Source organism: Cynocephalus volans, chromosome 6 (assembly GCF_027409185.1).
Source record: "Cynocephalus volans isolate mCynVol1 chromosome 6, mCynVol1.pri, whole genome shotgun sequence".
In the NCBI taxonomy this organism is placed as follows: Eukaryota; Metazoa; Chordata; class Mammalia; order Dermoptera; family Cynocephalidae; genus Cynocephalus; species Cynocephalus volans.
In genome coordinates this window covers 134372779-134444867 of record NC_084465.1, presented here as the reverse complement: position 1 = coordinate 134444867, position 72089 = coordinate 134372779, and the positions used below count along the sequence as shown (strand labels likewise).

The 72089-nt window shown below is 41.8% G+C and overlaps 1 long non-coding RNA gene across 1 annotated transcript; it reads left to right on the top strand.

Moving 5' to 3' along the window:
- The first annotated feature begins 35596 nt into the window (after nt 1-35596).
- On the top strand, nt 35597-44557 carry LOC134379580 (uncharacterized). Its single transcript, XR_010023806.1, has 3 exons — nt 35597-35707; nt 37477-37618; nt 44059-44557. It is a non-coding gene; the product is annotated as an uncharacterized LOC134379580 (long non-coding RNA).
- The last annotated feature ends 27532 nt before the right edge of the window (nt 44558-72089 follow it).

The window sequence follows — 72089 nt, the reverse complement described above, 5'->3', positions numbered from 1 at the left end:
CTCGGAATCACTTTCCTTTCCCTTCACACCAGGTGGGTTTGGGCCCTGATTCCTGCCTGAGGCTCTGTGACCCATGTAGAGAGCTGTTGGGGATAAAATGAGGCTGAAGCTTTTGGAGCCCTGACCCCTTCTCTAGCCTGTCTGGTGCTCTTGGCCATGACACTTCTACAGACCCAGTTGTTTGTTTTTTGTTTTTTTTTTTTTTCAGAAAAAGAATTGGAGTACTAAGTCTTGTCATTATTTCATAATTATAAAGCACTTCTTAGATATCTATTCTTTCAACAAATACTTTCTGGGTGCCCTAGAAGAACCAGCACACTGGTAGGCCCTGGGGATACAGAGGTGAAAAGACAGACAAGGTTTTTGCCACCAAGGAGCTTATGTTTAAGTAGAAGAACCTGTATTGGACAAATAAATATATGAACACACATAATTTGCAGTTGTGATAGTGTGGTATAGAAAAGTGCAGTGAAAGATTAAAACTGGGAAACGGGATTAAGATGGAGGGCTTCCCAGAGGAGGTGACTTTTGGCACAAAAGGTGTTATATCTCCATTACGTTTAGATTCTACTTCCATTACAGACATGCTAAGAATTAAAACAACAATAATTCTTGTCATTTTTAAAGACAAATTGGGCTGGTGTTGCTCTCCATCCCTTTCCCCTTTGATGCTTGATAATTGAAATCAAGAAGATACAAAACATCTAGAGAGCAATTATTTCTTAACGTCATGCTTTCAGTGTCTGAGTAACTCAATTGGAAAGTGCTAGATTCATAATTCTGCAGATCAGCTTTTTCTATAAAGGTGGTGAGGTTACCAGGGAGGGCATAAAATAGGTAGAGGTGACAGGAAAACTTTGCTGACATTACAGCCCCAAGCAACGATGGGGGGACCTTTTCTCCCCCATTCCCTCAGGTAAGGTTAGTTATCGTCACAAGTTCCTCTCCTCTATGCCAACTCGATAACTGGCTTGGGAACCTACCAAGAAAAGCTTTGAGATCTAATCCTCGGAAACGCCAGGCCTAGATGAGTGTTTTTCCGAGACTCTGGGAAGAGGGAAAAGTCCTGGATAGGAGCTGAGTGCCACCGTATTTACCACTTGGGACGGGCCCGCGAATCCGTCTTTCAGAAAGTTCTGATGCTGGCGCTGCTGCAACGTCCACCGTCTCTCTCCTGGTTTCTCTCTACCTTCTGCAAATGTCTCAGTTCTCATAAGGACACATTTATACCCACACTTCTTTTCACTATTTCTCCTTCCTATACTTCTACCCGGCCCCAACTTCCTTCTCAGCTCACAATTTGGTCATTTTTGAAATGGGAGAAACAAAGAAGCTATATTCTCTTTGCTTTCCCCATAACACAAAAGTTACGTCCGGGGCTTAGGGAAGCAAGTAGGGCTACCCAATATCTAGAAAAGATATCCTTTCTTCTTGTGTCTTTCGTTGTCTCTGTCAAGATTGTTTTAGCCTTTTAGTTTTTCTATTGCCGGGATTCCCCCCCCCCCCCCACAGTTTCAACCTACGATGCACTGGCTTTGAAATACAATTGTACAATATCTACATGGGAGCTCATTCATAGTGAAGTTTCATCACAGCTAAATCCATTTTAGAGAAACTTTTCTGAATTTATTTGACAATGAGTTTGGAGAACTCAGGAAAGGATTTACAGGCAATGGTTTATGCATTGTACTTTGGATTATATAGCTGGATTACAGTACTAATAATGGTAGAGAATGGTGCTGTCACAATGCAAATCATATATAATTAAAAATTTCTAGTAGCCACATTAAAAACAAAACAAAACAACAACAACAACAAAACAGTGGTTACCAGAGACTGTGCAGGGAAAACAGGGAGAGGCTGGCCCAATGGGGACAAAATTACAATTAGATAGGAGCAATAAGCTCTGATGTTCTATTGCACAGTAGGGGACTATGATTACCAGTTAAGTTTTGTGTACTACATAACAGCTAGAGGAGAGGCTTTTGAATGTTTTTGCCACAAAGAAATGATAAATGCTTGAGGTGATGGTTACATCAACTACCCTAACCCAATTATTATACAACATATATATGTATCAAAATATCAGATTGTACCCCATAAGTTGTATAATTACAATGTGTAAGTTAAAATAAAAATGTTTTTAAAAATTAAAATTAAAAAAGAAAAAAGAACTGGGTAAAATGACTTTAATGGTTTATTTTATTTAATCTAATATATCCAAAATATTATTTCAACATGTAATCAACATAAAAAATATTAATGAGAAATGTACCTTTTTTTTGGTGCTAAGTCTTTGAAATCCAGTGTGTGTTTTGTACTTACAGCACATCTCAGTCTGGGTGGTTTACATTTCAAGAGCTCTATAGCCACATGTGGTTAGTGGCTTCTGAATTAGACAATACAGAGATAGAGCATTGTTCTCTATTTCCTCTGTGGCTTCCCAAGTTTCAATAATGTTATTATAAAGCTAACACAGTCTTTCAATAATGGTTAGCCCAAATCCCATATTTTACAGATGAGAGAACTCAGTCTGGGCAAGATCAGGTGACTGGCCAGAGCGCACATGAGCAGAGAACTTAGTGGGCTCTGAGTCCACGTCTCCTGATCTCCAGCAGGACACTTTCCAGACCAGACAGCAACACTGCGGTGTGGTGTCTCACGACATTCATCTAGACGAGGAACAGGCCTGTCTTTGCCAATGCTGCATTCTGTGCTCTGCCTCTGACTTGAGATAGGATCAGTCTGTAATTCTTCCATTGACAAATTCAGTCATTCCCTTGTTCACTGATTCATCCATCCATCCATTCATTTGACAACCATTACCTGCCAGACACTAGGAATGCAAAGACACCTCAGAGAAACTCAGTCTCGGTGGGGGAGTAGACGGTATTACAGCTTTCATTGCAGTGTTACCAAACAGTGCGTTAAAGGCTCAACAAGAAAGTGTGTAGATTTCAAATAGCTCTGAGACCATCAGGGAGGGGACGGACTAAAGGCACATTCTGTGAAATGGCAGGAGGGCAGAGGAGAGCCTAACAGAATAGACAAGTACTGCTGACAATTGGGCTGAAATTCTGAACCTTTATTAATCCACACAGTAAGTGTTTATTGAGCTTGGATCAGGCACAGGAGGGAAATACAGCAACAAGCAAGATACAGTTTGTATATCAAAGAAGGTTGCAATCTAGAAGGGGAAACATACCAAAATTAATGTATTAAGATGAATAAATAAGTTACAAACTGTGAAGAGAGGACAAGAAGCCACAACGCAAGGCAGAGAAAGATGGAGGGGAAAAGCTTTTAGACATCGGTGGACAAAGGAGACCCCTGTCTGAAGTTTGTATTAGTAAGACTAGCTGGTTTAACCTTAACTCCAAAATGCATAATGGCTCAAAGACAAGTTGTTTTCTTCTCATTCATATGAAATCCAAAATGAATATCACCCGATCAGCAGGCGGCTCTTTTCCACGCAGTGATTCAGGGACCCAGGCCCTTTCCATCTTGAGGCTCTTCAGTTTTTAACATGTACCTTCCATGGTCACCATGTTCTGCTACATCAGGGCTCTTTTTCCAGAGGGAGTAGCAAGCCTGTAAGTGATGCCTGTGATTTTTGCTCATCATTACGTGTAAGGGAGGCTGGGGGATCAGGTCTAGCCCAGGAAGACTTGGTGTGCCCAGGGAAATAGGTATGCCCAGGTAGAAGAGGAAACAGTCTAGGGAGCATTCAGCTAGTCTCTGCCACAGATTCAAAGGATTAAAAGGACTTATCCCTGTAAAGAGTAGAGGGAAGAATGTTCTCAACAGAGGAAATAATATGTGCAAAGTTTCTAAGGCAAGAATGAACATGATTTGTTTGAGGAGCTGAAATGAGAACAGCATAGCTGAAGTGTGGGGAGCAGGGGACAGAGGGATATGAGAGAAGTGAAGAAATAGTAGAGCTCAGACAGGATAGGAGTTGGGGTTTTTAAGATTTTTATTGTGGTATAGTATACACAACATCAAACTTACTATTTTAATTATTTTTAATTGCATGGTTCGATGGCATTAAGTCTGTTCACATTACTGTGCAGTCATTATCACCACCCATCTGTAGAACTTTTTCATCTTCCCAAACAGAAACTCTGTACCTATTAAACACTGACTCCCACTCCTCCTTACCCCTGCTCCTCTATTTTACCTTCTGTAAAATACGTAACCTCTATTTTCCTTTCTGTCTCTATGAATTTGACTACTTTAAGGACCTCACATAAGTGGAATCTACAATATTTGCCCTTTTGTGACTGGCTTATTTCATTTACTATAATGTTTTCAAGGTTCATCTATGTTGTAGCATGAGTCAGAGTTTTCCTTCTTTTTAGAACTTGATAATATTCCATTGTATGCACATAGCACATTTTGTTTATCCATTCATCCATCAATGGACATTTTAGTTATTTCCACTTTTTGGCTATTGTAAATAATGCTGCTATGGACACGGGTGTACAAATACCTGAGTCTCTACTTTGAATTCTTTTGGGTATATACCCAGAAATAGAATTGCTGGATCATATGGTAATTCTATATTTAATTGTTTATATTTCCAACAGCTGTTCACAAGGGTTCCAATTTCTTCACATCACTGCCAACACTCCTAATTTTCTGTTTTTTTGATAGTATCCATCCTAATGAGGGTGAGGTGGTATCTCATGGTGGTTTTGATTTGCATCACTCTAATGGTAAGTGATGAGCATCTTTCCATGTGTTTATTGGTCATTTGTATATCTTCTTTGGAAAAATGTCTATTCAAGTCACTTGCCAATTTTTAATTTTTTTTTTTTTTTTTTTTTTGTCATTTTATTGTTGAGGGGTTTGGGATTTTATTCAAAGAGCAAAGGAAAGGCATTGTGGGCCTCAGGCATGCCACGAGGCAATTTACATTTTAGGAAGAAGTTATTTCTTTTTCTGCATGATTGTATGATTTTCTCCAGCAATGCTGGCTCCTGGGTCCAGCAGCGGGGAGGGCAGATCCTGATGACATCATTAACTACGAAAGTCCTTGTTCATGATGGGCAAAAATGTAGTGTAATTAGGGCAGAAAGCCTGGGTCCTGTTTTTCCTCCCATGGACTTCATCAATGACCTGCATTTCTTTGTTGCTCCTACAGTGTTCCGTATTTTCCATATTCTGAGGTGGGGGAGGGCAGTTCGAATTGAAGACAGATTTGAGCAGGTGAAAGGTAATTTAATCTCCAGGGCTCAGTTAGTCCCTGTGATTCTTAAAGGGCCTGACAAGGGCAGACCAATTAGTGCAAGTGGTGATATTGGTTGCTGTGAGTGTGGCAGAAACACCTGTACCTTGGGAAGCTGGTGACACTGCTAATTCATTTCACATCAGCCTGACAGGACCAGCTGGATTGGAGTAAGATATCAGTGGTGGAAGCAATAGGATTTTCCCTGTCCTGTGAGAGCCAGTTCCCCTCACCCCTGACGTTCTTATTTCAGGTTTATACAGCTCGATACAGTAAAGCCAGAACTCAGTATTAGACTTAATATGGCATTTTACAACTTTGCCAGTTTTCTACAGTTTTTCTTCCTCCCACGTGCTCTTGTTTATCCACTAAGGCAGAGGTTCTCAAACTTGTGCATCGGAACCATGTAAAGGGTCTGTTAAAATGCAGGGTGCTGTGCTGAACTCCCCCAAGCTTTCGATTCAGTGGATCTGGGAGGGCTCAAGAATTGGAATTTCTAGCAAGTTCCTAGGTGCCACATCTGCTGCTGATCTGATCCACTCTTCGAGAACCACTACATGAAAACAATAAGCACAGCTCTTTGGGGTTATATAACAAGGTAATTTATGGTCCTTAAAATTGAAGTAATTCCAGCTGCTGCTCACCATTGCCTGGAGAGAGTGTGCTTACCTGCTTGCATAAGGTTTCCTTGTGCTGTAGTGTGCAAGTATGTGTGTGTGTGCACGTGTGTGCATAGTGGTCAGGGTGGCATCTCCCAGGTGCCACTTGAGCATAGACTTGCGGGAAGCGAGGGCAGGAGCCACATGGAGATTGGGAGGAAGAGTGCTCCAGCAGAGGGAACTGTAGATGCAAAGGCCCTGGGTGAGAGTACTCTTGGTATTTCAAGGAATAGTTAACAGGCTAGTGTGGCTGGTCTGGGGTAGTAAAAGGAAGGAGAGGGAAAGAGCTAAGGTCAGACAGGTAACCAGAGCCAGAGGAGGACTTTGCGAGCTACTGTAAAGGTTTGGGTGAGGTGGAAGTGATTGGAGGACTCTGAGCCCAGTAGGAGCATAGTCAGATTTACGTATTGGAAGACCCTTCCTGGCTGCTGAGTAGAGAGAGCACTAGAGTGTAATGGTAGCAGCAGGAAGACCAGGTAGGAGGCAGTTTCAATAACTAAGGCAAGTGGTGATGGTTGATTGGATCAGGGCATAGCAGCAAAGGGGTTGGCAAGTGGCTGAATTTTGGAGATATGTTGAAGGAAGAGCCAACAGGACTTACTGTGTTTTAGATGTGAGGCAGGACACAGAGGATCAAGGTTGACTCCAAGTTTTTTTTTTTTTTTTTTTTTTTTTTTTTTTTTTAATTTATTTATTTTATTTATTTTTATTTTATTTTATTTTATTTTTTTTTTGACTCCAAGTTTTTTTGACCTGAGCAACTGGAAGAATGAAGTTGCCATTACCCAAGGTGGGGCACTCTGTAGAAACAGCAGCCCTGTGGTCTTGCTGTGTGCCCAGGAGAAAGAGGAAACAGCACGAAAGGAGAGCAGCATTGCAGGACACAAAATAAAATCACCAAAATCCTACAAACTTAACCGAGTCAGTGTTTGTATTTTTATGTTTTCACGACTTTTTTCCTATTCCATATTCATCTCCATTCATATTTTACAAATAGTAATAGTTAACAATGTTGGTGGTTAAGATACGAAATGCGCTGTGAAAAGCATTGAACAGGCACTATCTCATTGAATCCTGGCAGCAGCCCAGGATAAAGAGGGCACAAGCTCAGGTTAGGGGACACCATTAGCACATGGAGAATGGAAATTTTACCCAGGGCTTTCTGACTCCCCAAACCCTGGTTGTTCCCTACTATACTACCTATCTTTTCATTCTTTTTTTGTTTTTTATTTTTTAATCTCTGTGTAGCCCGGACAGCCCGAAATCTTACAGCTGTTGGAGTCTTTCCCTGCCTTCCACAGTATTCCTATTTACATTCAGAGATTACTTTCCCTGGAATGTCTGAAATAACAAAGCCAGAGACGGCCAGGGATAAACCAGTCCACAGACTGAGGTTTGTTACCTTGTTGCAACCAGGGAGCCGTGCTCTGGGGGAAACAGGGCACCTCGTCAAACACAGGAAGTGACGAGGCTATTCTAGGACTTGGGGACATGGTGGGATTTAGGAAAAATTCAATAAAGCAGTGTTTGGAGGGGCTCAAAGCAAAGCAGGGCTGTGTGTAAAGGAATTGACATCAGGCTGCCACCCAGGGTCCCATTTTCTCGGAAGCTACAGGCTTAAGGGAAATATACAATGTTCAGCCCAGACACCTCTTATCTGAACCTCCGCACCTGGCTTGGAATCCAGGCTGTTTCTCTGTGTCAAAGAGACCTCAGATCTCCCAGGCAGGATATTCCGACCTTCCTGATATGATTTTGAACAGAGAAGTTCAGGCTGTTGATAATTTTAGTGCATAAGATTTGCTCATTCATAAAAGCAGTTTGTACACGTTCAGAGGACAAAGTTGGCTTCGCTGTGCCCAGCCTTGCTCCCGGGCTGCTGTTTTCCTCACCCACCGAGCTTGCCCCATTCTGGCCTGTGTCTGCTCATTTCCATAAGTACCACCAGTGCTGGGTGGCTACACTGCAGAACTCACCTGAGGGTTTGGGGTCATGGGGCGGGGTTACAGCACAGTGGAGACCACAGTGTAAGGTTGGGATATTAAGATGCATGTCTTCAAAAGGGTGCCCTGCCCCAAGGAAACTGCTCACTGGCCGAGTCTTGCTCACTGCCATCTTCTCAGGCCTCCCCCATCTCCTTGTGATTCTTCCTCTAGTTCTCATTCTCTCTTCTGTTTTGGGGCTCTTTAATGTTCTTCACAACAACAGATTCTCAGAGGTGCTCCACTTTCTCAGGCACAGCAGTTCCATTCTTTCTTTCCCTGCTCCTTCCAGCCCATGACCAGGTGGCTGGGGTCTCCCTCACCTTGCACAGGTAAGGAGACTTATCAAGGTGGGGTGTGGGACAGGAGGCTGGCTGCAATGGGTTCAAGGGCGTGGGGAGGAGAGGAAGGGGAGGGGAGGGAGACGAGTGGAGAGGCTCTGCATGGTTCATTCGTGGCAAAGTCCAGCTCCTCTGATACCAGTTATGCCACTATGACAGTCTCTGCAGATGCCAAGGTGGGCAGGTGTGTTTGTATTCAGAATACAGGTGCTTTTCTTAGAGTGGCAATAGCATTGCATTGAGAAGATTTACCTGATTTAGAATGGATGAGCCCAGAGTGAGTAATTTGATGTTTTGAAGATAGACTTAGGAGGAACAAATTGAAAAGAGGCAGCTTGAGCAACAGTGCCATCTGTCCCTGGACAAGAACCTAGAACCTTCCATGCTTGGGCTCATACTTTAAGTAACGGAAGAACTCAAACTGGGCTGCAGTGTGTCTCCCTTACCTAAGCAAGGGAGTAGCTGCTGAGCCATTTCACAGAGCTCTTGATTGTTTATGGAACGAAATGTTTATTGAGTGCTTACTTTGTGCCAGGCATTGTACAAAGCTGTGGGCAGAAAGATGAGGAAAATCTAAACTTGCCCTCAAAGAGCATAGCCTAGTGGGACAGACAGGAAACAAAATAAACAATTCTAATAAAAAGCACAGTGAAAGCAAAGTAGCATTGCATTCAGGAGCAACGGGACATCAGAGAAGGACTGTAACTTACTCTGGACTAAAACTTCAGTGCAACCAGGAGATGTGGTTTAGACTTAGTCTTTAAGGATGCAGAGCGGGGTTGGGGGAGAGTGAGGGAACATTCCAGTGGTGCAGTAGCAGGTGTGGCTGGGTGGCAGATGCACGTGGGAAGGTGGCTGCAAACAAGGCTGGAGGAAGAAGCAGGGACAGCTCGTGGAAGGGCGTGTTTGCCAGACTGAGGAGTCTGCACTCGTGTGGGAGCCATTAAAACTGCTCAGGCCATCCTCTCTAAAGACAGGGGTGTCTCTGGTGTCCCTTTTTACATCCACCAGACCTCGCTCAGTATGAGTTAAACTGGCCTGAGGCTAATGGAGTAGTCCCATCTGTCCTTTAGGAAGACAATTCTGGATGCTTGTGGTTGAGGGACCAGAGGTGGGAAGACCAGTAGGAGGCCAATTCTACAGTCCGGTGGGGGGCAGATTGTGAGGGCTGGAACTGAGGTAGCTGTGGTGGAACTGAACGGGAAGAAGGAAATAAAATCCCAAGAGAGCACATGTGAACAGCTAAGAGTGGCCTTTAGCGGCACCCAGAGCCTGCTGAGGGCAGGAGCCAAGAGAGGGAAACTGTAAAGCTGGAAGCAGATGCAAGTGAGGGGGCCACGTCGCCAGGGAGCCACTGGGGGCCACTCGCCCACCACCCAGGGCAGCGCTGGCTCAGGGGCGTGGGAGGGACAATTGTGGGGCTGTTTTCTGCTTCATCGGGCTTGTGTGTCTGATTTGGCCCACAGACTGGATGGTTATTTCATCTTCATTTCCCATTTCCTCCTTATCTGCTGAGGGGACATGCCCATCACTGTGTGACTGATGCTGTCCCCTAGGCTGCCTGGGGCCTTGGAGGGTGTTCAGAGGTGTGTGATTAATAATCGCTAACGGACTGTTATAATGTATCTTCAGGAGTAAACCAGCCCATTTATCTTCACGACACGAATGAGAGACATCATTTAATGAGATACTGGAAGAACTTAGAGAAAGAAATACCCATGATATAGGTTGAGGGTGAAGAACCAAAGAAGATCTGGATTTTGGCAGGTGCCTAAGATCACTTGTTCAGTCAGTGACTGTTTTTGAGCATCTACTAAGTGCCAGGCACCATGCTAGGCCCTGGGGATACAACAGTGAACTAGGGAAGCAAGAATCCTACTCTGATGACACTGACACTGAGGGCAGGAGGACAATGAACTAGTAACAAATAAACAGGCAAGATCATTAGATTGCGGCAAGAGAGGTGACAGAGAGGGGACTAACAGGGCAATGTGAGGGAGCATGGTGGGGAGGTTGGTCAGGGCAGGACCTTGCACTGAGCCCAGAAGTATGAGCTGTGGTCACCTAGTGAAGACCAGCAGAATAGGTGCCCAGACGAGGACACCGGAAATCCAGAGCCTGGGGAAAGGACGAGCTTGTTGGGCCAGAGTGGAGCAAACAAGGGAAAGCAAGTGGGGGCGAGCAGAGGAGTGGGCTCCAGATGGCACGGCCTCCAGGTCACACTCAGGAATGTTAATTTCATTCTCAAAGCTGCTGGAAGCCACTGAAGGGTTTATGCAGAGGAGGGATCCAGTTTGCATCACTAAAACATCACTCTAGCTACCAAGTGGAGAACGGATAGGAGGAAGATAGAATTCAAGACAGGGCATCCAGTTAGGAGGCCAAGGCACTTGTTCAGACAAGACACATGGTGGCTTCTATCAGGATGATTGCAAGAGACAGAGAGGAATGGACAAGCTTGGGAAATGTGCTTGAGGTAGAGTCAACAGGGCTTGTTGCTAGATTCAGTGTGTGGTGTGAGGGATCACGGGATACCCCTGAGGTCTTGGCTTAAGCAATGTGGGTGCAGGGTGACACTCTTTACTATGATAGATCAATCAATCAACATGCCGCACTGGACATCTCAAGCCTGAGATACCCTTTGGCTATCCAGGTGTGATATCAAACAGGCAAAGTCGGGCTGTGAGCCTGTTACCCAGAAGTCAGGTGTGGGATAGAAATGTGGAGTTATCCATATATAGATGGTTTCATTCAGACTGTCGGACTGAGAATAACAGCTCGTGCATAGAGGGTAGGAGGGGGAGGATCGAGCTAAGGAGGCTGAGAAGGGGTGGAAGGAAGATCTGGAGCACGTGGCAAATAAGACGGCAGGGAAGGGGGGTACCTCAGGAAGGAGGATGTGTCAAATGCCGCTGACACATCAAATCAAAGGAGGACTGAGATGGCTCGTTAGATTTAGTTACCTGGAGACAGTTGTGACCTTGACCTTAATATCTAGAATCTTAGATATTGATATGACTTGTTTTAAAAATGCAGGAAATGGCATAATCTAGAACTCTTATTACGTTTCAAATTAATAATGGCACTCCAGTCTCCCTGGGCCACTCAGATTAATGTAAGTGATTAAATAACAATGATTGTGAGAAAAACTGAGGATGGCTAGTTATCTATATTGTCATGAAACAGATATGGGCTTTTACCATCCAATCTTTCCTCTCTTTAAACAAGCTTCAGAGAAGACAGCAAAATCTGACGGCAGGATGGGTTCCCAGAAAACCCACCAGCACACCAGTTCATCCAAATAACAGATGGCGCCATTACTTTGGGTGAAGCCCTGGAAGGCTTGATGGAAGGTGGGTTAGAAGCTCTGGTGTTCTAGGCTTCAGGCAACTTCGATTTGGAATACCATCAGAGCTCCTATAGTCATCTCCTTTTAATGGCCTCTTTCCAAGTTCCTGCATTGCCTGGGAGTGCAGTTGTGTCTGTCTTAATGAGACACAGACATTTGGAAAAGACATCAGACTGCCTCTAGTGTAACAGTCTCAGCATCAGCCAAGGAAGCGGGAGCTCCGAGTGCTTCCCCACTGCCCCCGGCTCATGGCCACCATGGGAGGAAGCTGGATAGGGACCGAGGACTCCGGATCTCCAGTCCTGGTTCTTCCTGCTGCAGCCGCAGACCCCGACTGCTTATTGGGACTTCCTCTACCCACATCATCTTAGGGCTTCCCCACTGTGTTAACAGCCATTGTCATCTTCTCATTGTCATGTCTTTACTCCAACAATACATCCCAAAGAGGAAACGTACCAATGACTAGAGAAATGGTTCATTGCCTCATAGCCTGTCACTTTCTAGAAAGAACATGCAGTGGGCGGCATCAAACTCACGCAAAATAAAAGATACATGCATGTGTGTATGTGTGTTTGTATAGACCATATATATATGTGTGTATATAGGTTAACATACACCATATATACATATGAGTGTGCGTATAGACTATATATGTGTGTATAGATTAATATAGACCATATATATACATGAGTGTGTGTATAGACCATATATACACATATATACATGTATAGATTAATATAGATCACATATGCACATGTGTATATACCATATGTACATATATGCATGCATAGATTAATATAAATCATATATACACGTATGTGTGTATGGCACATATATACATACATGCATGTATAGATTGATATAGACCATATATATACATATGAGTGTGTGTATAGACCATATATATACATATATGTGTTGACAGATTAATATAGACCATATATACACTTATACATGTGTGTGTATAAAAAAGCATGATAAAATAAAAGGAATCAACCATTAGGTCACAATAGAAATTAAATAATTTCAAAGTGACTGTCATTTGGCCTTGACGTCAAATACAACCCAGCCAGGGAAGCATGGCTTTGGTGGGGGAGAAGTCCCCTGTGCTGTTATTCACCACTTGAGCTGCTGTGGCGGGAGCCTCGGCCACACTCTGCTGATTCTCCTCAGGCTGACACGGTCTGAGGGATCACATCCCCCACTGGGTGTGGGGTACAGTTAAGTGACTTTCGCGTCTCCCGTAGTTCCACACACGGCAGAGCCTGCATGAGCTCTTTCATGCCATTTTTCCCCAAGGTGGCACAGACAGCGGGGGGTGGGCCCAGGCACCAAGGAAAGCTTTCTGCCCCAAATGATCTCTGTCACCCACCATGGCATGGAACACCATGTTAGAGAGCTTTCCCTTTACATTCATACTGGTCTTTCCTATTTAAAGCCCCACGAAGACAAGCACATCATTCATTTCTGATGGCACTGGATAGGCAGGGATGGGGGCCATGACAGTGGCTTCTCGAGCACAGTGGCTTTCTTCTGTGGCTGGGGAGATGACCTCACTTAAGGGATCACATCCCCTCAGTCCTGTGTTCACTCATTCCACAAACGTTTGGGGGCCTGCTGTGTGCCAGGCATAGTTCTAGATGGGGGGGATATAGAGGTAAACAAAACAGATGAAAGTCCTTTCCCTCATGGGGCTTATATTCTAGTGGGGGAGAGGGAGAGGAGAAAAATAAATAAGAAAAATGAACAGTGTATAAATGGTGATAAATACTTTGGAGAAAACTGAAGCAGAGGGAAGTGGGGAGTTCCAGTGGGAGGGGGATTAGTGGTGCCCTTTTAACTAGGGTGATCTCCAAAGGGCTCAGGGAGAAGCAAAGACCTGAAGGAGGGGAGCCTTGTCGCTACAGGGGTGGGAGGCACTGCATGTAGGGGGTATAGCGAGTGCAGGAGCCTGGAGGTGGGACTCTGGTGGTGACAGTGTGTGGCAGGAGTGGAGGCTGGGGACAGGGGCAGAGGATGAGGCCAGAGGGCTGGAGGGACCAGACCATGCTCTGAATGGAATGGGATGTCCCAGGCTTTTGAGCAGAGGAGCCACATGGTCAGACTTAACAGGACAAGTATCACTGTGGCCACTGTGTTTAGGAAGGAAGAGAGGGTCAGCTCAGTTGGGAGCCTGTGCCCACAATCCAGGGGGACATGCTGAAAGACAGAGACATATGAAGGAGGATCAGGGAGACCCTGAAGACAAATGCTACCTTCTTCATAACTTTGACCCAAATCTCTCTGGCTCTTTAAGACATACCTGGTTCCAGAACTGCCTAAGAACCTTTGGAGGGCTCCTCTTCTCAACCTGCAGTACCAGGCCCTGGGGTGTGGGCCAGTCTATCCCACCCAACCTGAGTGTCCTGGTGTGACCACAGCCACAACCTGCAGGCACCTCACCGCCTTGCGCAGAAGCATGTGGGAACTTCAGGCTTGTTTGTGGCAGGGTGGAGGCACCAATTATCCCTACTTCTTTCTAGTCCTCGATAGCTCTGGTTTTTGTGTGACCTTGGACATGCTTTTAAATATATAAGCTCCCTGAGGGCTAACTTTTGTGGGATGTGGGATGTGGGATGTTCGAGCTGCTACTTTAGGTGCCTGTTCAGACAGGTGGCAGGACTCTGGTCATCTATTGGGCACAGGAGGACCCTTTTGCTATAATCCATGGCCCGGCCCAGCACATTCACTAAGGTCCACAGAGGAAGTTTCTGTCCGCCCCTCCCCACCGTGGACAGGAAAGCACAGATGGCCCAGAAACTTGTCAAGCCACAATGTTTTCAAAGCTCCCAGAGTGTGATGTGAAGCTGAATTTCATGCTTCCAGGAAAATGCCTCCAATGTGGGAAATATGTCATTTTGTCTCTAGCTCTATTAAAAGCTTTGCAGTGATACAAACCTCAGGCATAAATGGCCTTTTTGTAAATGCCAAGAAAATCACTGGGTTGAGATGCACTGTGTTTGTAAAAAGAGCTAAGCCAGAGTGATTTCTCACACCTGGTGCCCACCCTAATCCACTGCGGATGTGACAAACCATCCCAATGACAATGAGATAATTTGCCCTATCTTCATGGTCTATTTCCTTAGAAAAGATTATTTTTAAAGTGCTTGGAAGGTAACCTTCTTCAGATTTGGCTGGGGTTTCTTTTTCTTTTAAGTTTAGGAATGACGTGCTACAGTATGTACCAAAATGACAAATGTGTTTACCCTTTCATGCAGAAATTCCACTTTCAGAATTTATGCTATAGATCCATTATCCACTTCCCTATCTATGAAATGACATCCACAGCGTTCTTTGTAAAGACAAAGAGAGGACTAGTTAGAGAAAGCAATGCCACATCTGCACAGTGGCACACTGAGAAGAGGAATCAGGACGCTCTTGTTTTACTGACGTGGTAAGATTGCTAGGATATGTCATTCAGTGGAAAAATACAGAAGCAGAACGGTACTAACTTTTGCATGCGAAGTGGAGAAAAATAAGCATATGCTCATATTTGCTCACATATTCATAAAGAAACACTGGAAGGTAGAAAAGAAACTGATGAAAAGGGTTCCTTTGGGGGACAAGCAGGTGGCGTGGATAAAGACATGGATACAAGCCCCCAGCGTGTTCCTTTCATAGTTTTAATATTAGTCATGTAAATGTGTTCTCCTCACACAAATTTTTTTTAAGAAAGGAAAGTCACACCCAGCCATGTCGACCCCAGTGGCTCACAGCTTGGCTTCTGACAGGGGTGCAGGGAGATGTTAGGTGGCAGCTGAGGGGGGCTCAAGAGGGACAGAGGAAGACCCAGGTGCTTGCAGCCCAGCAGAGGAGACTGGTGAGTAACAGCTGGTGTCTTAGCTCGTTTTGTGCTTCATAACAGAGCACCTGAGACTGGCCGACTTATAAAGAACAGAAATTTATTTCTCACCGTCCTGGAGGCTGGGAAATCCGAAATCGAGGTGTCGACAGGTTTGGTGCCTGGTGAGGGCTATGCTCTGCTTCCAAGATGTCACCTTGAAGCTGCATCCTCCGAGGAAAGGACTGCTGTGTCCTCATATGGTGGAAGGAGGGAGGGCAAGAGAGAAAAACCCCCTCCATCAAGCCCTGATAGCGGCATTCATTCCTTCATGAGGGAAGAGCACTCATGACCTTTTTTTTTTTTTTTTTTTTTTGTCGTTTTTTCGTGACCGGCACTCAGCCAGTGAGTGCACCGGTCAGTCCTATATAGGATCCGAACCCGCGGCGGGAGCGTCGCCGCGCTGCCAGCGCAGCACTCTACCAAGTGCGCCACGGGCTCGGCCCGAGCACTCATGACCTAAACATGACCTAATGACCACCTAAACCAAAGGCCCTACCTCTCAACGCTGTTGTATTGGAGATTAAGTTTCCAGCACATACATTTTGGGGGACATACTAAGACCGTAGTTTTCTACCCCTGGTCCCAAAAGTCATGTTCTTCTCACGTACAAAACACATTCATTCTATCCCGATAGTCCCCAAAGTCTTAACTCGTTCCAACATCAACTCAAAAGTCTAAAGTCCAGGGTCTCATCTAGATCAGATGTAGGTGAGACTCAAGGCACGATTCATCCAGAAGCAAATTCCCCTTCAGCTGTGAGGCCTGTGAAATCAAACAGGTTATGTGCTTCCAAAATACAGTGGTGGGACAGGCACAGGACAGACGTTTCTGTACAGTGTCTTTGAATGAACATCTTATTCTTGCTGTGTGCTATACGTTTTTTTGAATCAGGGAAAAGCCATCTCCAACAAGTTTGATATCATGTGTTTAAGTTGAGACAATATCACAGAGTGGCTAAATTACAGGCTATGATGCCAAATTGTCACTTACCAGCTGTGTGACCTCAGATCAGTTATTTATACTCAATAAGTCTCAATTTTCCTATTTTTAAAATGAGGAAGCTAACAGTCCTTCTTTCACAGCCTTGTTGGGAGGATCAACCAATATAAGGGATGGAGAGCAATTAACACAGTGCCTGGTGCTTAGTAACTGCCCAGTAAATAACAACTGCCATTCAATTTCTGGTCTACATGTGTCTTCCATTTTTGACTCTCTAAGCACATTTTAAACATAATCTCATCAACATAAAACTCTCTGCCAAAAATCATGTCAGTGAATTATATTTATCTTCTCTATCTATAGGTACAAAGTGAAATTGTGTTTCCTACAAAGCACAAACCAAAGTACAGCCCAGATCTACTTATGTTCCCAGATTACAGATAATATATGTGAGAGGATTTTGTTAGTTACACAGAGATTTATAAAGGGAAGATCTTGGTGTTACTTCCTTTTCTTTGATTCATCTAAATGCTAACAGGCATTGCAGCATTTGTCCCTCCTCTTGAGTTTTTGCTACTGTCCACCCCTTTCCTATCACTGGTGGGGAGGGAAGGCCCTATCCCCATGCCTGCTGTCAGCACCCAACACCCAGTTCCCCCTAACCCCTACTTCAAGATTGGTACGATGAGCGGGGAAATGGTCTCTTTGGGCATTTTGTCTCTGGCAGAAAGAATGAGGTCAGGATAAAGTACTCAACATGGAATTATATGATTGCTCATGTATGGATATACCTTGCAGCTGAAATACAGGGCTCATAAACGGCTCTATTAGAAGATGCATGTTGGATTTTGCATCTATTACCTCTGAATTTAGGAAAAATATGTGATAAAGGCTTTGAGTTACACAGTGAGACTGCCTGGATTCACTCACATTCTTGCCACTGCCATTTCCATGTGAATTTGGGCAAGTGGCTTAACCTCTTCTACAAAAGGAGGAGATGACAGGCTGCTCTCACATGGGAGGTGTGGCCACAGGAGAGGTGCTGTACCTGAGGTGTGTGCTCAGCATAGTGCCTGGTCCCTACTAAACATATGATAAATGCGTGCTAGTGAAATAAGTGGCATCCTTCAGGGACAATTAAAGTTCCCCCTCCATGAGGACTTCCCTGAGTACTTAGTTCTTGTTTGACTCTTAGCTTTAATCCACGTGTTTCCTTTTACACACAAGTTTTTCTGCCCAACTAGATTATGAGTTCCACAGGTTTTTTTCTTTCTTCTTTTATTAATCTCAGGACTCCTCTGCAAAACTAGGATGGCATCTGTATCAGTTAGCTTTTGCTGTGTAACAAACCAGATTAACTTAGTGAATTAAAATAACTGTTTATTTATCTCGTCATTTTGCTGGTTGGCAATCTGGGTGGGTCTCTGCTGATCTCAACTGGGCTGGCTAATATGGTCAGCTGAGGAGGGCTGCTTTGTCGCAGCCCCATCATGGCTGGCAGGATGACTGCAGCCTCTTTCCACATGCCAGATGACTGGCCTGGGCTGGGTAATGTGCTGGTTGCTGAGTCCAAGAACCCCAAATTGGGGCAAGTTCTGAGGTACAGGCATGCTTCAAGTCCCTGCTCCTGTCACATTTCTCTATTGTCCTGTTATCCCAAGAAAGTCAAGTGGCCAAGCCCAGGGCCAGTGTGGAAAGGAATACCCAAAGGCGTGGATTCAGAGAGGTGTGAGAAGATTGGGGATCACTATTGCAACTGTCTACTGTAGCACCTCCTGGTGGAACCTTAAGTGCCAGTGCTGAGACCTCAAGTCTCTCTGTGTTGGACATGAAGGGTTTCCAACCCTACTGGGGACTACATAACTGTTCAAGCAAGAGAGAAGGGGAGAGTCTGCCAGCCACAAATTCTTTTATGTTTTAGGAGGGGTTTGGTCTCTAGACCTTGTCTTATCACCTGTAAACTGAGCAGCTTGTACTAGAGACTCTCAAGTAAGTTTCCTTCCAGCTCTAACCTTCTCAGTGGTTCACAAAACATAAAACATGAATTAAGATCACTTGAGTTGAGGGGAAGCCATGGAAAGGGAACTGGCATTTATCTTAGGCTGATTAGGTCCAGGTACTTTATAAATATTATCTCCTTTATTCCTCATATTCAAACTCTGTGAGATGGCTATGGCTAGTCCAGGTTTTGCAGAAGAGGAACAAGTTCAGAGAGGTTAAGTAACTTGCCTGAGGTCACACAGATGGTAAGTGAGAGGGCTGGGATTTGAACTCTGGCTTGCCTGGTGCCAAAGCATTTCCCTTCTGCTGCGCTATAGCAGAGCCCCGGCAAATAGCAAACAACTTGTCTATAACACTCAACCCAAGTTTTCTACTGACAGTCACAGGTTGACCATGGGGAGCAGCAGTTGTCTGCAGCAAACCTAGCCAGGAGCATGGGCCTCTGCAGGTGACAAGGTATAAGACACACTGCACACAATGGGGCCATGGGGTATATCACTGGCTGAATACCAACCCTGGGGAAATCAGCTGTTTACTGGAGATAATAAAACAGGAAACATTTCAACATTAAAGTGCATGAGTTTTGGCAGGGAGAGATTTGATGTCTTAGTGATGAGCACCAGAGGCTAATTTGAAAACAGCAGATATCACCATCTATAACTAAAATTGTGGACTGAGCTATTAAAACGGAATGTGCTGGCAAGCCTGGAGACAGTATTATTTAAATTGCATGGGACAGAGGATGCTCAGTGTCAGAAGATCACTTTTATTTCTGTCTAGGATTAATGATGTGGTGCCAGGTTTGTTGGGGACCGTGGTCTGGTTGTGTGGGTGGCATCTCCTGAAGGCCCCATTGACTGTAGGCCCCATAGACTGTAGGCCCCATTGACTTCAAAAGGGAAGGGCCTTCTGTCTTCAAAAGGGACAGGGAGAAGCTGGAGTGCTCAGCAGCTCTAGGGGACTTCCTCACATCTGAGTGCCCCAATTCCTAGTCTGCCTCTGGAATCTTGACAGCCAACTCTCAGTTACCAGAACTAGGGAGGAGAGCTTGGCCAATCTGCAGATGACTCAGTGTTTGGACCAGTGCCGAAATGTTCTAGGCTGGGTTCAGTGCTGAGGATGTAAAGACGAATTAAACACCCTCCTTCTCCTGGCCCCATCTGCAGGGTGGTGCACAGGAGGGAGGTGGACTGGCAGCTCCACTGTGGCAAGTTAAGAGACTGGATGGAGCTGGGCATGGGGAGCTGTGCATGGGGATGGCAATAGTTCCTACAGGTAGGCAGGTGGAGGTGACACTGGGGAGCCCTGGGTGGCAGCAGGTGGTCACATCCACAGTGGCCATTGGGGCACCGGGCATTTGCCCACCAGGGTGCCAGAACCATCACCAGGGTAATCATCTGTTCATCTCACCACTGTCACCTCACCTCTGTCCAGCCCACTCTGAGGAGACCACGTGGGGACAGGGAGCCCAGGGTGGTTGGGACAGGGGCATGTGATGGTCCTGGGCAGCAGCTCTTTACCAACCGGACAGTGTAGGCATGCCATTCTTTGATCTGAAAAGATCAAACTCATGCTGCAGCTGTACCTTGTGTGCAGGCTCAGTGTCACAGGGGAGGATAACCTAGCCCGCCCGCCTGGGGCATCAGGGAAGGCTTCCTGGGAGACAGCAGACAGTGAAGGAGGTGTGAGGGGTGTCCCAGGAGAAGAGACTGGTTCATGCAGTGCTATTGAGCTGGGTGGGGACTGTATTAATGGAAGACATAGGTCGGGGTGATGAGGCTGATGGACAGACAGGGAGACACTGAGTGCTGTTCTAAGGAGCTTGGCATACTTTCTGTAGGCGAAGGTGTGCTGCATATGGATTTTAAGCAGCCAACAACAATCAATAGCTACCACGTAACAAGGGCTTGCTCTGTGCTACCGAAGCACTAAGTGCTGTACAGACCTACTTAATTTTGTTTTCTTTTATTTATTTATTTATTTTATCATTACACAATGTAAACATTTTTTTTGTGTCCCTTTACAAATTTCTCTCTTCTTAATTTTGGAAATAACCTATAGTTAGGAATTATTGTCCTCCATTTTACAAAGGGAAATAACCAAAGTACTGACAAGTCAACTTTCTACAGGTTATGCAGCTAGTGAATAGAACAAGTGGAATTTTTAGCCAGGTCTGTCTCCAAAATCAACACACTTAACCAGTTTCCTCAGTAGAAAAGGGCTTAGACTAGAAACCTCTCCTTGCAGTGTCAACGGTGAGTTTAAAGCAGGCAAGACTGGAAGCTTGTGTGCACTGAGCCTGTGCCTGGCATGTAGTAGGTACTCATAAGGGACCCACTTAATAATGAAGTGATCAGAGGTGGGGGCTGGTTATGAGGTTACTGCGATAGCTCACGTATGCTAAGAGGTCCCGAACTGGAGGTTAGTCTCCGGCATCCACACAGATTTGAAAGGTAATGAATAGGTAACATTTCTCAGGCCTTGAGGACTCAGCAGTTTATGAAGGGCCTTGGACACAACCAGGTGCCTGTTGGGGTCGACCAAGGGACAATGAGTGGCAGCTGTTGGCTACTGAAATCTGAAGCTCACGGGGAGGTTGAGGCTGCAGATAGAGACTTGGGGTCATCAGATCTAATGTTGAAACTGCAAGTGTCCATGAAGAGGACCTGGAAAGAAAGGCCAGAAAGGTGGGAGGGGAAGTATTAGGAGAGAGGGTGAGAAGAGCCCGAGGGGGAGGTTTCAAGAGGGCACCGGGGTGGGGTGTCAGGGGTTGGGGTCAACATTGGCTGCAGCATAGAGGAGGTGGCTTCCGCACAGGTCATGATCTCAGTGCGTAACATGCACATGGGCTGCTGGGTCGTGCCTTGGCCTCTGCAGGCCCAGCTGGGTTCCTGGTAGCCCCTTAGAGAGTTACTGGGTGTTGAAAAAGAAACAAAGATGTGGAAAGCATGTGCAACTAATCTTTTTAAAGTATTTATATGTGGATAAATCTGATGTATATAGTGGTTTCCACAAGCCTCTGCTGATGCATCTGTTACACTTGGGTTTGGTGTGACCATGTCTCAGGTCTGTTGCAGTTCGAGCATCCTAAGATTTAAGTGGAATAGGAGCTTTTTGTGGAGTGGAGGGTGGACCTTAAAATGCGACATGAATGCATTTGTTGTGTTTGCTTAGCTACATTGGAGATGTTAGCAATGGGCCTTTCTACAAGGGGGCTCTTCTTAACAGCGTCCTGCCTTAGCTACATTCTTTTCTCCAATTTGCACCTTATCTCAGAAGAAAAAGAGCAGGGAATGAACACCTGCCATATGCCTTGTGGTGTAGACTTGGATTCAAATCCTCCCTATCAGTTTCTATCCTTGTGACCCTGGGCAAATTGTTTAACCTCTCTATCTTAACTTCTTCATCTATAAGTGGGTATAATAATGATAGCTAGCATTCCTCTACATGAGGCACTTGGCACGAATTCCCTGCTGAGTCTTTGCAACAATACAGGAACTCTGATTATGCCTCTTCTTGAATGTCAGCTCTATCAGAACAACGACTTCGCTCAATGTCTTAGTCCGTTGGGGCTGCCATAACAAAGAGCCATAAACTGGGTGACTTGTAAACAACAGAGATGTATTTCTCCCAGTTCTGGAGACTGGAAGTCTGAGATCAGGGTTCCAGCATGGTCGGGTTCTGGTGAGGGCCTTCCTCCAGGTTGCAGACAGCTGGTTCTTGTATTCTCAACATGGTAAAAAGAGAGCTCTCTGGAGTCCATTTTACAAGGGATTCATCTCATTCTTGAGGGCTCCACCTTCATGACCTAATCACCCCCCAAAGGCCCCACCTCTTCATACCATCACAGTGGGGGATAATATTTTAACATACTAATTTCAGCGGGACAGAAACACTTGGTAATGCATTCTCAGCCCCTAGCCCACAGTGTATTCTCAGTACCTGGCCCACAGTGGGCTGTCAATACACAGTTGCTGATTGACAGAAAGAATGAATGAAGGAACTGAGGCAGAGAGAGGGGTACCCAGCTGGTGAGTGGTGAGCTGCATTTTGAGCCAGGGCAGTGTGATGTTGGAGCCAGACTCTCAAGTACTCTCCTACAGTCATAAATACTATACCCGTGCCAGCTATTCTCAGGCGATCTGAAAGGTCAAAATTATTCTGTACAATAATACTAAGATGTATTTATACTTTTCATTCTCATTCTCCCACCAGTGTCTAGTGGAATTTACCAGAGGCCATGTGATGTGTGGTGTCTCAACCAATTGAACGCAGAAGCAGATAGGAGAATCCAGCTATTCTCTTTCCAGCCAGACATTTGAGAGTTTTTGCAAAAATGTAAAATTATGCCATTCTTCTCACTGAAATGTTTTTGGATTAAAAAATAAAGTTTTTTGGGTGATGTAAAAGTGCAGTTCTTATGTTAGATAAATTAATAAGTAACTATTTTAAAAATTGTCTCAGTTTTAACTTCTGTTATGGAAAATCCTTAGATTTTTATCCTAAGATGAAAAAGCTTGGGAACATGTCCTTACACCACAAGGTCTAATCAGGGCATGTTTGTGAAGTGCTCTGATGTGGTCTGGGATATGGCAGATAGGTGAATGGCAGTCCTCCAGCTATGTTAGTGGTGCAAATAGCGGTGGCAACAGTAGCAGTGTGACAGTTGCCATGTTAGGGAGACTGCTGTTCTGTAGCCATGCCAGTGGCATGTCACAGCCTGCATGGCACCCCACTGAAGACCAGCCCTGGAACCAGCCATTGCTAAAGTGTGCAGCCAACAAGCATTTATTGGAGCCTATCTAGGTTTTCCCTTGTTGATAGGGGTCATGGGAGCAGAAGAATGACAATCTAAAGAGAAGTCATAATCTCTGACCACACGAAGCTAGGCAAAGTTATGCTAAGTAAAATAAACCTGTCACAAAAAGACCAAAAATAAATAAATTAATAAAGCTTCAGAAAGTCTTGGATGAAAAGAAGGCACGTTTTCATGTGTTCATGCAAGAAGTGTATTTGTATTTCCTTAACAACCAGTGTACCTTGACAATGAAGAGCCAAGATGTGGGTGGGAGGAGGGTGCAATGGTTTGAATGTGACCCCCAAAGCTCATGTGTTGAAAATTTAATTCAACAGTACAACGATGTTGAGGGGTGGGACCTTTTTGAAGTGATTAGGTCATGAGGGGTCTGTCCTCATGTACAGATTAATGCCTTTGTCATGGGAATGGGTTCCTGATTAAAAGGATGAGTTCAGCCTCCTTCCCCTTCTTTCTCTGTGTGTCTCTGTCTTTCTTACACACGTGTGTGATCTTGCCCTTCTGCTTTCCTTCATGGCGTTGACACAGCAAGAAAGCCCTTGTCATATGCCAGCCCTTCACCCTTGGACTTCCCAGCCTTCAGAATTGTAAGAAATATATCTCTATTCTTTATAAGTTACCCAGCCTCAGGTATTCTGTTATAGAAGCATAAAATGGACTATGACAGTAAGGAAATAGAAGTCCAAAATATTTTGACAGTAGCGAAGGGTCATGATGTATTGTACCAAATGGGGATGGGAGAGAAGGTGAGCTTCTTCAGGAAAATGCAACAGATGACATTGACATTTGGCAGAGTTCAGGCTTCACCAGCACTGATGAGACTCTGTGAGATCCAGGCTTTGAACCTGACCTGCAGGCAAAGTGGCTGGTGTGGTGGCCCACCAGTCCCCTAGCATAGGGCCTATTCTCCCTTCAGAAAAGACACACTGTCCAAAAAGTAAATTACAGCTCAGTGCCAACAGCATGGTTGTGGTGAAGCCCATTTTAAAACAAACAATTCTTTAGGAAAATTGCATATTTCAGGCTCCAAGTCCAGTATTATCACTCTCTACCCTCATCCACAGCAAGAGCATTGTAGAGAAAAAGGTTTTATTCATTCATTGCACATAATTTCAGAGAGTTGCTTTTAAAAACACCTGCTCTAAGCTGGAAGTGGAAGTAGCGAGCAGGAACATGTTGATTTATTTAGCTTCCAATAACTTCTTGGTAATGACTGCAATAAAGACAAATCCAATTAGTCTGGCCCAGAAGGATGGCTCCTCTCTTGGGTGCAGATGAGCTGAGTGGGAGCTCAGAGCCTTTCTTTCTCCTGAGGTTGGGATCAGGGAGGAGAGGGATGCTCTGCCCACAAACCAGCCCAGTGATCCAGATGGGTGGTCAGCCTTCATGTGATCAGCTCAGCATCTGGAGGCCTCTGACGTTCTAGGGGACTCACTTCCTCCCTTTCATTTGTAGCTCTAGTTTCTGGGTAGCCCAGAAGGAAAATGAGCAACAGAGGCTGCATTGGGCTATGGATTTCAAACCAAGGCTTCAAGCTAGGCCCCTGTATGCAGAGCCCTCTCTGTTTTGTGTGCATGGCATTCTGGCACATGGGGGATTTGGGGGCATAGAAATAGTGAATTGCGGGCCGACCCTGTGGCTCACTCGGGAGAGTGCAGCACTGGGAGCGCAGCAGTGATGGGAGCGCCGAGGCCGTGGGTTCGGATCCTATATAGGGATGGCCGGTGCGCTCACTAGCTGAGCGCAGTGTGGGCGACACCACACCAAGGGTCGCGATCCCCTTACCAGTCACAAAAAAAAAAAAAGAAAAAAAAATAGTGAAGTGCTATAGGAATAATTCAAGGGGAGGTTAGGCCAGTGAGCAGAAGGAGCTGATAAAATTGGAGAGGAGTAATATTTATTCCTGTGGGTTAAAAAGAAGTTGTGATCCTGAAGAAAGTGAATACAAGATATTTTTTGTTCATTCATTCATTCATCCTACTATTTGCCAGGTACTATGTAAGACACTGGTGAAATGATGATGAAAAGGACACCAAAATATAAATTCCCCAGGTAGGGATTTTTAAAAATGTTTGTTTTTTTACTGAAACACAATTGATTATACATAGTTGTAGAGTACAGGGTTGAAAAGCAATACCTGTTTATAATATGTGATGATCAAATCAGGAACATTAGCATATTCATTACAAAACATAATCATGTTTCGTGTCCATTAACCAATTTCTTTCTTTCCTTCCCCTCCCCTTTTCCCATCTCTAGTAACCACAGTTCTGTTCTCTCCTTCTGAAAGTTCAACATATTACTATGATTCTTTCTTTTTCTTTCTTTCCTGCATCCTGAAGTGTTTACCCATTGTTTTTTCTAGGAGTTTTATAGTTTCAGGTCTCAAATTTAAGTCTCTAATTCATTTTGAGTTGATTTTGGTATATGATGAGAAGTATTTGTCTACTTTCATTCTCTACACCTGGATATCCAGTTTTTCCAGCACCATTTGTTGAAGAGGCTACCTTTTCTCCAATGTATGTTCTTGGTGCCTTTGTTGAAGATCAGTTGGCTGAAAGTACATGGGTTGATTTCTGGGTTCTCTATTCTGTTCCATTGGTACATATGTCTTTTTTTATGTCAGTATCATGTTTTTTTCCTGTACTTAAAGGAAAACCTTTCAGCTTTTCTCTGTTTAGTATAGTACTGGCAGTGGGTTTGTCACATGTGGCTTTTTTGTGTTGAGATACTTTCCTTCTATACCTAATTTGCTGAGAGTCTTTATCATGAAGGGATGTTGAATTTGTCAAATGCTTTTTCTGCATCTATTGAAATAATCATATAGTTTTTGTCCTTGATTTTGTTGATGTGGTGTATCATATTTATTGATTTGTGTATGTTGAACCATCCTTGCATCCCTGGGATGAATCCTACTGGATAATGATGTATAATCTTTTTGACATGCTGCTGTACTCTGTGTGTTAATATTTTGTTGAGGATTATTGTGTCTATGTTTATCAAGGATATTGGTCTTTAGTTTTCTTTTTTTGCTGTTGTGTTTTTGTCTGGTTTTGGTATCAATATGATGTTGGCCTCATAGAATGAGTTTGGGAGAATGGCCTCTGTTTCAATTTTCTGGAATACTTTGAAAGGGATTGGTATTAATTCTTTAAAGATTTGGTAGATTTCAGCAGGGAAACCATCGGGTTCTGGGCTTTCTTTGTTGGGAGATTGCTGATTACTGCTTCAATATTGTTGCTTGTTATTGGTATGTTCAGGTTTTCTATTTCTTCTTCGTTCAGTCTGGGTAGTTTGTATGTGTCCAGAAATTTTTTCATTTCCTCCAAATGCATTTGTTGGTTAATAATTGTTCACAATAGTGTCTACTGATTTTTTGTATTTCTGTGGTATTGGTTGTTATGTCTACTTTTTCATTTCTGATTTTTGTTATTTGGGTCCTCTCTTTTCTTTCTTTCTTTTATTTATTTATTTTTGTTGTTGTTGTTGTTGTTAACCTAGCTAATGATTTGTGTATTTTGTTTATCTTCTCAAAAAAAACCTTTTTTTTTTTTATCTTTTGTGTCTTTCTTTGGTCTTTAGTTCATTTAGTCCTCCTGTGATCTTAATTATTTCTTTCCGTCTACTAATTTTGGGATTGGATTGTTCTTGTTTTTGTAGTTCTTTTGGGTGCAATGTTAAGCTATTTATTTGAAGTCTTTCTATTCTTTTGATGTAAGAATTTTTGTGAAAAACTTCCCTCTTAGTACTGATTTTGCAGTATCCCATAGGTTTTGGTAAGTTGTGCTTGTATTTTTATTTGTTTCAAGGAAAGTTTTTGATTTCCTGCTTTATTTCTTCTTTGACCCATTAGTCTTTTGGGAGTATGTTGTTTAATTTCCATGTATTTATATAGTTTCCAAAGGTTTTGTTTGTTCTTAATTTCTAAATTTATTCCATTGTGGTCTGAAAATATGCTTGATGTGATTTCAATATTTTTAATTTTTTTGAGACTTGATTTGTGGCCTAACCTGTGGTCTATACTGAAGAATGATCTGTGTACTGATGAGAATATATATCCTGCAGTTGTTGGATGAAATGTTCTGTAAATGTTTGTCAAGTCTATTTCGTCTAAAGTGTTTTTTAAGGGCCGGCCCCGTGGCGCACTCGGGAGAGTGCAGCGCTTGGGAGCACAGTGGCGCTCCTGCCGTGGGGTTTGGATCCTATATAGGAATAGCTGGTGCGCTCACTGGCTGAGCGCGGTGCGGATGACACCAAGCCAAGGGTTGTGATCCCCTTACTGGTCACAAAAAGACAAAAAAAAAAAAAAAGTGTTGTTTAAATCCAATATTTATCTGCTAATTTTGTGTCTAGATGATCTGTCTAACGCTAAGAGAGGCATGTTAAAGTCCCCAACTATTATTGTTTTAGGGTCTATCTTTCCCTTTAGATCCAGATCCAATAATAATTGCTTTATATATCTGGTTATTCTGGTGTTGTATGTATTTATGTTTATGATTGTTATATCTTCTTGCTGCAGTGATCATTTTATCATTATATTATGTCCTTCTTTTTCTCTCTTTACAGTTTTTGGTTTGAATTCTACTTTATCTGATATAAGTGCAGCAAATTCTGCTCATTTTTTGTTTTCGTTTGTGTGGAATATCTTTTTTCCATCCCTTCACTATTAGTCTATGTGCATCTTTATTGATGAAGTGAATTTCTTGCAGGCAGTGTATGGTTGGGTCTAGTTTCTTAATCCATTCAGCCAGTCTACATCTTTTAAGTCAGGAATTTAATACATTTATATTCAGGGTTGTCATCGAAGGTATTGCTGTTCCTACCATTTTATTAAATTTTTATGGTTATTTTATATCTCTTTTTTTCTTTCTTTCCCTTTATTGTTTGTCATTGCTCTTTGGTGTTTTTTGTAGTGATAAGATACATTTTCTTCCTCTTTCTCATTTGCATGTCTGTTCCACTAGCAGTTTTTATTCTTTCTCATGTATTTATGGTGATACATATTGCTATTTTGATTCCTCATGTAGGACTCCTTAAGGATTTGTTGAAGGTTTGGTCTTGTGATGATAAATTCCCACAGTTTTTCTTCGTCTGGGAAAGATACTATTTCTTCTTCATTTCAGAAGGAAAGCTTTGCTGGGTATAATATTCTTGGCTGGCATTTCTTTCTTCTTTTAGCACTTTTAACATATAATCCCACTGTCTCCTGGCCTGTGGGGTTTCTGTTGAGAAGCCTGCTGTTAGCCTGATGAAAATATCCTTATAGTTGATTTGGTACTTTTCTCTTGCTGTTTTTGGAATTCTTTCTTTGTCTTTGACTTTTGACAATTTGACTATAATGTGTCTCGGGGAGGTGCTTTTTGGGTTGAATCTGTTTGGAGATCTTTGAGCTTCTTGGATCTGGGAGATTGTATCTCTCCCAATACTTGGGAGGTTTTCAGCTATTATTTCATTAAATAGGCTTTTGGTGCCTTTTCCTTTCTCTTTCTTCTCTGGTACATGAATAATAGGGATGTTTGTATGCTTAAGGTTGTCCAATCTCTTAGGCTTTCATCATTTTTTTCTTTTCTTTTCTTTTCTTTTCTTTTTTGGCCCACGTGGGTTATTTCAAAAAGCCTGTCTTTGAAATCAAGAATTCTTTCTTCCACTTGTTCTAGCCTGCTATTTATGATCTCAGTTTTATTTTGTACTTTGTTGAATGAATTCTTCAGTTCCAGGATTTCTGCTTGATTTGTTTTTATTTTTTCTATCTCTCTTTTGAATTTCTTAAACATGCCCTAATTTTTTTTTTTTTTTTTTTTTTACTTCATTGTTATTTCTATCTATTTTTTCTTGCGTCATGCTGAGTTTCCTTAACACTGCTTTTTGGTATTCCTCTTCAGGAAATTCACCAGTTTCCTGTTGTTTGGGATCTGGTATAGGAGACATGTAATCTTCCTTTGGGGGAGTCATGCACCCCTGTTTTTCCATTCTTCTTGTATCTCTTTGTTGATGTCTGGCATCTGCTGGTGTTTTCACTTCTTGTAATTTTTGGAATGGTTTTTAAGGGGAGAGACTCTTTCCTGTAGAAGTGTTCTATATTGATAGTTGGGTTGGGTGTCGTAGACTTAATTCTGGGTGAGTGTGGTAGTAAGTACTGGCTTTCTCCGTGCATCTTCTTCACTGGTGCAGGCAGGCCACTGTGTCAGGCAAGACTCTGGTCTCCTGGGAAATGTGGGCATGGATCTAGGTGGTTTGCACATTCCCTGCATGCTCTCCACTGGTGCTGGTGGGATCACTGTGTCAGACAGAACTCTGAGCTCCCAGGGAAGAAGGATGTGGATCAGCAGAGGAGAGTGGCACAGTCCCTGCTTGCTGTCAGCTGGGGCGAGGGGGAGGGGGCGTTGAATCTGGTGGGGCTCTGAGCTCCCGGGGGAAAGAGGGCATAGGATCCAGGCAACCAGTACAAGGGACTGTTGCAGTCCCTACTTGCTGTCTGCTGGGGTGAGGGGTGGGGGAGGCTTTGAGTTGGGCATGGTTCTGAGTTTCCCCGGCTCCTATCCCAAAATGGGCTGGACCTGAGGGGCATGGAAGTGACTCCATGTGTAATTGCCATCTGGGGAAATATGGTTATGTGGGCTCTTAGCCACTTTATATGATGGGCTCACTGTCCACTAGGGCTGCAGGGTTACTTTGCAGCCTGATTTGCAGGCATCTGCAGTGGGAGTGTTGGCTGCTGTTCCCACTATCCCCCACCTACCTTTTCTCAGGAGTTCAGGATTTCTCCAGTATCCATGCTGGTCCTGGGTGGGAGCTTTCCTTGTCTTTCTAAGTTGCTATCTCAAGTTTCCAGATCTTGGGGGATTTTCTTTACTGTTTAGCTAGAATCTGTTGTTTTCTCCTAGATACTCTACTCTACAGGTGACTAATCTCTACAGAGATTATATCTAACTATTTGTTGCTTTGTACTTTTTTTGCGTTAGAGGCAAGGGCTGCCCGCCATCTTGCCAGGAAGAAAATGCAAGATTCATTGAGGCAAATTGTCCTAACCCAGGGAATGTTCTTCCCTCTACACTAGACCAGGGCTCCCGAAAGAAAGAGGCCAGGTCTTTGTCATACTTGTATCCCCAAGCATTGGCGCATAGTAAGTTTTCTATGAGTATTTGTTTATTGAATTCAAATGGGACTTTTAAAAACTTTTATTTTGAAAGAAATTTCAAACTTACAGAATAGATGTAAGAAAAAATATAGAAAACACCTCTATAGACTTTACCCAGATTCATTATTGTTTGTTAATGTTAGCTTCCTCATTTGCTCTCTGTCCTTCTGTCTTTCTCTCTGCTTCTCTCACTCTCTTTCTCTGTATTCATAACATTATTATTTTTCCTGCATCATTTGAGACTAGGTTGCATATATCATGGCTTTTTACCCTTAAATACTTCAGTGTGTGTTGCTAAGAATAAAAATATTCTTTACTAACTGTATAGTTAACCTCAGTAAATTTAACATAATACAGTCATTACCATCTGTATTCCAATTATTTCAATTATCCCAAAATATTCTTTATAGCTTATTTCCCCTTCCAGTATATGAGCCAGTCTAGAGTCAGACATTGCATTTATTGTCCAGTCTCTTTAGTCTCCTTCAATCTAGAACATTTCCACTGCCCCTCTTTATCTTTTGTGACATTGCCATTTTTGATAAATACAGTCACCAATTCTTCTGTATTGCAATGGGTATATATTCTGGATATGGGTTTTACTTTTTTGCCCACTGTACCTTAGACAGTACATCTCTACAAGGGCTCACTTGGTATTTGACTTATTGTCTTGGGAGCTTGAATTACATCACTTCAGATGAAGAGACCAACTTCATCACAAAGGAGATGACCCCAGGTTCCATGGGTTTTATATGCTGAATCTGCCAGAAATTGCCAATGAATGTTGGAATGGTCTCTTAAAGGGGCAGCTAAAGTGCCAACTTGGAGATGACACCGTGGAGACTCGAGGTGCTCCCCTTGAAGATGCAGTATATACCTTGAATCAATGGCTATTCCAGGATGCTGTGTCTCTGAGAAATATAATACATGGGTCTGGCAACCCAGTGTGGATGTAGAACTGGCTCCTCTCATCATCAACCCCAGGGAAACACTGGGGAATTTTTCCTTCCTGTTCCCACAACTTCAGGTTCTCTCCTGGTTGGTCATTAGGGGCTCCTCCTGCCAGTAGTCCAGCAGGCAGAGGAGTTGCTCTCCTAGGGGTAGTGATTGGCCCTGATCATCATGAGGAGTTAGGGCTGCAGCTACCTAAAGGGGCAGGGAGGGTGTCTTAGTCTGTTTCTGTTGCTGTAACAAGATACCTGAGACTGGGCAATTTTAAAAGAACAGAGATTTACTTCTCGCAAGTCTGCAGGCGAGGAAGTCCAAGATCAAGGTGTCAGCAATTGGTTTCTGGTGAGGGCCTTCTTGCTGCATCCTCACATGGCAGAAGGTGAAAGGGCAAAAAGGGAATGAATGCTGTGTCTGCACCTGGCAGAAGAGTGGAAGAGAGAAAATTCACCCCCACAAGCCGTTTTTATAAGGGCCCTAATCCATTCATGAGGGCCCGTGACATAATCACCTCCCTACCTCTTAATACTATCACAATGTGGATTAAGTTTCTACATGAATTTTGAAGGGGACACCATCATTCAAACCACAGCAGAAGGGTATTCTATAACCCAGGGTGTTACACTTTCCTCTGTGTAACCGAGACGGAGAAAAGAGAAAGAAAGAATTCGCTCAAAATACAGTCAATGAGGCCTGGAGGGACTGCCACCCATCAGGGAAGCAGCTCCGATCCAAAATCAGCCTTTCTTTTTATTGACAAGACAAGGAAGTTTTATAAGAAAAATCAGTGGACTCAATCATCGAAGTAGGACATAAGGACATGGGCAGTGTTACAAAAGTTGTCTGTGGCTAAACATAGCTTAACGATGGAAACTAGTAACATCAGTAAATTAAAGTGACATTCCAAAGTACAATTAGTAAAGGGCTAAATTGGTCAAACTGGCTCATTATCTAAAGTATGACCTCTCCTTAAAAAAAAAGTTAAACTCTTATGATAAAATCTAAATACAATTATCTCTAAAGTTTCCCCCAACAGACAGCTTGCTCCTAGCAAATATCTTTTCCACAACTTTCCATTCAGCAATTCTTAAAATCTCTTAACCGAACCAGTATGACAACTGCCTGTCATCTCTAAAATAATTAAAGTACACAGTCCCGTACCTAACCAGTGATTAAGAGTTGATTACGTGGGCTTTGGCCACACTATCTATGGGCTGTGGCCCCCTGCCCGAGGGCTTTTGCCCCATACATGCACTTACCTAAAAACCTTATTCTAAAATCAAATGAGAACCACGATTTCTAACCCACTACACCAGGGGATTCCTTGGGAACATCTTGGTGCTTCCATACCATTGATTATTGAAAGCAAACAATAGCAACAACCACAGCCTGACTAGGGCATGTTACCCAGAGCTCAGATCCCTCCAGGGATGAATGTCTGGGTCACCCACCATGCAAGCAAACTGGAGCAACAGAAATGCTGACCAAGGATGGGAGGAATCTAGGATGAGTGGTAGAAAAGGGAGAAGATGAGTATTGTTTAGCTTTGAAAACAACTTCCACAATCAGGTTGTAGCTTGTCTCACTAACACTCCCATTGCAAGCCTTTTTTTTCATTATTATTATTATTTTTTAAAAGATGACTGGTACGGGATCTTAACCCTTGGCTTGGTGTTGTCAGCACCACGCTCAGCCAGTGAACGAACTGGACATCCCTGTATAGGATCCAAACCCATGGCCTTGGTGTTATCAGCACCGCACTCTCCCGAGTAAGCCACGGGCCCGCCCTTTTTTCATTTTTTTTTTTTTTCATGTGACCGGTAAGGGGATCACAACCCTTGGCTTGGTGTCGTCCACACCGCGCTCAGCCAGTGAGCACACCAGCCATCCCTATATAGGATCCGAACCCGTGGCGGGAGGCCGCTGCGCTCCCAGCGCCGCACTCTCCCAAGTGAGCCATGGGGCTGGCCCCTTTTTTCATTATTTTTAATTGTGAGTGGCCACTACCTTGAAGGACACATTTAACCTAACATGTGGGAGAGTATATTTGAGCTGAGGCCACACCTATATCCTCTCGCATTTCTCTACACACCAAAGGCTGCTTACTGTGAATGACTGTGACTCTCTGCCTGAAGATGTCTTTCTGGTTTGGGGAGCACATTTAGCCTGCTTTCAAGGCAATCTGGAAGTGTTAGAGATTTAATGACCCTGGGAGCAGCTCTGAACTCAGGACAGATGGGGTGTTGGTGGAAAAACACCTGCTTTCTTGCTCCCCACTCTCTGCTAGAGTACCTGTCAGCTTCAGTTGCTCTCAGTGGTAACTGCCTTGAACTTTATTGATTTCTTTCCTGTAGAGCTAGGGCTAGGGTCTGGAGCTCACAGACCCCTCAAGCCCATTCACAAACCCTTCACATGCAGGTCTATGGGCTAGGTAACCAGCAAAAAGTTCTTCAGAGCCTTGGTTGAAGAAGGAATAGTCTTTATTCAGCACACACAACACTATGAGCTAAGCAGGACAAAGAGAAACTCAGAAACTTAACTGCTACTGGCGAAGTCCAAAGAAAAATAGGGCAGCTGCCAGCAGAGTAAACATGCTCTATTTTTAGACTCGAGTTCTACCAGCCAGCTCTGCATCACAAAGTAGCAACAAAACTAAAAAGATACATGGGTGCATATGCACAGTAACTCCACTCACACACAACTTGTTTACAAGAAATGTGCTGCACCACACCCAACCAGACCTGAGCCAAGGGAGCCTTATTAAACTATTCTATTTTTCCCACATTTCCTAACTGAAGAAAAGTCTCAATTTCTTTGTTTTTATTTGTTCAGGGAGATTTTAAAGTACATACATTTTTATCTCCAAAGTTTTTATATCTCTTGAGTATAGGAACCCATTTTTGATTGAGAAAATTTGCTAAGTATAAGAAAGTACAAAAATATTTTCTGGATCTCTCTTCATCTGGCCATTTCTTTACCTTTGACTGCCGACACAATCCTGTTTGACAATGGAGAGAAAGGATTTCCCTCTTGTTTAATGCAAGCTCTTCAGACATCCTAAGAATTTTATTTTCTCTCTCTCTCTCATGTGACAAAAGGGTTTACGTGTGCGTGGGAGGGCGGGATGTGGTGGGTACTGTATCAGTGAGGGTTCAGTTGAAGTAGCCAGAAACCATTCCAACTAGTTTAAGCAGAAAGAGATTTGCCATGAGATTGTAGGTAGTTTACAAAAAAGTATTTGTGGGGAGTAGAGGAGCAGAACTTAGGCCAAGCCCCCAGAGTCTCACTGTCTCCACAGAGACCAGGAAAGTCGCTGCTTCTGCCACAGGTTAAATCTGAACCAGGGAGCTCCTCACTAAGGAGCATTGGTCATGATCTGTGACAGCAAAATGGATGCCCCCCTCTTCCTTCTCTCTTTGTAACTGGTTCTGCATTTATGTCTGGCGTAGATGCACTGGATTGGTTAACCTAAATCACACTCAGGACTCTAAATGGAGGAGAGTCTGAGAAATGATGCAGTTTTTGACACTTGAGCCTCTGTAAAGCAGGAAGGCACAGCAAGAATCTGGATGGATGTCAGCTGAGCCAGCCTGTAGCACCTGCCAGAGGTGGGAGGGGTTTCTTTACTGCCTTGGCCTTTGTCAAGAGGAGAAAACCCTCCGGATGAATTCAGAGAGACATCCCCATTTCTCAGAACTTCTCTGTAGTTCTTTCTTTTGGCACACTATTCAGTTCTGCCTGCCCCTCACTCCCTGTTGTCTAGCAGTCTTGGCTTTTGAGATTTAACTCTCTCCTGCCCTCTTCTTTGTGAAGGTTACATTAGCACTCTAGTTTTAAAAGCTCTGGTAATTCATTGTAGCTATTTCCCAATCCATAAGAGAAACTACCCGAAAGGTGGTGTCTACCCAACACGATAATGGCAAAAAAGCAGTTCTCTAATCCTATAAGCACTATATCCTTCTGCTACTGCTTTTTTATTTCTCACCATTCTATTCCTGGGACAGGCTGAGCTCTGTCTAACAATAACACCACATGGCATTCTGCCTCTAAGTCTACCTCTGGTCGGCTCTATGTTTTTCTCTCTCCTGGTGCAGCTGACTGTCGGGTACTTTTGAAATAGGATCAACAACACATGCTGCTAACTGGCACCAGGACACAGTCACACATACGTAATGTGTGTGGTCTAGCCACCTTTTTCCACTATGGCATCTGGGCACAAACCTTCCAAGACGGCCCTAGCACAGTCCTTGGCAGCCAATGGGGTGAAGATGGGCTCTGACAATAGCCCTGTGGGATCCGGGGAGGGACAGCGGGAGGTTGCAGTGGTGCCCAAACCCAGCAGTCATCTCACCCTTTCTCTTCAAGTGTGAAAATGGCCAGCAAGCTGAGCTGGCCCTGCGTTTGCATCACTTTGTTGGGAGGTAAGGAGCAGGGGGTTTTCATGGACTCCTGTGACTGTCAGCTCCAGGTTGTCCTGAAGAGCAAGCAGCACTGTCCTTCCTGAGCTCTTTGCCAGACACAGATTTAATCTTGGGAGAAGGAGGGATGGGTGCATGCATTAGACAGCAGGGTGTGATTGGTTGAGTCACACTGCCTTTCAGTGTCCTGATTCCTCAACCTGAATTTGTTTTTACTGCGTGCATCAATCAGGGTACTGGCAGGAAACAGATGGAACACTCCAACGCAGTAAATGCAGAGAGTTAATTAAAGGGATTTTATTTATTTTAAGATGGTAAGGAAGACTTTATTCATGTCAGAGAAAGGCTTTTCTAAAACCCATTTTTTTTAAAGTGGGTTTTTTTAGTAGGGGAGAACAATCACACTCAACCCCAGATACAGCAAGGATGAGTGATTTATAACTAAGGAGCAGGGTTGGGGGTCAGTAGATGGAAAACTACTAAGAGGAGACATCAAGGCTAGGGGGATTCTTGCTAAACCCATTCAACAGGATTCTTACTGAAGGCAAGCCAGGGTGATAAGACATCCAAGGTGGGGGAAGGGAATTTAGTCAGATATCAAGAGTGGGGTATTTTTGCTAAACGGACTGAGCAGAATTCTTGCTAAAACTGGACTCAACATGCCAAGGACAGAGCCCAAGTTCAGAGCCGTGAGGGCTTTGAGGAACCCAGCTAGAGTTGGGTCAAGGAGAGAGTTTGTCAGTTTCTTCTCTTGTGTCTCTTCTTTCCCTTAACAACATGAGTTTATTTTCTTCTTCGGTCACCTTTTGTTCATTAAGGATCAGCTGAACCATCTGGTGAGACTTGGTGGTGGAGGACATTTGCTAGCTGATGCTAGCAGTCAGGCATTTAATGAGAGAATCTCATACTTCAACAGACTGTCATTCAAAGCGCTGGCTCAAGAGTTGAACTCACAAATGGATTCCTGATTAATCAGCCAGGAATGAACACAAAGACTTCAAAAGTGCACATTTACGGTTCTGAGAGAGAGGTTTGGGGATCCTATGATGGTTCTGATCCTATCCAAGTCGCTAGAGCCATAACTGTTAAAGAAAAAAAGTCTGATGACACTTATTACAGATAATAAGGAAGACTTTATTCAAGAGAAGCTACTACAGTGGGATTCTGCAGTAGGGGAATATGATCAGCTTAAACTCCCAAAAGGACTTTTTATAAGTGTCGGGGTGCAGTTAGGGCCAATCTGGTCAGGGACCAGAGAGCAGGGGAGCCCATATGGACCCTACATAGGTCAGCCCCTGGGGTACCGATGAAGGGCAGAAAGTGGATGTGGAGAAACAAATAGAAAATCACGAGCAATTATAGTAGAAATGAATATACCTCACTATACCTGGACACAAGAAATGCCTCATTGTTTTATTTTTCTAAATCAAGATAGAACTGGCTCAAGTTGCCATTATCATAGCAGATCGCAAAACAAATATCTATCATGAGGAGGCTCCCCCATGTGAGACTTGGTGGTATAAAAATCCTGGATATTATGTGAATACGGAAAAATATGGAAGGGGCTTTCCCTCAGCTCAAGATCTGTGGTGGACCCCTTGTTTTTGCCAGCATGCTCCCTTCTGTTAGTAAATAGCCCCTCATGTTCATGTGGGAAATGACTCCTCCTCAGTTGTATATAGAGTGGTAGGATTGTCAATTAAGTGTCCTGCCCTTCCCGGGCCAATAGGTGGGCGAGCAACCCGGCCAAGCCAATCATACTATTTTTCCAGGAGTTTTAATTGGAGCTGAGTGCTTGACACCTGGACAGAAAATTGGTGGAACCTGATGCGTCCCCACAGTGGAATCTCCAAGAGAGAGGACATCATGGTTATCTAGATCTCCTGCACTTCTCTGATCTCCTTCCTTTCTGAGGTCTGGTGTTCCATTTTCTCCTTGATTCTGTGAGGTACTCTTTTTCCTTTTGATGGCCAGAGTTGTTTTTGTTACTTATGATGAAAGCACACTGATAGGTACCCCATTGCTGCCACGGCTGTGCCTGCCACATGGTACCCTTGTTGTCCTGATCTCTAGACAGCTGCAATGATCGCAGGGAGCTCCTCACAGAGATCTTGCCCCAAGCACAAGCTTGGCCAGAGGAAACCCTTGCTACAGTTCAAAAATGCTGTAGGCTTCGTGATCAGCCTCCCTGACATTCCTTCTCCAGGGAGCCACGTGGGGACAGAGGGCAAGTCCCCACCACTTGTGGAACACACTACTATCCTTTTCCCTCTTTCCTGTCTTGAGGAATCTCTGTTATCTCCTGGGTTAGGCCAATTTCCTCTCTTCCAATTTTCAGAGCTCTCCCCTTTCTGGAAAAGTCACCTTTCTTCCCTTGGTAGCCTACAATTTTGAAAACAGAATCTGTTGATTCCTCTCAAGCAAGATAAGTCCTAATTTCTAGGGCTCAGAGGCCTTGGACTCTCTTCTTCAATGGGAGATTGGTGGGAAAATACATTATTCTCTTGTGAGGAAACTTCAGTACAAGTAGAAAACCGAACAAAAATGAAATATAGTTAATTTCTTAATTAGATTATCCTGTAACAAGACTTTCTGTATCATTGGACAAAAGAGACCTAAACTTGCAAGTTTCTGTGGGATCTGCCCCTCTGCAATGTATTACATTCACGATCTATATATCCATATCTGTATCTATTATGAATGTAATTTATTACTAAGCTATAAGGGGTTTTTGTGCATGGAAACAAATTATATTTGCCCATAATTGAAGATGTGTCATTATGTATAAACGGTATTTCTCTTGGAAGTGCTGGCAAAATGAATGAAATACTGTCTATAATAAATGAATCCCTACTGACTCACTAACATTGATCTTTAATGATCTTAATCGACATAGCTGAGTCAAAATAATTAAGACTAAAATTCACTGTTTTACTGTGCCTTCTCCCACCTGCCCACCTGTCACACTCACTCTCCTACTCGTGTGAGCCTCTCTTTGCCTGGGTAACCTCCATCTGGCCAGCCTTTCACCCTTCCATGTTTTTTCATGTCTGAGTTATATCTCTCCACCTGTAAGGCATTTTTTTAAGATTGATGGGGATTTTTCCTTTATACAATATGAATATACACTATGAATCTAAATACATGTTCACCCTCTCTTTCACTAATGTGCATTTATGTTTACTTACCTATCACCTGTCTATCCCTATCTGTCAATCATCTATCATCTCTATACTTATATAAGCAAAAAGTTTGTTCAAGTGCTAAAACCTAATTATGAGTAATAACCCATGTGCACATAAGCCAAAGGAGCCTCCTTAAGGAGAGAAAATTTTTTAACACTTCATATGCCAATTTGCATCTATAAATGTTGGACAAACAGGAATCATTTTCTCTAATTTACTTTTTGAGAACCAGGACTTGAAATTACCTTTAATAATGTAATGGTAACAGATTGGAACTCTATATTGACAAAGGGAGCGTGAGGGTACAAAGGGCACAATATCAAAGTTAAATAAAGTTGACCTAGGAAGAATTTACTGTCATAAAAGTTAACAATAATTCTGGTTGGCTGGAAGATAGGAAAATTTCTTGAATTGCTGACAATTTGAGTCAGTATTAGGAGAAGACAAGGCTCTGTTGTGATTTATGATTATGAATCATAAACTGTCAAATTTCAATGTGAAAGAAGGAGAGAAAAAATTAGTTATGTTTATGTTTTATGTCCCAGGAAGCAAAATGATTTCAGTTTCTTTGTGGTTTATGTCACGCAAGTCCCTTTCAAACAATGCCTATGAATTTATACAAATACAGGAGTTGATGAGACTCATGAGAAAAGACTTCTAGATACAAACAAACAAACGAGTACTTTTTTATTACAGTCAGGTCACAGAGTCTGAAATCCCATCTGAGAAAATTATTTGGGGTTATGTGTTATCCATTTTTTCACGTGTTTGCTAATTTAGCAAGCCTTTATTGGCATCAACATCTTCAGGGCACAGCAGGAGAACATAAAAATACAGAAGACTTGATTCTGTTAAAGGGTGTACAGCATGGTGAGCTATATAGGCATGTTTATCAGTTAACTATGCATGCCAAAATAGAGTGTGCTCTAAGAGGATATAAACACAGTGATGAAGAAAGGAGCTCGAGGTAGAGTGATTCACTCCCATGGAAAGAGCATCTACATGGGTCCTAATGCTGTTCACCTGCATAGGGACATAGAGAGCTCTGGAGTCCAAGGGGAGGAGCACTGGACATACATCGCCCTTGGCATAACTTTGCTTAGGATTGGTCCTGTGTATTAGTCAGGATTATTCAGAGAAACAGAACCAACAGGGGGCAGAGAGAGAGATTTATTATGGGAATTGGCTCATGCGATTATGAAAGTCAAGGAGTCCCACCACCTGCCATCTGCAAATTGGAGAACCAGGAAACCTGGTGGTGTAATTCAGTCCAAGTCCTAAGGCCCTAGAACCAGGAGCTCAGATGTTCAAAAGAAAGAGAGGACGGATGTCCCCGGCTCAAGCAGAGAAAGAGAATTCACCCTTTTTTCACCTTTTTGTTCTGTTCAGGCCCTTGACAGATTGTACGATGCTCTCCCCCATTGGTGAGAGCGGATCTTTACTCAGTCTGCTGATTCAAATGTCTTCTGGAAGCATCCTCACAGACACACCCAGAGCTAACCAGATGGTTTCACCAGCTATCTGGGCATCCCTTAGGCCAGTCAAGTTGACACATAAAATTAATAATCACATACTGTTTACAAAATCACAAGTGGAATATAAACTCATTGTGAGCACACACCTTGATGTTTTAATGCTGGCCTTCTCAGACGGATTTTGTGAAACCTCACCATGTTTTTGGAGCTTCACACTCCAGAAGTGGGGGTGTTAGCAGGCAGTCCAACTAATCAAGTGGGCAGTTTGCTCCATCACCTCTCTCTCTCAGTGGGCCCTTCTCCCTGCTTCCAGAACCTTTCTGAATTCACCCTGCAGGCACCTTTCTTCTGCTCCTGCTTCTTAGACTTGTTCTCCCCTCCTTAAGATGTCAGTGGACCAGCCAGCGAGGAACCTGGGAAAGTTAGCCCCCCTTACAGACAGCTTTCATTTCAGTTCATTGGTGCCAGCCCCACTGACAGATATTATAACTAACTATGCCTTCTGCCTACTAATGTGCCCTTAGAATTGCCCTGTCAGTACAGGAATCCATACACCCCCCCCCCCAAAAAAAAGAGGGAAGGGGTAGCAAATCAAAAAGAAAAATCAATTATAAATGTTCTAATAAGCCCATTGCCAAGTGTGTATCAGGACATCAATGGCTTTAAATTCTGGGCCTGCAGGCCAGTGCTTTTTTTGTATTTGGATTAAAAAGTCAGATTTGGATACTGGGAATAGGAAGGGGTCTGAAGCACAGCACTGAATGGTAAAGCAGCAGAAAGGCTGCTGAATTTCCACACTACTGGCCAAGGCCGATGATTCGGCATTCTCCCATCCCCCCAACCCACTCCAGAGACTGATAGATGCACTTGGTCCTCTGTTCCTTCAAGGTTAAAATGTAGGAAACCATCATGGACTCAACTCCCTGCTGGCAGTCCTGACTCCTGCCTGCTGTTCAAGGTGGTAACAAGGATTTGTCCCAGGCAGGGAGCCAACACACCACCTGACTGCTGGTTGCCCTTGCCCAGAGATCTCAGGTTCCCTCCCTATGCTGGGTGGCCATGGTGTTCCCGGGAAGAAGCAGTTGCATGACCCAGCATGTAAATGAGGGCCTTGGAATGGACTTTTGAGGTTGTTAGTGCTGTTCCTTTGCAGGTCCTAAAAGGAGGGCTAATCATGCTTATTAAACTCTTTAGAAAGTGTGCAAGCCTGGGAATGGCTTTATAAGGCTGTTAGGAGCAGATTATTGGGACATAACGAGATGTGTTTGGTCACTTTGGTGGAAAAATGAGAGGTATAGGTAGATTTTATATAAAATTAGTCTTTATCTTAATCACATTTCATCCATATATTCAACACCTACTCCCCAACAGCAACTATAGACTAAATAGACAAAATTAGTAATTAAAGTAGAATACACAATATGTATACATTTTCACTCACTCAATGTGAACAAATGGTGCAGAGAAACATTAATAGTTAGTGCAATAGCATGGGTAAGACTATTTCACAATAAATGGCTAGAAGAGTCTGAAATTTACCATCTAGTTATTGACCTTTTGGGCATTTGGTATTAATTATTTTATGTTGAACATTCTCTGCATTTTTTTTCAGGATCTAATTAGGCTGCACTTATGTTTCCATTTGGGAAGTCTAATGTGGGGAAAGGAATTTACCTTTGGACATTCTGTAATTAATTCTTTTTTAGCTCTTATTCTAGCAAAAATAGAGAGTGAAGATATCCCTACTGTTTTCCTGTTAGCTCCTAAACTATCTTTTGTTTGTGCCTTGAGACAGGCTGAGGGTGTCCTAGACCCCTCTTGTTAGCAACCAAGAGAAAGACTGAGGTGCTGGCTGCCAGCAGCTGGTGTGACTATTTCTCAAGAAGAAACACAATATTTAAATTGCACGTTCACACTAGGCCTGCCCAGAGGCAGCCTTGGGAGAAATAATTACTAAGACAGGAATTAATAGATGAAAGAAGAAGGAGCAAACACAGAAATAAAGCACTGCAGCCACTATTTCATGAGCTGGTGGAATAATGTTTAGGAGAGAATGGCAAGAGCTACATTACATTTTTTCTCTTGGATTATTTATATTTCTAGGTTAATTCCCCTCCCCCACCTTACCTTTGGTTTCTATACTACACGACTTGAGTAATTCTGTCTCTAAAAATGTTCTGGGATGGAAAATATTTCTATATTGCATGTAGGTTCATTTATTAACTAACTAGTTTCCCCTTTGATATTTTTAGTAATCAAGTAAAATCAGTAATTAAGTAAAATTCTTCTTGGGAACTTTAATGGATATATCATATTTAGTACATTTCTATGAAATGCTAATCTTTTGATATTAGTGAATATTGTAAATATTTAAAAATTTTAAAACATTTTTTAAATAGCAAGTCAGTGTGGATTTGCTTGTGGTCATAAAAGCCAGACTTTTGGAAATAACTTCTGAGATTCATTTCCAAGCCCCCTTAAACCCTCTTTTATATCACAACACATTGCTAGGGAATGTTCGGTCTTGATACTCCTGTGAGGGAGAAGTTGGACATACATCTGGAAAAACAGAGACACAGAGAGTCACAATTTAGGGATTTGTCTTCCCAACTACGTAGCAATGATGAGCGATAGACCCCACACTTTCTTTGGTCCTAGCTCTTTGCTTGGCCTTTCTGTCTTGACACTAGCTCAGGGCAATGAATTAAAATGCAAACTTCATGTTTGGGTCATACATGTTCAGCTCATTGCCCTGATATGGCCCCCTTTACTCCATGGGATGGTGTGGATTTAGCATCAGTTGTCAGGTGCAGGAAGTTTTCCTTCTGGCTGATGCTCCACTGCCAATCGTGCAAGGAGGCCCAGAGCTCTCTGATCTTTGGGGTTATTATGTGGCTGGCTGATGCCTATTTTCTAGGGTAATCATTGATTTTACACCAATGAATGTACTGTATAGTTTTCTGTTTGCAGAGTTATGCATTGCTTTAAATAATCATCGTGCAAAAAAATCAAAATTTACAAAAAGAAAATCTAGTGGTCACATATGTTATAAAGATATCAGTTTTCAAAAAATATTTATCATAGTATTCTTTTTTTTTTAGAGTGGAATCCTTATCTTTTTTTTTTTCAAATTTATTTACTGTTTCTTTTATCATTTAAAACCAGTGTTACTCTCTTGTTTGGATTTTCTATTTTATTTGTTTGAATTTTTATAAAGGATAGGTTACTTTTACAAATATATATTGAGACAATCATCTATATAATTCAAGCCAAAAACTACGTTGAAATCTTCACAAAATTGAAGCAAAAGTTTACTTGAATCCATATTATCACTTCACCTGTGAAATATCTTATTCAAGTGTTTACAAACAGTTCTGGAAACTTTTTAAAGTTATTAATGATAAAAACAAATCACAAAATAATTTTGGCCAGGTTTCAGCCATGTTAACAATTCTATTTTTTTAATAAACTTTTATTTTAGAACAGTTTTAGATTTACAGAAAAACTGCAAAAAAGGAAAAAAACATGCAAAGAGCTCCCATTTATTCTGCACATAGTTTCTCCTATTATTAATATCTTACAGCTTATGGTGCAGTTATCACAACTAATGAACCAATATTAATACATAACCACTGAAGTCCATACTTCATTAAAATTCCCTTAGTTTTTCTCTAATGTCTTTTTTCTCTTCCAGGGTCCCATCCAGTTAACCACGTTACACATAGTCATCACGTCTCCTTAGGCTACTTTCGGCTGTGACGCTTTCTCAGATTTTCATTGTGTTTAATGACCTTGACAGTTTTGAGAAGTGCTGCTGAGTTCATTTTACAGAATTTCCCTCAATTGCAATTTATTTGATGTTTTTCTTATGTTCAGCCCGGGGTTATGGGTTTGGGGGAGGAAGACCACAGATGTGAAGAGACATTTTCATAATATTGTATTAAGGGTACATACTACCAGTGTGACCTATCACCATTGACTACAACCTTGAACCTGGCTGAGGTAGAGTTTGTCAGGCATAGCATTTTTTCAATGGCAAATGTCCATTGCATATTTAAAAGACAATAAGGAAATTAATTGACGTGCTACCTGTTAGGAATGCAGTTTATACTTGAAACATATTATATCCATGATATTAACTTGGGGTAGTGAGAGGTTGAATTGACATGAAATGAACCAAAACTTAACAAAATATTTGAATTTCTGATAAGGTTAAAATTCAATTGGTTTTTTAATATTGGAAAACACAAAAATTGTTTCTAAGTATTTGGAATCCTATACTGTAATAAAGTATGGGATTTTTTATCACTGAAAAACAAAGTTTATTGTAATTATTCATTAAAATATTTGGATACTTTTTCATGCTAGAATCACAGAGATATGTTAGAATTAAAACCTAAATGGATAAGTTTACCTTTTACCTCTTCTTACCTGTGTGCCTATTATTTGTAGGAAATAATAGGGAATAGAGAAACTGACAAACGTTGGGAAAACAGTCGGGTAATCAAGGAGATTAAAAGAAATTATAAGTCATATGCTTTATAATACGACATGAAACATTGTCTGCATAAAAGTAGTTGTTGATAATTGGAATTCCCGTCAATTAATCCAGACTCAATCATTAATCAATGTTAAATACACAAATCAATAAAACATATTCACAGCGGTCAATTTCAAATATGTCAGCAAAGAATTTTCTCATCTTTCTTATTTTTCAGGCTGGCTAAACTATTAGCATTTGCTTTTTTTTGCTATCTGCTATATCAATCATTGGCCTATATCCATGAGAAGGCAATAAGCCCAGTAGAACAATACATCCAATATTTTTAGGGCTATCCCTGGAGATTAACTTTATTTAATCACTGAAAAAAGAAATTCTGTAGTGAAGTATATTAACAGGATGACGTAACTAAAATGCATCTGTCTGATGAAGTATTTAATAAAATTCAGCATCAATTCCCAACTGAACCCTTGAAAAGTAGGAATAAAAAATTCTTCCTCAATCTGATAAAAGTCCACTTAATATCACAGATAAATATTATACTGAATTTAGATATTTCAGAGTGATTCACCCTTACCCTGATACAAAGCATAAGTGTGTTTTCATTGAAAACAGTTACTCATTGAGCATCTATTTCCTAATGCTGAGGGTTCAGTAGTGAGAAAAACAGGCAGAAATCCTTGCTCTCTGATGCTTATATTTTAGTTTGGTGATGTGTGTGGAAAAAAGGTAGGGAGATGGGAAATACAAGTAATATATGCTCATATAGAATATCTGAAAAGTATAGTGAAGAAACATGGAACAGGAAAGGCTTAGAGAGCATAAAGCAGAAGGATGCCCTTTGAATAGGGGAGTCAGAGAAGAACTCAATGAGAATCTGACTTTTGAGCAAACACCTGGAGGAGGTGAGGGGGCGAGCCATGTGGATACCCAGGGAAAGGCTTTCCAGGCAGAGGAAGCAGCAAGTGCAAAGGCCCTGAGGCAGGAGAATATCTAGTATGTTCAGGGAATAGCAGTGAGTCTCCTGTGGCTGCAAAGAGGTGAATAAGGGGCAGAATAGTAGGAGATAAAGTCAGTCAGATGGAGGAGGCAGACCATATAGGACTTTGTAGGGGATGGTTAGGACTTTGGAAGGTCTTGAGCAGAAGTGTGACAATACCTAAGTGCTGAGAGATTGCTCTGGCTGCTGTTTTGGAGTGTGGTTAGGAACCCATCACAATAATCCACGTGAGAGTGGATGCTGGCCAGGAGCAGGGTGCTGCAGCAGAGATGGTGAGAAGGGGTGGGATTCTGGAGCTGTTTTGAAGGGGAAGCCTGCAGGTTTTGCTGACAAATGTGGGATGTGAGTTTCTTCTTGGCGTGAGCAGAAGGAAGGATGGAGGGAGACTTTCGCAATAACTATTTTATAGAGATTTATATTTTCTTGTCTGCATGATAAAGTACAGAAAAGAATGAGATTTAAAAGGAGCACTATTAGAAGACTAAATGATTTTAAGCTTCAAAGAGCTGAAATAATCAGCCAAAAGGCTTTTAGAGACAATAGAAGAATAAAGAAAAACTGCTAGTCAAAAGATCCAATAGCATAAATCAGTTCAATACTCAAATTCCTGTATTAGCCAGCTAAAAATATAATAATAAAATACTTCCAATTTATGATATCTACAAAATTGAATTTTGTGTTAATTAAACTTGTGTGAGGGTATATGATACCCATCAAAAAGTTCTACCAAATTTTAATGGTGAAAAAAGACTTGAGTACCTAAAGAGCTGTATCTTACTCCTGGACAGGAAGACCAAATGGAAGTGGCAATTATTTCTGGTTTAATTTGTAGTTTTAAGATAACTTCAGTTAAAATACTAATACCATTGGCATTTTATAGAATTCAAAATAGTTGATTCTGCAGTATACTTGGAAAGTTAGACAAGAGTATTAGAGTACTAACGAAGAAATAATAATTATCTCACAAAATAAACTGTTTTAAAAAACACCACCAATAACCAAGCCATTGTAACACTGAGTTAGGAGGAGAAATATAGATCATCAAAATAAAATAGATCATCTATTAATAATTTTAAGTACATATGAAAATATATAGCAAACAAGTATAATAAAATTATTTAAAACGTAGTTATTTTATACATGCTGCTGGAGTAACTTCAATATGGCAAAACCAGATTTACTTCAAAAAATTACAATAAAAAATTAAATCATATACAAAGAGATTGTTTGTTTAAGCAAACAGGGAAGCCAGTTTAGATTTTTGAAGAAGTTATGAAAAAAATGGGCAAAGGTGTTTAAATAAAATTTGAACTTCTGTATAATTAAAATAAAGACAAAATAGTGGCTAAATAAATAATATATTTTGTTTTGCAGGAAGTCCAAGTATCCTATATGCAATGTTACTAAATGTTCTTTAGAGTTTCTGATACTTTTCAAATCTACTAATGCAACAGGTTGAGATTTAATATATAAAATACATAAAGAGCTTATAAAATCTCTAAAATTAACATGAAGTCTCTAAAAGACAAATACACACACTCACACACAAATAAGTCACACATAAAAAAAATTCTTACCATCATTTATGAGGAAAAACTAGAAATTAAGTTAGTTCTAAGTAAATTACATACCTATTAAGTAAACCTAAATCCAGAGGAAGTGTTGGTGAATCTTAAAGGACTAAAATATTAAAATATTTTTAGCTTTATTCTGATAAATTTACATACAAAAAATAAAGTTTTTGTATGAAAACAATTTAAAAGAAGATAAATGCTATCTGTATAAGGATGCATTATTTTAGTTTTACCTATAATAGTAAACAACAATAATTAGAAACCAAATAAATATTTGACAATTGGAGAATGAAGTAACCTGTAATTTAATATCCTGATGCATGAATCAGATTCATGTTTACTATTACTGTGAGGTGGAAAATTAGAAAAAAAATTTTGTCACATAAGAATTATAGGGAAAAATAGAAGAACATAAAATTTTTACCATGATTCAAATACAGGAAAATGTTTATCTATGGTTAAAGATTTAAGATGTCATCAGGAAAGGTAGTTGATACAAAGGATCATAAGAGACTACGATGAACATCTATATGCGAACAAACTGGAAAACCTAGAAGAAATGGATAAATTCCTGGACACATACAACTTACCAAGGTTGAATCATGAAGAACTAGAAAACCTAAACAGACCAAAAACTAGTAATGAGATTGAAGCCCTTACAAAAAGTCCTGCAACAAAGAAAACCCCAGGACCACATAGCTTCAGTGTTGAATTCTACCAATCACTTAAAGAAGAACTAATGCCAATTCTTTTCAAATTCTTCCAAAAACTTGAAGAGGAGGGAAAACTTCTAAACTCATTCTGTGAGGCGAGCATTACCCTCATACCAAAACCAGAAAAAGACGTGACGACAAAAGAAAACTACAGACCAATATCCCCAATGAACACAGATGCAAAGATCCTCAACAGCAAACAGAATCCAACAACACATTAAAAATACCATACACCATGACCAAGTGGGATTCATCCCAGGGATGCAAGGATGGTTCAAAGTGTGCAAATCTATAAATGTGATACATCACATCAACAGAATGAAAAAAACATATGATCATTTCAATAAACCCAGAAAAAGCATTTGATAAAATCCAGCACCACTTTGTGATAAGAACACTCAACAAATTAGGTACAGAAAGAATGCACCTCAATACAATAAAGGCCATATATGAAAAACTCACAGCTAACATTATTCTAAATGGACAAAAAAATGGAGGCTTTTCCTCTAAGATCTGGAACAAAACAAGGATGCCTACTGTCCCCACTATTATTCAACACAGTGTTGGAAGTTTTAGCCAGTGCAATAAGGCAAGAGAAAGCAATAAAGGGCATGCATATTGGAAAGGAGAAAGTAAAACTACCCCTATGTGTAGATGACATGATCACGTACATAGAAAATCCTAAAGACTCCACCAAAAAATTACTAGAACTAATAAATGAATTCAGTAAAGTGACAGGATATAAAATCAACACACAAAAATGAATAAGAGCCTTCCTATATGTGCCAATAATGAAGTAGCTGAAGAAGAAATCAAGAAAGTAATCTCATTTGCAATTGCTATCAAAAAAATGAAATATTTAGGAGTAAACTTAACCAAGGAGGTGAAAGCCCTCTACAATGAAAACTATAAAACATTGGTGAAATAAATTGAAGAGGACACAAATAAATGGAAAGATATCTCATGTTTGTGGGTTAGAAGACTTAACATCATCAAAATATCCATATTATCCAAAGCAATCTATACATTCAACACAATCCCTATCAAAAAATCAATGACATTCTCCACAGAAATAGAAGAAAAAAAATCTTAAAAGTTGTGTTAAACCACAAAAGACCCTGAATAGCTAAAGCAATCTTCAACAAAAAGAGCAAAGTTGAAGGCATCACACTTCCTGACTTCAAAATGTACTATAAAGCTATAGTAACAAGAACAGCATGGTACTGGTATAAAAATAGACGAACTGACTAATGGAATAGAATAGAGAGCCCCAAAATAAACCCACACATTTACAGCCAACAAAGGTGCCAAAAATATACAATAAGGAAAGGACAGTGTCTTCAATAAAAGTGCTGGGAAAACTGGATATCCATTCACAGACAAAAGATTAAAACTAGACTTCTGTCTCTCAACATGCGGAAAAATCTACTCAAAATGGATCAAAGACCTCAATTTAAGACCAGAAACTATGAAACTACTAGAAGACACAGGTGAAATGCTGTGCTCTAACCAGCCGAGCTAACTGGCCAGCCCTTGGGAAGTACTTTTCTGAGTGGGACAAAGGCACAGGTAACTAAAGCAAAAATACACAAATGGGATTACATCAAACTAAAAAGCTTCTGCACAGCAAGGGATACTGTCAACAAAGTGAAGACACATCCTACAAAATGGGAGAAAGTGTTTGCAAACTACACATCTGACAAGGGGTAACATCCAGAATACATAAGAAACTCAACAGGAAAAAAACAAATAACCCAATTAAAAAATGGGCAAAGGACCTGAATAGACATACTTCAAAAGACATACAAACGGCCAACATGCTCATGAAAAAATGCTTAACGTGACTAATCAGTGGGGAAATGCAAATTAAAACCACAATGAGATATCACCTCATTCCAGATAGAATGGCTATTATCAACAAGACAGAAAATAGCAAATGCTGTTGAGGATGCAGAGAAAAGGGAACTCTCCCATATTGCTGGTGGGAATGTAAATTGGTGTAGCCATTGTGGAAAACAGTATCGCAGTTCCACAGAGAATTAAAAATAGATCTACCTTATGACCCAGCTACCCCATTACTGGGTATATATCCAAAGGAAATGAAATCAATATATCAAAAAGACACCTGCACTCCCATGTTCATCACAGACTATTCACAATAGCCAAGAGATGCAATACACCTAAATGTCTATCAATGGATGAATGGATTAAAAGCTGTGGTATGTATACATATTGAAATACTCTTCAGCTATGAAAAGGATAGCCTATCATTTGCACCAACATGAACAGAACTGGAAACCACCACGTTAAGTAAGTCAGACACATAGAGACAAATACTATGTGATATCACTCATATGTGGACTCTAAAAAAAATTTTTTTTTTAAAATGGTTCTTATAGAAGTTGAGAGTAGAATAATGGTTACCAGAGGCCAGGAGGGGAGGTGGGGAGGAGGAGAAGTGGTGGACTAATGGGTACAAAACTGTTGTCTACCCTAAGTGAAACATTGTGCATTATATGAGTGTATTAAAACAACACACTGTACCCCACAAATATGTACAAGTAAACGTTAAAATATTTTGAATTAAAAAAAGAGAGGTAGTTGAGTCTAGATGAAGAAATTTAGGATGTAATTTTCAAAAATCAACATTAAAAATGAATGTAAACATATACATATATGAATGGATTAGTTAAAGATGTTTGGGTGTTACGAGAAATGTATTGAATTGTCATTTCCTGTCCTTTGACATTTTAAAGCAGTATTGCTTATTTCACTTAAGAACTGGGGTGGAGATAAGCATCAAGTCTGTTGATACATGTGTATACCCATGAAACCATCACCATAATCAAGACAGTGAACATATCCAATTCCCCTAAAAGATTCCTCTTTGTAATTTCTCCCTCTTTCCCTGGCTATGTACTCTCCCTTTCCAACCTGCCTGTATTCCCCAGACAACTGCTGATCTGCTGTCACTATACCTTGGTTTCAATGATCAGAAATTTTATGTAAATGGAATCACACAGTATGTATTCTTTTTTTGTCTGGCCTCTTTCACTTAGTGTAATTATTTTGAGATTGATCCATGTTATTGACTGTACCAAGAATTCATTCATTTTCATTAAAAAACCCCAGATTTTAAGGGTATAATTTACAAATCATAAAATTCACACCTTGTACATGTACAATTCAATTATTTATAGTAAATTTTCAGAACTGTGCAACCATCATCACAGTGCAACTTTAGACCCCTTCTACCACTCCCAAGAAGACCATTTGTGTTCATTTGCAGTCACTTCCTGTTCCCAAGTCCGGATTCAGGAAAACACCACCTATTTCCATAGGTTTGCCTTTTTTGGACATTTTCTATAAATGGAATTAGCAATGTGTGGTCTTTTGCATCTAATGTAATGTTCTTGAGTTTATCTGTGTTGTAGCATGTATCAGTATTTCATTCCTTGTTATTGATGAATATGACTTGACTGTACAAATGAATTGTTTGTACATGTACCCACTGAAGGACATTTGGGTTGTTTCCAGGTTTGGACTATAACAAATAAAGCTGGTATAAACTTTCTTGTACAAGACTTTGTATAAATAAATTTTCATTATTGGGGGATAGCTGAATAATAAGGTAGGTGTATGTTTAACTTTTTAAGAAACTGTCAAACTATTTTCCAAGGTGGGTAAGGTAGGTAAACTATTTTACATTCCCACTAGATCTCCACATGCTGTTTAGCATTTGGTATGATCAATCTTTTTCATTGTAGCCATCTAATAGGTATGTTGTGGTATCTCTTTATGATTTTAGTTTTCATTTTCCTAATAACTAATGGTGTTGAGCATCTCTTCATGTGCTTATTTTCCATACATATGTATTCTTTGGTCAAGTGTTCAAATATTTTGCACATTTTTCATTAGGTTGCTTATTTTCTTATTATTGAGTATTATTGAGAGTTTACATGTTCTGGATACAATAGCTATGTCAAATATATGCTTTGCAAATATTTGCCACTATTTTATGGGTTCTGTTTGTTTTTATTCTCCAAACAATGTCTTCCAAAGAGCCGAAGTTTTTATTTTGGTGAAGTCCAATTTATGACTGTTCTTTCATGGATTGTGATTTTGGTGCCATATCTAAGAAATTTTTACATTACTCAAAGTCACAAGGATGTTCTTCCCCATGTTTTTATCTACAAGTTTTATAGTTTTAGGTTTTACAGTTAGGTCTAGAATAAATTTTGAATTAAATTTTGTATATGTTGCAAGATATGGATTGAAGTTGATGATTCTGCTTATGGATATGCTATTGTTCCAGCACCATTTGTGAAAAACTATACTTTCTCCACTGAATTGCTTTTGTACCTTTGTCAAAAATCTCTTGTCCATATGTATATGTGGGTCTCTCTCTGAATTTTCTGTTCAGTGTTGTTGAACTATGTCTGTGTTGATTACTATAAGTTTATAACAAATCTTGAAATCAGGTAGTATTAGTTTTCCAACTTCATTTTTTCTTTTTCAAAGTTGTTTTGGCTATTCTATGTCCTTTTCAAATTTCCATGTGAATTTAGAATCAGCTTGTAAATTTGTACAAAAAAGTCAGATGAGGTATTGATTGGGATTCTGGTAAATCTATAGATCAATCTGGTGAGTATTGACATCTTAATAATATTGAGTTTTCTGACCCATTAGTCCAGTATCTCTCTCTCTATTAATTAGGTATTTAATTTTTCTCAGCAATGTTTTGTAGTCTTCAGTGTATAAATCTTTATTTTTTATCAGATATATCTGTATTTCATATTGTAGATGCTATTGCAAACTGTAATTTTAATTTACATTTTCTATTATTCATTGTTCGTATGTGAAAATATAATCAGTTTTTGAATATTGATCTTGTATCCCTTAAACTTGCTAAACCAGTGTGTCAGTTTTTAATAGATTCCATCAGACTGTGTATATGAAAGATAATGTTGGCTGTGACTAAAGGCAGTTTTACTTTTTCTTTCCAATCTGGACAGCTTTTATTTTCTCTTCTGGCTTTTTTGCATTGTCTAGAATCTCCAGTATCATGTTGAGGAGAGATGCTGAGAACAGACATCTTTGCTTTGTTTCTGATCTTAGGGGGAAAGTATTCAGTCTTTCACATTAAGGATGATGATAGCTGTTAGTTTTTGTAGATGCTTTTTATCAGGTTAAGGAAGTTTTCTTCTATTCCTGGTTTTCAGAAATTTTAAAAATCAGAAATAGATGTTGCATTTTGTTAAATGCTTTTTATGCATCCATTGAGCTGATCATATGGTTTTTCTATTTTAGTTTGTTCCTATGGTGAATTATACTAACTGCTTTTAGAATGATAAGTTAATCTTGCAGTACTAGAATAAGACCTGTTTGGTCAAAAGGCATTACCTTTTTAATATATTTTTGGGTTCTATTTTCTATTATTTGTTTAGAATTTTTGCATCCTTGTTTATGAGAGACGAGGAGCTTTAGCTGTCTTTTCTTGTGTTGTCTTTTATTTTGATATTAAGGTAGTGGGGACTTTATAAAATGAGTTCAGAAATATTTCCTCCTCTTTAATGTTCTCAAGAAATTTATGTAGAATTATTACTATCTCTTCCTTAAACATTTTCTAGAATTCACAAGTGAAGCCATCTGGGCCTGTAGTTTTCTTTGTGGGAAGTTTTTCTTTCTTTCTAATCTGTTTTCCTGTTATTTACTTTGTATGTCTGAAAAACTCTTTATTTGGCTTTCATTTCTGAAAGATATTTTTGTAGGGCATAGAATCCCATATCGATAGTTCTTTAAATTTTTTTAAAGGAGGCTCCACTGTGTTCTTGTTTACATTGTTTCCAGCAAGAAATCTACTTTAATCCTTATCTTTTTTCCTCTATATGTAATATATGTTTGTCTCCTTCTGGTTGCTTTCAAAATATTCTCTTTATCTCTGGTATCAGAAATTTGATTATGATGTGCTTTGGTGTAGTTTTCTTCATGTTTTTATGCTTAGAGTTCGTTCAGCATATAATCTGGGGAAATTTTGATTATTTTTTCTTCACCTACATTTTCTGTGTCTCCCTTTCTTCAGGCATGCAAATTACATGTACATTAGGCTGCTCGAGGTTGTCCCACAGCTCACTGACACTCATTTTGTTTTTGCTTTTGTTTTTCAATTTTTTTTATATCTTCCGTATCACCACTTAAAATTTTGGAACATATTAAATACACTTATATGAAGGGACTTCAAAAAGGTCATCGAAAAGTTAAATTAAAAGACAAAAACAAAAATTCATAAACTTTATTTCTCAGCATAAGCTCCTTCAAGTTCAAAACACTTTAATAAGTGATGATACCAGACATTTAGTCCATCCCCAAAGAACTGAGGGTCCTGGGAATTAAACCATGTCAATGTAGTTTTATTTACATTACTAACTGAAGAAAAAAATGAGTTCCTTTAAATATATTTTAAGATTAGGAAACAAAAAGAAGATGTTGTCATTCTTTGGCCCTCCAGAAAGTCAACCGTAAAATGCCTTGACCATCTCAAAAAACTGTTGCTGTAACCTTTGCTCTTTCCAGTCCACTTTTGCTTTGACTGGACCGCTTCCACCTCTTGGTAGTCATTGTTTGTGCTCTGTCTTCAGGAGATCATACTGGTAAAGCCATGTTTCATCTGCTGTTACAATTCTGTGAAAAAATGCTTCAGGATCTTGATTCCTCTTGGTTAAAATTTCCATTGAAAGCTCTGCTCTTGTCTGCAGCTGATTTGGGTGCAACACTTTGGACACCCATTGAGTGGAAAGTTTGCTCACCTTTCATTTTTCAGTCAGAATTGTGTAAGCCCAACCAACTGAGATGTCTACGGTGTTGACTACTGTTTCTGCTGTTGATCACAAATCCTCTTCGATGAGGGCATGAGCAAGATTAGTTTTTTCCACGTAAATTGATGTGAATGGTCTGCCGCAGCAGGCTTCGTCTTCAACATTGTCTTGTCCCTTCTTAAAATGAGTTATCCATTTGGAAAATGCTGTTTTCTTTGAGGCACTGTCCCTATAAACTTTTCATAAGGCATCAGTGATTTCATCATTCTTCCACCCAAACTTCACCATAAATTTGGTGTTTGTTCTCGCTTTAATTTTAGCAGAATTCATGTTGCTCTGATAGAGACTCTTTTCAAACTTATGTCTTATTCCTACTTAGTGCCTCAAACTAGATCCTGTTCAGATATTTTATAACAAATCAGTACAAGTTTATTTTGGTGCAAAAAAAATTTGAAATCCATGCATAGTTTTCTTCATAATACACATTGTCCACAAACTTTTTGAAGACCTCATAATAACTATATTAATGTTATTTTCTGCTAACTCTACCATCTGTGTTAGTTCTGGATGATTTTGATGGTTTTCTACTTAATGTTCATTTTTTTTTTTTTTACTTCTTTTCATATTTGGTAATTTTTATTAGATGTCAGATATTATACGTTTTGCCTTGCTGGGTACTGGATATTTTTGTATTTCTATAAATGTCCTCTCAGTTTGTTTTGGAATGCAGTTAAGTTATTTGAAAATAATTTAATCCTTTAAGGTCTTGCTTTTCAGATATGTTAAGCAGATTTAGGGCAGTGATCAATCTCAGGCTAATTATTCCTCACTATTGAGGCAAGAGCCTCCTCAGTATTCTACTAGTGCATCATGAGCCATGGGTTTCTCTAGTCTGGCTGGTGTGAACAGGTACTGTTCCTGACCCTGTGTGAGCACCAGTCACCATTCCTTCAAGTGCTTTTACATGGCTCTTTCCCCAGCATTGGGTGGTTTCCTCATATGCATGTGGTGATTGCTACTCAACTGAATGCTCAAGAGAACCTTTGAAGATCTCTGAAGCTTTCTCTCTTTGTACCTCTCTTCTGTCCAGTGCTCTGTCTTATGTGCTCTATCTGTCTTGGTCTTCTCTCTCAGCTCTGCCTCCTCGACTTATGGAGGCCACTTGATTCCACATGGTTTCCCTTTCTGTTCTGTGGCCCAGAAACAGTCTTAATTGAATAATCTGGGACAGTTGTAAGCCTTATCTCACGTGTTTATTTCTCATGGATCACTGTCTTTTGCTGTCTTATGTCCATTGTCTTGAAAGGTATTATTTCATATATTTTGTACATTTTGTTTATTTCTTTCATTTCGGAGGGTAAATTTGGTCCTTGTTAATCCATCTTGGCAGGAAACAGAAGTTCCTTCCTATATTCTCAAAATACAAATATTGACATGTTTGCAGTTAGAGTATGTATATCATTTTATGGTCAAACATTAAATCTTAGGCATTTGCCATATTTCTAAATAGTTTTATAATTGCCATTTTAATAGCTGCAAAATATTTTGCAGTGTGCCAAATTTACTCGGGAGCAGTTTATATATTAACAAATGATTTATGTCCCATCTCTGTTCAAAAAAAAAAAAAATTCAGATGGCTTACTGACAAATGGCCTACTAAATAAGAGTAATACAGTATGAATTAAAAGGGAAAACAAAGCTCAGAAAAATGAAGGAAGTAATAGTGCCAACTACGATAATATCTGCTATAATTGAAAGTAAAATTAGCCTTTAGGCATTCTTTCAGTCAAATCTGCCAGCTGTTTTTTGTTACATTATTCTCATTTTTCAGCATTAAAAGGGGATTGACAGGGAACCAACAGTTACTGAATGCCTACTATGTGCAACTTAACAAAAGGTATAATATTTTCTTTGAGTTTCTCACCCTTTTGATACTTGCCCTGGATCATAGATCAAATAACAAAATAGACCTTTCGATTTCTAAGAGTAAAATGGCCCAGGAGGGATTCAGAGGCCAAAGCCATACATTACACAGGTTACCCCAGGAGGATAGGCATTTTCTTTGTACTAAATTCCAAGAAAAACTTCTCATATGGGGCAATTTATATAAGCAGCAGTGAGTGATCCCATGATCAATGTCTTAACAGCAGCTTTATGCTAAATATGGAAGAATTTTTTTTGGCATGGCCTTTGATGGGCATGACATTGAACCACCCTTCATTTGAGGAGATTTTAGGAGGAGATGCACTGAAATGGATCACGTATGCAGCCTTCTTGGGATGTAAGATTAGCCAAGGAACTTGGTTACTGAGGGAAAGGTTGCTCCCCTCTACACCTTCTTCCTTCTGTGATCTTAACTGCTCTCGGACAAGTTTTTGGAAGTGCCTAGATAGCTCATATTTCACTGCTTTTTGATGAGGGTCTATTTAATACAAATTAATGCCTCTTCCTCCAAACTGCTCCATAATCCCTTGCAGTTTGATTCCTGTGTCTGTAACTCTACTAAAACATACCCCCAGGCATCTTTGTGGAATGACTATTGTCACTGGAGTTCTGGGACTCTCTTCCTCCTCCAGCCACTCCTTCTCTGTCAGCCTGTTACTCTTCCTCACAAACTGCCCGTGTTCTATCCACCCCTTGGGGTGTTGTTATTGCCTCTTTCTCTTTGTCCTTAGCATCCTGACATCTCCATTGGTTCCTAGTTTAGTGTTATTCACTTGCACTGCTGCCGGCTTGATGCTTAGAGCTACAGTGGTAAGCAAAGATGAGTGACACCTAGTTCTGACATTGGGTTGCTCCTCTCTGGTAGGGGGATGATAGAGAAAAGCAAATCACTGTCATAAAAAAAGTATCTTAAAAGTTTCACAAACAAAGCAAATATGAATATCCAAATAGAAAAATCAGGAAACATATAAGGAAGTATATAACTTTTGACATTGAAAGTTGTATAAACATGTATACATCTATCAGACTCAGTGTATGTACTTCCTAGATTTACTTGTCCCCTCCTGCCCCCCTGGGATTTAGCCACTTGCCCACTGGGGAGTCTATCTGTGGCCATTGTTATTTCAACTCCTAGCACTGCCAGCTGCTCCGGACTCCTCCAGGGTGTGTGGTCAGACTTTGGGACAGTTTCATCCCACGCACTAAGGGGGAAGCCTCGATACCCCTGGGCTCAGGTTCTGTCTGTCCAACTCACAAAGGTGAAGCCTTCTCCCTCTGCTTCGGGGCTCAGATGCAGTGCCTTTCATGGCTATCCAGAGGAGCTGGTGACATAACCTAGGAGTGCAAGGGTGTTAATATTCTATGGGGTCCATTTGATCCACAAGACCGAGCAAATTGGAGCTCTAGGCTGTTAGCTCCCTCTTCCTTCCTCTCCTGGATGGGCTACCCCAGTGAGTGCCTGGAAACCTTTCCTCATGACTAAGCAACTGCACTGTAGCCAGTTCAGTTGACACCACTTCGTACCTGCTCTCATTCCATCCCTGCCTCACCTTCCCCGTTCCTTCACCTTGCCTTCCTGAGATTGCACCTCCCAATAATGTCTTTCCACAAGAGATTTGCCGCAGGCTCTGTTTTCTAGGGATCTGGGCTACAATTCAAACAGATGTGAGGCAGGGCTTTTCAAGCAAAAGGAACCATGAGCAAAGTACTGAGAGAGGAAGGCAGGTGTGCTCGCTCGGGTTTACCTCTCCAACCTGGAAGTCCTGGACTCAACACCTGAAGCTGTTCCTGCTGGTCTCTCTGTGGTGCATACCCCCCTCCACCTACATTCACCAGTTGAAATTGCTCCAATATTAACTTTTTTCCTTGTGCTTTCTATATTTTCCAAATGCATAGTTCATTTGGAACCAGAAAACAAAAGCTGTAAAAAGGATGTCCTGCTATTTCTCAAGTTTCAGCTCAAAAACTACCAGGTTCTTAAAGCCAAAAGTAAGCTCTCCCTTCTGTGTGCTATCTAAACTATTTGTTTTTAAGCCACATTATAGCACTTGTTATATATATTGTCTTGTATCATAAATTAGTCTTGTGCATATATGTGTCACCACATCTGCCAGATTAGAAGTTCCATGAGAGCAGAGGTAAAATGCAGATGTTCCACAAACATCAGTTGAATACATTTAGAAATCTATCTGCAAGATTAGGTTAGGATTAGAGATGTGTTCATTAAATCATTATTATTACTTTTTAACACTAATATTAATATTATTTAATAATATTAATATTATGAAACCCACAAACATGTCCAGAATGTTCTGGCAGCTTTGTGCAAGTCCATACTCTCATGGCTCAAATCGTGGTTTGAATCTCCAGGCACTGATTCTCTCAGAAGTTCCTGAGGTCAGTGACATTAGAATCGACTCATACAATGTGGAATAAAGGCTCAAACTCAGTGGACCACCATAGGAGAAACAATGAGAGAGAAATTATTTCATTCATGCAATGAACATTTTTTAGCACTTACTGAGCACTGTGACAGTCAAATAAATACTTTTAAAAGTGTAAATTATATAGGAATAATAGCTATACTTGTGCATAGGAACATTTAAAGGCTATTAATTTCTTCCCCTACCTTCTCATTTTAGAAGCTGATTTCCATGTTCCTTCATTTCACACTGTCCAGTTAATTTCAATGAATTTTTTGAGTCATTACAGGAGGTGAGAGAAGGAAGAAATCCGAAAAGAATGTGAAAAACTATTACCAGAAGTTACGTAATCGCTATTTTTAGTTGAATATGTGGACTCCATACGAAAATAACAAGCTTGGCAGTGCTCATAAAAAGATGCCTTAATTTTCTCAAATCTTTGACTCTGGGAAGCTTTTTGAGCCACTCATTATGTAACAGGACTGGGCAGGCTTCCTCCTTTTTTTTTATTTCTTTCATTGACATCTTCCAGGGAAAATGCTGCATGATATGATTTTCAAGGCTAATTTGCCTTTTGGTCTTAAGCAGTGTCCCTTGCTACAAATTATCCTCCTATGCCTCTCTGAGCTAGGGAGGATCCTTCAAAATTCCTAACAGGCAGCCCTGTGGGGAGATGGGAGGGCGGGAGGAAGGGAGGGAGAGAGAGTTAGAGGGTGTCTGTATGCTGCGTACATGTGGTACAAGCAGGGAGATCAGAACGATAGCAGAACAGGCAGTGTGATTCCATGTTCCTCGGAAGTATGTTAGCCCTACGGGGAACTGAGCTTGCCAGTCTACTTGCAGAGGAAAAGTAGATTTGGGGAAGGTGGATGGGGTCAATTCATAAGTGACTTCTTCCTTGGGCATGATAAGGGCTTTCGCTGATCTCCAGTGACTGCCTGGTGCCTCATGGGCAGACTCGGCTCTCTCAATCCCAGATATTTGATTTTGCAAAAGGGACACACCTATCTATCTGCTGCAGGAAAGAAGACACTGACCAGATTTGCAAGCGGTAGGTTATAACATTCAGCGTGTTTATGCAGCAGAATTGCTGAGAGATGCAGAGAGAGGGGGTTGCTCGGGCTGGTTGATTTATTTGCGATAGGGAATGTTTTATTTTAATTGTCAGTTCAAAGAAGAATCGCTGCCTAGGCTAAGGTAGCCGTTAAACATTCTGTCTTCTAAGCTTTTGCATTTGTGTTTGCTGTGGTTTCTGTGTTTGTGCAGCCTAGCAAAGCTACAGAGGGCTCACCTTTAAATAACCTGCAGCTTCCTATTTTCCTTCATTTTTTTTCTCCCTAAGCACAGTTCCCACCCTGTCTTCCCAACATCCCCCTGCCTGCCTCCCCACCCCATCTGGAACATGGCCTATCTCCACCTTGAGCTTTCTGCAACCTAAGTCTGGATTTCCTGCTGGTTTGCTGCAGGTGTTGGTGGATGCTCTGCCGCCACCGGGGCCCAGGCGGACTGACTCAGCAGGAGGGTTTGTGCATGGGAATTGGAGACCATGGCAGTGCAGCTGGTGCCGGACTCTGCTCTCAGCCTGCTGATGGTGAGTGCTCAGAGGAGGTGGGGCCCGGGCAGTGCCTCTCCAGCCTCCCCTGCACCGTGGGCTGCCGCTGCTGCTGCTGCAATGGCTGCAGACATGTTAAACATCGCTCTGGTTTATCCCTCAGGCTCTTTTGAACCGATTTCTTGGGTCAGAGGATCAGCATGACAAAGCACTTGCAGGGAAAAGAAGCGTTCGATTTGCCATTTTAGAAACTTGTTGCTGAATGCTATTTTGAGAGACGTGCTTGCAAACAGGTGCTAGGAGCCCCTCGGAATAGACTGCTTGGGCCCTCCCCCTAGCTCTCAGCATCCTTTCCACCTCGCATTTTGAATCTAAATCGAGCAAATCATGTTTGTTTGTTTGTTTGTTTGTTTATATCTTCTCATGGCAACTGTGGAGTTTTCTGTGCATGGGGGAAATGAATAGGATCTCCCTTCTGCATGCCTACATGTCTGCTTAGATTCCCCTGTAGAAGTGGCCTAAGAGATTCACTGTGGTCTGGTGACATTTGGGCTACAATTGATAGGGGGACATTGGCAGGCCTCATCCAGGCATTTATCTGTGTGGGCTGCTGGCCTTATCCAATGCTCTTCTGTGACCTTCACTATGTTAGGAAGGTCGTCTCTCTTAGCCTGTTAAAGCAAACAGGGACAGTGGCACTGTCTTGTTTTATTTAACCCGATTGGCTTTTTGCATAACACTGGGTTCAGGGTCTGCTGTTGCTGTTGTTTTGCCCCCTCCCTCCTCCTGTCCCAAGCAGCCCACATACCAGGGTGATACTGTCAGAAGTCCCCTGTGTGGGCTTGGCGTGGGAACGTTCCTGACACTGACCCCGGAGATTCTGTGTACGAGTAAGTGCTTCTGCCGTGTATACTGATCTGCATGTTCTGACTGCGAAGAGGAGAGGTGGCTTTGGGAGGCCTGATGAGTTCATTAAGGGGACCTGGGGCAGGAGCCAAGGTCAATCCTGTCTCCTGGGTGGCAGGCCACATCAAGTTAAGAGGGACAATATCTAGGTTCTTTGGTACTCAAAATGTCATTTGGTCCACAGATGCATTTGAATTGCCTGAAGTCTCTTGGGCCTCTGCTGACCTGGTTTCACCCGGGGGAGGAGGACTAGAAGGAATAAGTCATTTTCTGGAGAACTTACCCTTTACTCGTCCTCAAGCACCCTTTACTCGTTACTTGAAGGAGAAAGTATTGTCAGACAGCAGAATTAATTCATTGTCTACCTCTGGTCAAAGGAGTGGACAGTAAAGGCCCTGAGTATTTGGGAGGGTGGCTGGTGGTGAAATGCAGTATCTGTGAGGACCAGGATAGTGCTGGGGACCGAGGAGTCTGCATTATGTGCACAAAAGTACAGGCACACGCATGCACTAGTATGCATGCACCATCCATATTATCTACTATGGCTTAATAGAAATAAACCCTGCATTATGTTATAGAGGGAAAAGGTTTTCTTGAAAAATAACTTCAGGGCAAGCTCAGCCTCCTTGCCCCAGCCTTCTGCTCTGCACTCTCCTCTGTGCTTAGACATGTATCTGTTTAGCTCCAAGGCACTGCAGAGAAATCCTGGTACCCGCACAGGATGCAGCTCAGCATCCCAGCTCAGCTGTTCCTGACACACACACACTCTCAGGCTCTCCTGTTCCTGGGCCTCCCAAATATTATGGTGTCTGTCCTAGTGGTTTCTGCAGCTCAGACTTTATCCTTCATCTGTCTACAAACTCTGCCCTTAGATCTCTCCCTAACCCTCACCTCCTTCCCAGATTAAAGGATTGCGTTCTCGTCTCTCTCAGAAGCCGGGGGAAATAGCTCCTGCCATCATGATGGACTGTTAGATTAGAGCACCCCGAGGCACCAGGTGCAATCAGTGCATGTTTTCTGGTTCATGTTTGGTTTAGGGAAATTTTCCCCTGTGGACTTCGGCGCTTTTTTCTTTTTCAAGGGTAAACCCCAAAGTAATTGCTTCTTGACACATTGCATGATGGCTCTCAAAATTTATAAGCAAGTCGAGGATTAAAGAAAGGAGAGAAAGAGGCCATGTGGTTGCTTTGGCTGTGGGTTCAGGAAGGAAGCTGTAAATATTATTATTTATTAGTTCATCAATCAGCCAATCAGTTCTCAATATTTATCGAGTGTCTGCTCACTGAAGAAAGTAGCAACAGACAGAGCTCATAAATGCAGCTTCGGGGGAGGTTGATACCAGGGTGGCCAATTGCAGTTCTGATTTTGTTCTGCACAGTCACTAGCTGCAGGAGAACTGGGGACACTGTTTGACCATGCCCCTTGCTTTTGGATGAGGAGGCATCGAGAGGTCATATTCAGTGTAGACGTCAGATGATTCAGGGCAGAACATACTTATTTGGTTATGGAAGCAGCCACAGAGTCTGGAGGCTTGGAGAGCCTGTGCTGTATTCCCATCCTTGCCATTGGGTGGCCTTGGGTGTGTCACTTCCTCTCTCTGTGCCTTACTTATGCCATTTGCAAACTGAGAGGGTTGCACTCTAGGGTCCCTCCAGCTCTGTGAAACACAACTTAAAATCTTTGGGAACGGTGTCCAGAACAGAGATCCTGGAGAGCCAATTTGAATGCTTTATTCAGCTTTGTGTCCTTATTTCCAACCTTGAACAAAAACAGTGTTGCTTTTAGAATGGTGGAATTCATTCCCATCTGTACAGCTTTTATGCCAGGCAAGTAAGCTTCATATTATTAGCTGGAATGGGTAAACATTAGGGTTCATTTATACTCGGCCATCAGGAGTCCAACCCCACAGGAGCCTAATTTATTCTGTTGGACAAAAGCCAGTCACCTTTGAACAGTATCTAAGTGGCTTTTCTAAGCTGGTGCTGGGTTTTGGTCATCTGGGAGTGGTCCTGGGTGTGAGCATGCCTGGATACTCTTGAGGTAGGAAGAATTCACTTTTTCTTTCAGTGGCAAGCTAGCAGGAGAGGCAATGAGCATCCATGCAGAGTGGAGGCCCTCAGTAAACAGAGGAAGGATAGACTCCAAAGAATGCAGGTGCTGGGGGTAGAGACCATGCCTTACGTGACACTGGAAAGGCTACTTCCCCCATCTGTGCAGAAATCTCAGGAACCACTAGGATATACTGCTGTGTTCACCACACTGCTGGGAGCCTTCAGTTTGATGTGACTAATTGTAGAGCAACAAGCTCCTGGCTATGTGTCATTTGTGGAAGTCACATGAGTTTGGGAAAGCCACAAGGTCTGCAACATGTTAGAGGCAGGGATTTGCTGATTGCTTCTTTAATATCAGTAGAGGAATGCATAATCAAGGGGCTACAGAGGTGGTATTATGCCAGTTTGGTTCTTAGATTCTAAAAGCTCAGACCTTTGGGTCAGCTGGATTAAAATAGTGTTTGATGTAAATTAGCTGGCTAGTGAATAAATAATACAAACTATGCTTTTCTGTAAACAAAGTGTCTTTACATACATTATTTCATTTAATTCCTTCCACAAACCTATGTTTAAGACAAAAAAAAGAAATCTGATAATTAGAATTTAAGAACCTATCAATTCAAGGTTAACCAGCTGAAATTGATGGGGCAAAGCCTCAAAATCTAGGTCCTCTGAGTCCCAAGCCAGTCCTTTCCCTGGTACCATATCACAGCTCAAGAACTTGATGATCACGACCTTCTAACACTTTAGATCAGCCCCTCAAGGGGACTTCTCCTCTGAGCTGTTCTGCATTTTCCATGTTTCTAGATGGGTGATCCCGTCTTCCTATTTACCAGGAAAATGAAAAAGTGATACCACAAGTCTGGCCCAAGGTGTCTGGTGTGACTCTAGCAAGAAGGAATATTTTTGAATCCATAGAGACTTGCCATGTTTTCTTTTCTTTCTTTTTTTTTTTTTTTCTTTTTTGAGCCTTAATATTGTTAATTAAGGTTTAATGTGACAATATGTAGTACAAGTGGAAAAGGGTGGTGGTTTTTGATTTTTGTTAAGAGATTGACAAGTTTTTCTTTTTTAAAAAAATTTTATTAATAATATTATTTTTTTACATTCTATGATGTTGCAGAGCAGTTAGGAGGGAGGAGGAGAGGAGAGAGGGGGAGAGGGGAAAAGGGGAGGAAATGGGATGGAAGAAGGAGGAAGGAGCAGGGGTGGGATTGAAGCCTGTGGCACCCCCCTCATTCCCACAGGGGAGACTGGTGGTCTTCCAGTGGTGGCCTGGTTATTGCCAGGCTTGGTGCAGATGTCAAGGGAGTGTGGCAATAGCCCTCGCCTCCCACCACCCCAGTTCAGGACCCAGGGCCCTTCTTGCTGAGGCTTGCTAGTTGTCACTGGGCTTGTTGAGTGTGTGGGGGGGTCGTGGACGAGGCCCTCAGCCCTCTGCCATCCCGGCTCAGGGGAGCCCAGGGCACCTCTGCGGTAGCTCGGTGGACGCCACAGGGCTGGTTGCTCACGTGGGGGGCAGGGTATGTGTGGATGAGGCCCTTGGCCCCCACCACCCCAGCTTGGGAGAGCTTGGGGCTTTTCCTGCAATGGCTTGGTGGTCATCACTGGGGTGGTTGCATTTGTCAGGGGGAGTATGTCTGAGGCCTTCTGCCCCTATCCTTGGGACTGGTTGCATGTGTCAGGGGCCATGGCTGAGGCCCCTTGCTCTCCCTGCTTCCTGATTTGGTAACCCAGGGGACTTCCAGTCTTTCTAGGTGTTACAGGTGTTCTTTGGTGAAATGAGACCTTTACTAGTTACCAAACTTTGTCTCTGGTTGTGGGTACTTTGTTTTTTCTTTGAGTTCTGTGTTGGATTATTTGCTGTTCCCACCACTTAAATTCTGCACTGGAACTAACTTGTCCTTTGCTTACTTATAAAATGGGGGAACTTCCTGTTGGGACCAGTACTTGAGCTCTGTGGTTGAGCAAAATTGCTGCTTTGCTGCTGATTCCCTGGGGAAGGCTTTTTGTGCAGCTCAGGTTTTAATAGTTGACTTTATAACTACTTCCAGATCTGATGAAATCTGGTGCACCTGAGTTGTATAGAAACACTGGTCTTGGTCTGAGTCTTTTCATCAAACTGCACCCCTTGCAATTCTATATTCCTGACCAGTCTCCTCTGAGTGGTTCTACACTGACTGGGGGACAGATCAGCTTTCCTTTCTGTGCCCCAGTGTTCCCCTGGTGGGCCTGTCTCTCCCACCACCTTTGGAAACACTTCCCATGGGACAGACAATGCTCCGGTCCCTTGCAATGACTCACCAGCCTCTGAGTGGCTCCTTTTTTTCAGTTGTTCTGGCTCCTAACTCCTATGTGGGTCCACGGGAACCCTGTCAGTGGTACTGCTGGCCTGGGGGTCACCAAGGCCCTCTTCTCCCCTGCTGCCTCCAAGCAACTTCATCTGAAGGGCACAGCTGCAGCTTTTGCCAGCTTCTGCTCCATGTGCTCAGCAGCTCCAGCCTTAAAGTGGCCACAGAACAAATTGGTCGGAGCGGTTTTTTCTTTCTCTTATCGTGGCTTCTCCCACTTTCATGCACTCCATAGGTCTCTCCTCCTCTTCCCCTGAGCTCTAGTGGCCCCAGCTTGGCTACTGTTACTTTTTAATAGTTGTAAATTGGTTGATTTGTGGGAGAAAGTGACACTGGGGACCGTCTATTCCACCATCTTGCTCAGAAGCCCTTGCCATGTTTTCAAGGGTCCATTCTCTTGGACTCTGTTTCTATGAAATTGTGAGTCATATTTTACAATAGGAAAACTTAATATGTAAAAATTCTAATTCACAAGTCACAGATATTAGTGGGTGATTATTCTCAACAAATGAAGGATGTGAATTAGATTATTCTAAAGGTTCTTTCCATTCCAAAAATTTGATTTCAGATTTCTGAGCTTCTTTTGAATAGATTAGCTCACTAGTTTATTTTGAATAGATTCCAATTGATAATCTGCTGTTCTATTACTTTATCTCACTCATTGCATTTCCCAGTAAATTCTTCTTTCCTTAGACATATTTTTCATTTAGATATTTTCCTTTTTAAAAGTAACTGACATATATTTGCAGAGTATCTACTCTATACAAGAGAAGTACAAGCCAGTCACTGGCTTTAATAAACTTATAAGCTAATTGAGAGACAGAATAGATGTACATGAGACCTAGAGGAAATTTACAGGACAGCTTCAGAGAATCACATAAGAACTATAACAGGACAGTGTGTAACTTCTCACCAGGTGAGCCCTGGGAGCACTGGTTGTCAGGGTGGAGGAACTGGTTCTTGAAGTTTAGGTAAGATGTTGAGGGATGGGTGAGTTAAGAGCAAATTTGAGGATAGCGGAGTGGTTGAATTACAGTAGAGTCTAGATTGTGTTTGGAGGTGGGGCATAGACTGGTTTGGACAGATTTCCTGCAGGTGACAAAGGGTTGCAAGGTCAGAAAGGCAGTTTAGTGGTACAAACAAGGTCCTAGTTCTATTACTATAACCTAATTTCCCTCTACATTTGACCTGGGACAGGTTATCTATTCAGAATTTCTAATAAGACTACGGATATTCTCTAAATCCCAATTGGCAAAAGGCATGGAATAAAGTTGAGTTCTGCCTTGAGGAATCTTGCTCTTGAGTTAGTAATAATAATTCTTGGGTTTTCAGAGTGCTTTTGTGTTTGTCTCACCAAATGTTCTCAACAGTCCAAGCAGATGAGACCCTAAATCTTTCTACTGTATGATAAGGCTCAGGTCCAGAGAAGTTAAATGGCTTGCCCAAGATGACTCGAGTAATTTGTGATGAAATTCAGATATTATCCACATTTTCAGGACGGTCAGCCACTCATAAGTTTGAAAAAGTGATATTGCCACCTTTATGAAAATTTGGAGAATAATAATTATGTGGTAATACAGTGTAGCTGTCTAAAGCACCGTATACAGAGAGGGGCCCTGTATGTTTGGGCCTAAGGGTGAAATATTAATCTATTCTTAATATCATTTATTTTTTCTGGTTTATTTAAAGTAGGATAATTGTTAAAGAGCCTCTGGGAAATGGAGGTGTCATTATCACAACCAAGTCAGTAGTTAAAATCCTTCTTAGAGTCAATTATCCACCTTCTAAGGTGCCGTTTCCCAGTGGTTTTATCTGAAATATTAATATTAATAATATTTTTAGTGTTTAATTTGTTTCAGAGGGTGACATTTGAAATCCATGACAGTAAAACTACCTCTCGGGGCATTTTTTGATAAATATATCTTTATTTCATTTTCTGTGAAATCTATTTCTGTGGGTCTAAGTGACAGAGACTAACTCAAACTTCTAGCATTAGCAAAAAGAGACATTTGTTGGCCAATGTCACTGGCAAGTCCTGGAATGAAATAGCTCCAGGAGAAGCCGGATCAAGGACTTTGAATAGAGGCATCAGAACACTGTTTCTCTGCCTCTGCCATGTCTTGAGTCTGCTTTTCTCTGCGCTGACTTTAGTCTCTGGCAGATTCTTTCCCCCAGCAGCTCTGGGGTTACTTGTTAGTGTTAGCGAACGCAGATAAATGAGCAGGACTCTCTTTACATGGTCATCTCTTACAAGCCTTTTGGCCCTCTTGGGTGATAGACTTGTTCTGGGCCAATTACTGGGTCCAGAAATGGGAATTTCTGACTAAGCAGGTTGACTTCTGTGGCTAGAACTGTGGGGATGAAGGGGCTAGACCAACTGGCTGATGACGCCACCTGAATTGCATGGAGTAGGAAGGGCAGGTTCCAAAAGGAGGAGAGCTATTTTATCAGAAGGGGGAAGCTGTTTCATCAGAAGCAAAAGCAACATATGTCTAATACAATGGACTTTGCGTCTTATACACCATTGTAGGACTCCTGCAAAACTAGTCAGGGAGATAAAGCATCAGTGAATCCTAAATCATGGGTTCAGTTTCTCTCAAAGTAAGTATAAATAGAGAAGCACTATTGTCTAAATATTTTATGCTAGGTGAACAAATCTCACCATCTGTAAAAATGGGATAATAATAGCTACCGCATAAGATTTGGGATAATTCAATGAGATATGCGTTTGTACTGTTCCTGGTCTAAAGCAAATGGACAGTAAGTATTGGTAGTTTCTTGCTGTTTCTTAAAACGATATGAAATGACCGTCTGCCCGAATCATCTCAGACTCTCGCATAAACCAAAATCAATCGAAAAAATTTCTTTCTGCATCCCAGTCTCTGGACAATGAGTGACCACGTCTGGACAACTGGCCAATGATTTTAAAAAAACAGATGTTCCCAGGGTCATGCAAACGATTCCAGTCATGAGAAGATGTAAATTTGCATTCCTGTCTTGCATAACTCACAGAATTTTCTTACCCTCCAAAGGGAGATGACTCAAATATGGGCTGCAGTACTTTCTCTCTGGCAAATGCAAATGCCTGCTGCACATGATGAGATGGCTATTAGAGCATCTCTTCTAAAAATTAATTATACAGCAGCTTTTCAAAGCTTAATAGTGGTTTGGAAAGCATATGTTGCTGGTGCAGGTAGCTTTTTCTCATTGAAGTCTATGCCAGAATATGAAATGTAATGGAACATATGGTATTTAGCCTGGTCTTAATCAAGGGTCCTGGAAACATGCTTGACTAAGACCAGGTGTTTCCTATCCAGTAAGGAGACTGAATTCAATGTCAAGGTAACATGGGCCTGAGACTCACACTGCATTGCAATGAATACTCTTTACAACTCTGCATAGCGCAATATCAGTCTTGCAGTCTAGACCTGGAGAAGCAATTTCCTGAGTGATAGATTCCATTCATCTCCCCAAGCAACATCATGTCCTCCAGGGTTTTAATTATCATCTGTACACTCATGATCTCAAGTCATGTCTTTGGCTCAGGACTTGCCGCCAAGCTACAAATCCAAATGCTTATCAGATTTATCCTCCTATCTGTCCCTCGGGTACCTCAAACTCAGCTCATCCCAAAGAGGATTTACGATCCTCTCCCTGGCCTACATGCTCCACCTTGGTTGGTGGTAGCACCGTTTCCCTGTCACCTTGGGTGACACCTTTGTCTCAGTCTCTCTGTCATCCACCTGTCCAGTTAGCCACAGGCCACACCGCTTCTGTTTCTTCCATTTCTCCTTAATCTGGCCCCTTCCACCCACCCCTCCCTGCCTCAGTTCAGGCCTGAAATCTCTCACACCTGGGTTTCTGCAGCACCTCTTACCTGGTCTTTCTGCATCTGGTCTCTTTTCACTATTTTCTGTCCTCTGGACTTTTTTCCAGAGTGATATTTATAAAATGAAGGTCAAACTCCTTTGCCTAAAATCCTCTAATGAGACCTGATTTTACATAGGCTAAAGCTCAAGTTTTTTAATATACCACATTAGTCACTTAAAGGCCCGGCCTCTGCCTACCCAGCCAGCCTCAGGTCCCACTCTTCTGTCCACCACCCTTGACAGTCCTGCTCTAGCATGCTGACCTGTTTCTGTCCTCCACAAACACCACGTGAGCTCAAGCCATGCCCTTGCAGATGTGCTCTTTCTGCTGCCCGGATCACGACTATCTAGATTCCTTCTCACTTTCTTCTTCATCTCGTGCACTGTGTGTATATATATTTATATTTATATATTTCTATCATTTCACTTATTGCTATAAGATATTTGACTTTTGTGTCTGTGTTCCTTAGTAGATTGTGACTACTTCATAACTATGGAGTATTTTCATCCATTCATTCAACACGTAGTCATTGAGCACCTGCTGTCTTTCAGACACTGTTTCAATGTGCTGAACAAGACAGAAAAGATTTCTGCTGTCATGACGCTTACATTCTTCTAGAAAAAGACAAAAAATAAACACATTGAATGTAAACAGACCTGTGGGGGAGTGATAAGTGCCCTATGGCAAATTAAAGACGCTGATTCAGAGACTCTGCTTGGATGGCAGCTTAGAGTGGGTGATCAAGGAAGGCTTCTCTGAAGAGGTGTCATTTGAGCTAAGGGGTTAATGACTAGAAGAAGCCAATGGTGGAAAAGGCCCCGGGGCAGGAAGGAGTTTAGCAGGCTCCAACGCCTTGCCCCCAATGCATTTGGTAAATTACGGTATTGATTGATCACTTCCTGGCAGTGCAGCACTGGACCAAGCTCTGGAAGGAAATTCAGTGAAGTATAGGGCATGTCCCTTGCCCCAGAGCTGATGTCCCATTAGAGAAATGAGAATTACAGAAAGTGTTGCAGTAACCCCATGTGGGAGGAAAGGGCCCCACGTTAAAGGGGATGATACTAACAATGTGTAGGAAGGAATCCAGAGGAGTGTGGGGGTGTAGGGACAGGGCAGTGAGATCTAGAGCTGGTCGAGACAGTCTGTGGTCAAGCTGTTTCGTAGGGTGCCTATGATTTCAGTGGGGGAGGGAAGGGAGAGGGTGTCTTCCCAGCAGAAGGAACGAGGTCATCAAGAAGTTCAGGAGGAAAGGATGATGAAGGCCAGCGGTGGGGATGGGTGAGGACAGAGGTGGGAGTGTGGAGGGACGGGATGGATGGGGAGGAGTGCTATGGGGCAGAGTGAAGGACAGGATCTGTGTTGAGGCAGAGGTGGGGGTGGGGGGAGCGGGCTGAGCAAGTTGGGATGGGATGAGGGAAGATGCTGCCAATGCTTGTGAGGACCTAGGTTGGAGGCCCCGGCTCTCAGGAGCCTCTCTGTGTTCTTGGATGGGGCTGATTTAATGGGCGTGGGGTGCTGGGGAGCCTGGGGGAGAGGCCAGTGTAGAGTCAATTCTGGTGTCAGGGGAAGAGGCTGCATGGGGGTGGCAGTGAGAAAAGGGGGAAGGGGGTGAATGCAAGGGACTTTCTGAAGGGAGTGGCATCAGGACTCTAGGATAGGTTGGTAATGGGGGGCCACGCAGAGCAGAGCCAGCTGGGACCACCGAGTGCTGGCTATTGGAGCTGCAGGGAGTGTGACATCTATGAACAACATTGGGGTGGAAATACAATTTGGAGAAGAACAGGTTGTGATTAACTGAGGACCACCGCAGTGAAGATGCTGGGGTAATTATGGGATTTGCCAGCAGAGATGGCTGATGGGCAGTTGGAAAAACAGGCTGAGTCAGGTCAGTGATTAGATTTGGGGTGGAGGGGAGGTGTGCAGATCTGGGAGTGACACTGAAGCCCAGGAATCCCAAAGAAAGGTTGCAGCGAGGAAAGAACAGAAGGCCAAGGCTGAGAGAGGGGCATCCCACCAGCCGTGGTT